Source organism: Calidris pugnax, unplaced genomic scaffold (genome assembly GCF_001431845.1).
Source record: "Calidris pugnax isolate Ruff unplaced genomic scaffold, ASM143184v1 scaffold70, whole genome shotgun sequence".
Classification (NCBI taxonomy): domain Eukaryota; kingdom Metazoa; phylum Chordata; class Aves; order Charadriiformes; family Scolopacidae; genus Calidris; species Calidris pugnax.
Window position 1 is genome coordinate 12,369,348 of NW_015090862.1, and position 63,271 is coordinate 12,432,618.

General features: G+C 47.4%; 2 protein-coding genes and 1 long non-coding RNA gene across 6 annotated transcripts; 1 reads left to right on the forward strand and 2 right to left on the reverse strand.

Moving 5' to 3' along the window:
- Window positions 1–4,179: 4,179 nt before the first annotated feature.
- RLBP1 (retinaldehyde binding protein 1) lies at window positions 4,180–9,442 on the forward strand. Its single transcript, XM_014944355.1, has 8 exons — window positions 4,180–4,431; window positions 5,261–5,304; window positions 5,580–5,708; window positions 5,993–6,194; window positions 7,593–7,771; window positions 7,964–8,122; window positions 8,747–8,857; window positions 8,967–9,442. Exons 2-8 carry the CDS (start codon window positions 5,293–5,295, stop codon window positions 9,123–9,125), a joined length of 951 nt encoding a protein of 316 aa, XP_014799841.1. The 5' UTR covers window positions 4,180–4,431; window positions 5,261–5,292; the 3' UTR covers window positions 9,126–9,442.
- An 8,780-nt stretch (window positions 9,443–18,222) lies between these two features.
- Window positions 18,223–53,206, reverse strand: ABHD2 (abhydrolase domain containing 2). 4 transcript variants are annotated; one of them, XM_014944441.1, is made up of 13 exons: window positions 53,138–53,196; window positions 52,383–52,516; window positions 42,850–42,927; window positions 42,386–42,566; window positions 41,775–41,975; window positions 31,632–31,807; window positions 29,928–30,095; window positions 27,467–27,650; window positions 23,715–23,807; window positions 21,862–21,972; window positions 20,549–20,618; window positions 19,571–19,655; window positions 18,223–18,592 (listed from the first exon to the last, which is right to left on the reverse strand). In XM_014944441.1, exons 5-13 carry the CDS (start codon window positions 41,966–41,968, stop codon window positions 18,396–18,398), a joined length of 1,278 nt encoding a protein of 425 aa, XP_014799927.1. In that variant the 5' UTR covers window positions 41,969–41,975; window positions 42,386–42,566; window positions 42,850–42,927; window positions 52,383–52,516; window positions 53,138–53,196; the 3' UTR covers window positions 18,223–18,395. The 4 variants fall into 4 exon arrangements, with proteins under 4 accessions (XP_014799927.1, XP_014799926.1, XP_014799925.1 ...); XM_014944440.1 differs by lacking the exon at window positions 52,383–52,516 and having other exon boundaries at window positions 53,138–53,204; XM_014944439.1 differs by lacking the exon at window positions 42,386–42,566 and having other exon boundaries at window positions 53,138–53,195.
- On the reverse strand, window positions 24,708–27,459 carry LOC106889444. The gene is made up of 2 exons (XR_001412329.1): window positions 24,813–27,459; window positions 24,708–24,743 (listed from the first exon to the last, which is right to left on the reverse strand). It is a non-coding gene; the product is annotated as an uncharacterized LOC106889444 (long non-coding RNA).
- Window positions 53,207–63,271: the final 10,065 nt, after the last annotated feature.

Consider the following 63,271-nt stretch of genomic DNA (forward strand, 5'->3'; position numbering starts at 1 on the left):
GGGGTGCAGGGTGGTGTGGGGGGCATACACATGGGATGCACACACCTGGGGTGCAGGGTGGTGTGGGGGGCATACACATGGGATGCACACACCTGGGGTGCAGGGTGGTGTGGGGGGCATACACATGGGATGCACACACCTGGGGTGCAGGGTGGTGTGGGGGGCATACACATGGGATGCACACACCTGGGGTGCAGGGTGGTGTGGGGGGCATACACATGGGATGCACACACCTGGGGTGCAGGGTGGTGTGGGGGGCATACACATGGGATGCACACACCTGGGGTGCAGGGTGGTGTGGGGGGCATACACATGGGATGCACACACCTGGGGTGCAGGGTGGTGTGGGGGGCATACACATGGGATGCACACACCTGGGGTGCAGGGTGGTGTGGGGGGCATACACATGGGATGCACACACCTGGGGTGCAGGGTGGTGTGGGGGGCATACACATGGGATGCACACACCTGGGGTGCAGGGTGGTGTGGGGGGCATACACATGGGATGCACACACCTGGGGTGCAGGGTGGTGTGGGGGGCATACACATGGGATGCACACACCTGGGGTGCAGGGTGGTGTGGGGGGCATACACATGGGATGCACACACCTGGGGTGCAGGGTGGTGTGGGGGGCATACACATGGGATGCACACACCTGGGGTGCAGGGTGGTGTGGGGGGCATACACATGGGATGCACACACCTGGGGTGCAGGGTGGTGTGGGGGGCATACACATGGGATGCACACACCTGGGGTGCAGGGTGGTGTGGGGGGCATACACATGGGATGCACACACCTGGGGTGCAGGGTGGTGTGGGGGGCATACACATGGGATGCACACACCTGGGGTGCAGGGTGGTGTGGGGGGCATACACATGGGATGCACACACCTGGGGTGCAGGGTGGTGTGGGGGGCATACACATGGGATGCACACACCTGGGGTGCAGGGTGGTGTGGGGGGCATACACATGGGATGCACACACCTGGGGTGCAGGGTGGTGTGGGGGGCATACACATGGGATGCACACACCTGGGGTGCAGGGTGGTGTGGGGGGCATACACATGGGATGCACACACCTGGGGTGCAGGGTGGTGTGGGGGGCATACACATGGGATGCACACACCTGGGGTGCAGGGTGGTGTGGGGGGCATACACATGGGATGCACACACCTGGGGTGCAGGGTGGTGTGGGGGGCATACACATGGGATGCACACACCTGGGGTGCAGGGTGGTGTGGGGGGCATACACATGGGATGCACACACCTGGGGTGCAGGGTGGTGTGGGGGGCATACACATGGGATGCACACACCTGGGGTGCAGGGTGGTGTGGGGGGCATACACATGGGATGCACACACCTGGGGTGCAGGGTGGTGTGGGGGGCATACACATGGGATGCACACACCTGGGGTGCAGGGTGGTGTGGGGGGCATACACATGGGATGCACACACCTGGGGTGCAGGGTGGTGTGGGGGGCATACACATGGGATGCACACACCTGGGGTGCAGGGTGGTGTGGGGGGCATACACATGGGATGCACACACCTGGGGTGCAGGGTGGTGTGGGGGGCATACACATGGGATGCACACACCTGGGGTGCAGGGTGGTGTGGGGTGCACACGTGGGATGCAGGGCAGTGTGGGGTGTACACAATTGGGGTGCAGGGTAGGGTGGTGTGCACGCATGTGGGATGCACACACATGGGGTGCAGGGCGGTGTGGGGTGCGCACACTTGGGGTGTAGGGCAGTGTGGGGTGCACACACATGGGATGCACACACCTGGGGTGCAGGGTGGTGTGGGGTGCATACACATGGGATGCACACACACGGGGTGCAGGGCAGCGTGGTGTGCACACACATAGGGTGCAGTGTGGTGTGCGGTGCGCACACCTGGGGTGTAGGGCAGTGTGGGGTGCACACACATGGGATGCACACACCTGGGGTGCAGGGTGGTGTGGGGTGCATACACATGGGATGCACACACACGGGGTGCAGGGCAGCGTGGTGTGCACACACATAGGGTGCAGTGTGGTGTGCGGTGCGCACACCTGGGGTGTAGGGCAGTGTGGGGTGCACACACGTGGTGTGCACACACATGGGGTGCAGGGTAGTGTGGGGTGCACACACATGGGGTGCACACACATGGGGTGCAGGGCAGTGTGGGGTGTACACAATTGGGGTGCAGGGTAGTGTGGTGTGCACGCATGTGGGATGCACACACATGGGGTGCAAGGTAGTGTGGGGTGCACACACGTGGGATGCAGGGCAGTGTGGGGTGCACACACGTGGGGTGCAGAGTACTGTGGTGTCCAAGCATTTGGCATGCAGCATGGGGTGCAGGACGGTGTTGGGTGCAGGGCAGTGTGGAGTACAGACAGCGTGGGGTGCAGGCACGTGGGGTGCAGGGCGATGTAGAGTACAGGCAGCATGGGGTGCAGGCACGTGGGGCTGGCAGCCGGGGGGGAATCTGGGGCACAAAGTGGCCCATTCAGGGCCACCCCACAGCAGCAGCGCCCAGCCCCTGTCAGTGCCCCCCACGTGGGGTGCGGATACCTTCGAGTAAACCCCTTAATTCGCACGGGCACGAGGGGCGGCCTTGGGCGCACGAGGAGGTTTAGCCCGCCTGTAAGCAGCGGGATTTAGCCGAGGGATCCGGTGCCAGCACAGCGTGGGAGCTTTCACAAGCCCCGTGCTCACGGGGAGTGGGGGCCAGCACTGCCAAGCGAGGGGGAGTTGGGTTCACATGGGGCCAGGGCCCCTGAAGAGGACAACAGGAACTGGACGAGATCCCTAAGGTCTCCAGCCACAACACCTCGGGGTGGGTCCCTCTTGGGGTGGGTCCCTCTTGGAGTGGGTCCCTTTTGGGGCTACCACCCTTCCCAAGACCCCTTTTCCTGGGACAACGCACCCACTCGGTGATGCCAAGGGTTGTGCATGAGTCTGCAAAACTATTCCCTCTGGGATGAACCAGGATGCCCAGCTGGCCAAGGCAGCGCAGGTCCCCTCTGCCACACCAGTGCGGGGCCATCGGGTCTGTTTGGGAGCCTCCAGGCTGATGGTGTCCCCCTGTCACACACCATCTTGCTCGCAGGGCTGCAGACAAAGGTCCAACGAGCTGTAGGAGGGAGCAGAGCCTTGTGCCAGGGCTGGCATGGGAAGGGAGGTCTCCATTGGGGAGCAGTGCCCAGTGCCCTTGGCCACGGCAGCATCGCTCAGGGTCTTGGCACAGGTCCGGGTTTTCCCTCCCCGCTCCCCCCTGCCCTTCATCTGGAGTCTCGTGCCTTCCTCCTCCTCCCTCCCTCCCAGCGGGGTCTCGGCTCCATTTGCAGGGCAGCCCCGTGGAAACGAAATCTGTAAATCCCGGTGGCATTACAAAACATGCCTTGTGTAAGCCCCTTCAGTCCAGCTCTCGTGCTTAGCCAGAACCTGCCACCTCCCCAAAATCCCCACGGTGGTAAGAGCCTGGCCGAGCTCCTCTCCTGGGCTTGGGGAAGGAGCCGTGCAGAGCCCCATCCTTGCTACATCCTCACCCAGCTCCTGCAACCCTGGTTCCAAAAAGTGTTAAGGCTGCAAGGGCTCCCCCATTCCATGTGCATGGTGAGATGTGCATGTCCCAAAATCCCTCATTTTGCCATCCTGCTGCACCCACACGTTGGCTCAGCACCATCCCTGCCACCTCCCAGGGCTTCCTTCCTTGTGGGTCCACAGCATCACCCTAGGGCTGGACTGGGTTCCAGTTCCCAAAGCTCCAAGCAGGCAACCATCACTTGTAAAAGAAAAATACCTGCCCATATTATTCTTTTATTTTAGATGCCGAAAAGTGCCCTGTATGAATGCTGGTTTGGGTGGCCTCGTTGGGGAGGAGTTGAAGAGTCCCAGGTGAGACCAGCCCCAGGAGCATCCTCTGCCATGGACCTGTCCCAGCAGCCGGACCCTGCCCATGTGGCCAAATTCACAACAGGACCTGGCCGGGCTTTTCGGGGCAGAAGCCAGGGAAGAGACCTGGCCCGCTCACCCTTGGGGAGCAGGCTGGGATGGCAGGCTGCCCACCGCCTGCCTCTGCCCCTGCTCCCTGCTAATGAGCGAGTTACACAACGAGAAGCTTTTATACTTTGTTAATCGGGTCCGGCATCCCAGCCCGCCCCTCCACGCACACTCTGCCTGGTCAGTGGAGCCCCGGCTCCCTCCTTCCCTCTCCTCAGCTGCCTTTTGTAATGTTTTAATGGGGTTTCTTGCCTGGGTTGTGCTGACTTAATTACAAAGCTGCAGTGAGTTGATGCCTTGTGACGGTCTAATCCCAACCCGGTGACTCTACAAAGCTTTCGTCCGGCTTTCTTGCCGCTCCACTCCGGCCTCGCCATCCGTGCATCCCTCTCGGTCCTGTTCACTGACCCTCCGCGGACGGTTCAGTTTTTGCCTCTCCCTGGTGAGTATCCAGGAATTTTTCCACTCAAAATAACTGCATCATAACCCGTCATCCAGCCCTACCTTAACCTGGCACCGCCGAGGCTGGGATTAATTTAGTATCTGGGAAAAGGAGATGTCTATCTCTTCCCAGGAGCTGGTGGGGAAGAGGATGGCCCTGGGAAGTGGTTGAGCTGGAGGCAAGCGTCCCTCACACAGCCTGGGCTCAGAGCTGGTGCTATGGCTGGGCAGGGGCAGGATCGGGCACTGGAAGGAGGATGAAGGCAGGCTTCCTCCTCCTCATGCATGGGAACAAGGTGTTTCACTCAGATGGTGACAGAAAGATGCCAAGAGGCTCACAGTCCAACCGTGCAGCCGGTGATGGGCTCTGGGCTGGAGGAGCAGGGCTGGAGGGTTTGGGAAACATCTTGAGGATAACAGGGTAGTAGAAATAAAAGGCAGTAAAAGCATGAGCTGCTGCCCACCTGGCCAAATCTGGGGTCTCACCTCTGCCCGCATGAAGGTGGTGTGAGATGAAATAGCACTGGGTGAGCTCATGGGGTTGGGGGTCCTCATGAGATGCCCCCAACCTCCAGTGGAAAGGCAGACCGGGAGAAAAAGGATAAAGGTGTCAGGCGACCAATACCCACAATTTCAAGCTGCTTTCGCAAACATCCCTGGTGTTTCTCAGAGGTTCTCAGCCCCTGCAGGCAGGCAGGGATGCAGGGAATATCTGATGGTGCAGAGCAGAGTTGGGGTGCCCCTGCCGGAGCAAGAGGGGCATTGGATGGGGCATGGGGGAGCTGCGGAGGTCATTGGGATCCGCACTGATTCCTCCTTCCTTCTCCCAGTGTATTGTGGCCAACGGAGGACAGAGGACAACATGTCTGCGGTTGTGAGTACTGCCCCCACGCCATCCTGTCCCCTGGGCTCTGAGTACCCCCTCCCTGCAGGGCCGGGATGGGGCACACTCCATGCCCCCCTCACCCCCCACAGCTGCTCTCAGCCCATGGCGGGGAGCCTGGGTGGCACTCAGCCCTTCCCCACCCCACTGCACCCCCTTGGGTGCCTGCATGGAGCCCCCCCCGCCCCAGCCTGGGGGACCTGCAGTGGGGCAGGGAGTTGGGGGGGTCTGGCTGGGGAGACCCTACATCCTCTCCTCACCCCCAGACGGGCACCTTCCGCATCGTCTCCGAGGAGGAGCAGGCTCTGCGCACCAAGCTGGAGCGCCTCACCACCAAGGACCACGGCCCCGTCTTCGGGAGGTGCGAGAAGATCCCCCCCCACACCATGCAGAAGGTGAGGGGGGCTGTGGGAAAGTGGGGGGCGGGCACAGACAGGGGGTCCTGCTCCTTCTGGGAGACCAGAGAAGACCCTTGCTGGGCTCTTGCCTTGAGGGGTGGGATGCACTTACTCCAAAGGGTCTCCAAGTAGAGGACCTAGGTGATCCTGCCCCCTCCAAGGGGCATCACTGCACCTCTCCAGGTTCTGGGTGCCTAAATGACCCCTGGAGTTCTTTGGGGTGTACGGGGGGAGGAAGGGGGGTCATCACTGAGCCGAGCCCCCTCCCTGCTCCCCACCAGGCAAAGGATGAGCTGAACGAGACGGAGGAGCAGCGGGAGGCGGCGGTGAAGGCGCTGCGGGAGCTGGTGCAGGAGCGGGCGGGCGGCGAGGAGGTGTGCAAGGCGGTGGCTGAGAAGGTGCAGGGCAAGGACGATGCCTTCTTCCTCCGCTTCATCCGCGCCCGCAAGTTCGACGTCCAAAGGGCCTACGACCTGCTGAAAGGTGGGGCTGGGGTTGTGATGCAGGGGTGGGCAGGGGTACACATCCACCAGCAGCTCCCAGTCCTGTGCTGGTTTCTCCCAGCACCTCTGGGTGGTGCCTGCAGAGCAGGACCCCGGCATGGAAAAGGGGATGAGGAGAGAGGATGAATAGAAAAAGGCAGGGCTGGGGGCCTGGGATCCAGGGGACAGAGTTGGGATGGGGAAGAAAATAAATGAGGATCATAGAATCATAGAATTATTTCGGTTGGAAAAGACCCTTGGGATCATCAAGTCCAACCATCTACCTTACTCTACAAAGTTCTCCCCTACACCATATCCCCCAACACCACATCTAAACGACTCTTAAACACATATAAGGACGGTGACTCCACCACCTCCCTGGGCAGCCTGTTCCAATGCCTGACTACTCTTTCTGTGAAAAACCCTTTCCTAATGTTCAGTTTAAACCTACCCTGTCGTAGCTTGAAACCGTTCCCTCTTGTTCTATCACTAATTACCTGGGAGAAGAGACCAGCACCAACCTCCCTTCAATGTCCTCTCAAGTAGTTGTAGAGAGCTCCAGTAGTTGTAGGATGGTGCCAGGCATCCTGCAATGCCAGGACAGTCCCATTCCTTGCCGCCAGTAGTTGTAGGATGGTGCCAGGCACCCTGCAATGCCAGGACAGTCCCATTCCTTGCCGATTTACCAGACAAAATGGAAAAAAAACCCAATGTGTTTGGTGGTGGCAGGTTGACCAGTAAACCCAGCTGATTTGGGCTGCATCCAGACCTCCGTGCCCTATATGTACCCTATACACACCCCTATGTACCCCGGTACTGACCAGTAAACCCAGCTGGTTTGGGCTGCATCCCCTCCAGACCTCCGTGCCCTATATGTACCCTATACACACCCCTATGTGCCCCGGTAAGGAGCCGGTCCTACACCCACCCTGAAGCTTCTGTGCATGGTGCCTGGTGGGCTCAGCACCCCTGTGACATCTCGAGGGCTAGGAGCAGGTTGGGGGGGTTGTGGCACCCCCCTCCCTGCATTGGGGGTGACCTGTAGGGATGGAGGGGGAGCGTGAGGACAGCCCGGGGGGGGTGGCTGCCGGCAGGGACCTGCCTGGCTCTGGCTCCACTCTTCTTTGTTTCAGCTTGGGGGATAATGAGTTGTAATTATCAGCGCTGGCTCCCAGACAGCTGGTTTGTTCGCCCGCATTTTCCCAGGACGAGATTTCTTATTTTGTGCCCGCAGGGTGCCAAGGGAGGGGAGTTGGGGGATGGCACCCAAACGGGGAGGAAGGGGAGAAGGGAAACGAGCAGGAAAATGGCTTTATCTGCTCACTGAGGTGTTAGGGAGAAGGCAGGCGTGGGAAGCCCCTGGCACGGGGAGAATAACACCGAGCGTGCCTCTCTCCAGGCTACGTCAACTTCCGCCAGCAGTACCCCGAGCTCTTCGACAACCTGACCCCCGAGGCTGTGCGCAGCACCATTGAAGCTGGCTACCCCGGCATCCTGGCCAGCAGGGACAAGTATGGCCGGGTGGTGATGCTCTTCAACATCGAGAACTGGGATTACGAGGAGATCACCTTCGATGAGGTCAGCCCAGCCCAGCCGTGTCCCCTGGAACAGGCTGGTCCCACTCCTGGGCTTGTCCCTCTCAGCACATCTGAGCACAGCATCCCTTACACGCATCCTGGCTAACTCTCCATGGGGCCCTTCCTGGGAACCTCCTGGGGTCTATGGGAGGCAACACCTAATACGAGACCTGTTGTCTCTCCTCTCCATCAGATCCTTCGTGCCTATTGTGTTATCTTGGAGAAGCTGCTGGAAAACGAAGAGACCCAGATCAACGGGTTCTGCATCATTGAGAACTTCAAGGGCTTCACCATGCAGCAGGCATCAGGGATCAAGCCCTCTGAGCTCAAGAAGATGGTGGACATGCTGCAGGTGAGGTGGAAAAGTCTGTGTCCAGCAGAGGCAGAGTGGGTCATGGGGCATCAGAGAGCTCAGGGAAGGGTGAAGGCAGGGATAACAGGGTTTGGGATTGCCACTACAGTGGCACCACGAGAAAGCATCATGGAGAGGCTGTTCCCCACCACATGCTTCTTCCCTTGCCAGCTAATTGGCTAAATCCTGCAAGATGGATCCTATTTTTCCAGCCCTAGATCCCTGCCCTCTCAAAAGGCCAACGAGAAACAGTAGCTACCACTCCTTGCAGCATCCTACAGCATGGCATGAAGGCCTTTCCTCACCACTCTCCCAGCCCAGCCTGGTCAAGGCCAGGATTTCTGCCCTTGGACCAGAGGCCAAAGACTCTTGGCTCTCTCCAGGGAAGGAGGACAGCAGAGATGTGGTCCTTCTCGTGGAGTGGGAGCAATGAACCACCTGGGAGGCTCTTCAGCTTCCCTTGTGCTCCCAGGGCTGGAATGGCTGATCCTCTGGGTTAGAATAAAAAATGGTCATCAAAGAGAGAAAGGGAGATTGGGTGGGGAGCCGTGCCAGTGCTGGGGTGTCCATTGCTGCCTGCCCAGCTCCATGTGTAACCATCTGTGTCTGGGTTTGGGATCCTAGGACTCCTTCCCAGCGCGATTCAAGGCTGTCCACTTCATCCATCAGCCTTGGTACTTCACCACCACCTACAATGTGGTCAAACCATTCCTGAAAAGCAAACTGCTGGAGAGGGTGAGTGTGGGAAAGGGACTGGAGGCAGAGGCACTGCCCTGGGTGAAACAGAGCAGCCAGGAAGAGTTGCCCAGGTCCTCTGCTGAGGATCTCTCCTGTCTCCCGCCAGGTCTTTGTGCACGGGGAGGAGCTGGAGTCCTTCTACCAGGAGATCGATGCTGACATCTTACCAGCAGACTTTGGTGGCAACCTGCCCAAGTACGACGGGAAAGCAACTGCAGAGAAGCTTTTTGGGCCCCGCATTGAGGCTGAAGACACAGCTCTCTAAACTGGGGTCCGCCTCCCCCTCTGCTGTAAAATAGGATCAGAGGTGGCCCTCTAACCCCAACCACCTCCTTACCGTAGCATTGGTTGAATGACTGCTCATCATGAGGCGCTCTGGGCACATTGCTCCACGCCTGTCCCTTCCCTCCCCAAACCTGGCAGCAGGCTGCCTGGCAGCCCTGTCCCTCCTGGGCAGAGCATCCTTCCCTTGGGAGCCAGCAGAGAGAGCAGGTCACCAGCCCTCTCCTGCAGCATGTCCTGGAGCTGCGGTGGGAGGACAAGGAGAGCGTCTGCTCCGGGAAGGGAGGGCTACAGCGAGGGAGAAATAAAGTGTTCAACAGCAGAGCTCTGGGGTCCCTTGTGGCGTGTGGCAAAGAACAGGGGTGCAGCTTTTTGGGGCACAGAGGGGTTGGGCGTGCTGCTGGTTCTAAGGAGACCAGGAGCATCAGCACTCTCCCCCCGCCCCCGTCACTGACTGTCCTTTAACACAGGGGCCAAGGAACTGGCCCCCTCCCATCCTTCCTGCATCCCAGAATGAGATTTCCTTGGCCAGGCAAGGAGCCCCAATTCTCAGTTGTCTGCTTTAACCAGGAAAGATAAAACAGCCCAAAAAAGAACCCAACCAGGGGCCCAGGTGGAGCTGGCTCTGCCTAATTCCTGCTCAGCCAGGCAGGCCGGGAAGAGGAACAGAGGCTGCAGCAGCAAATGAGACCGAGAGATGGATTTTAACCACAGCACAGTGAAAGACAAGCAGAACATACCCTCCTAAATCCTTCAAAAGCCCCAGCACAGCTGTTTCTCCTAGCACTGCACCGAGAGAGGGAGCTCAGTCAGGGAAGCCCCACCAAAAGCCACCACAGCAAACAGAGCTGTGCCTGATGCCAATACCCATTAGCCCTTGCTAACGTGGAGTCAGGAGGACTGGGGTGGGGAGGTGGGAGGCAGAAGTCGCTGTGTCCCAGGCAAGGCAGTCTCTTCTGGTTCAAGAATCAGCCATCTCCTGCAGGGAGCTGATCGTTTCTAGACAGTCTTCTCCTCCCTTGGCCAGCGGGAGGGCTTGGAGAGGAGCAAGTTGCTGGTCTCTGCCCAGGTTACTACCTTCTCCATCAACGTGGTCCCGCAGCATGTCCTGTCCCCCCCTCACTCCCTCTCAGCTCTGCAGCTACACAGGGGTGCCTTTCATCAGCCAGGAGACCAGACCCCCACCCGAAGCCGGCCGAGGCGCAGGGTACTGACAAGAGCCACATTCATCAGGGCACTGGCTCAGGCTCAAACCAAACAAGACGCCGGCTCCGAAGCCGCGGGGAGGACGGGGCCTGTCTGGGCAGGGGCGACTGGGGTTAAATCGGTTTTCTCCAGGCTCAGCAGCTCTGGCTGGTCCATGCGTGGTGAGCCTGGGTCTGAAGCCGTGCCAGCCTTGTGCCAGAGGGAGAGCGAAAGGCACCTACCTTTCTGCTGCGGTTGGCTCCTTGCTGTGCAGTGCCCTCCATGGGGCTGGGAAGCATCTGGAGCCGTCCCAAGGAAACCAGGTGTGACAACCCTACAACCATCAGGGCAGTGCAAACACAACAGCACTGGGAGACAGATCTATTGCAGCTCACCCATAAAAATAGAAAAAGACAGAAACCCTCCCATAAGCACAGACGAGGGCACCACATTGCTGCCCCTAGGATTGGGACAGTCACAGCTCCCGGGAGGTCCCTGTGGCTGCTCACCGCTGCTGGGACAAATTGTCAGCCAGTAGCTTGCTTGGATGGGGAGACAGAGAACAGCACAGCAAACAGAGCAGGCAGCGTGATCCACACCACCCTCAGCTTCCCCCAGAGCGACTCTGACCAACCCAGGAAGGAGTTTTGTAGTAGATCTAACAGCTAAATCACAACGGCCAATAAACTAGAGATGGAGCCCAAAACGCTACCTCCCACAGAGCAGTTCTCATTACAGAGGCAGAGCAGTGATGGTCCCAGCCCAGCTGCCCCAACGCATCACCAGTCCCAGTTACCCTCTACATCTGTCTCACTCGGCCTGTAGGTAAAAACAACACACCAGTGAGCTCCACATCTGTCTCACTCGGCCTGTAGGTAAAAACAACACACCAGTGAGCTCTTGGTGTCAGTTGAGTAGTACTTTTGGCAGGGGTTTTCTGTGCCCTGGGCTCAAAGATGTCAGTGTCCTGGCCAGAGATGCTGTTGTGCGTTTCTTCTGCCAGCAGCTGAAAGATTGGGAAATCCACTCGCTCTCAAGTAGGGAAAAAATAACAGAAGAGGATTTCTGCAGGAATGCACGAGCCAAAAGCTTTGCCATGTGCTCCAGGGAAGCTGTCACCCCAGAGGAGAGTACTTGTGGGTGTTGCAAGATGGGCCACAGCTAAGCCATGCACCCTGCTTCTGCTCTTGGTCCTGGCACGGTTAGGGGTCTGGCATGCATTTACCATGACAATACCCAATGAGTGGAGCAAAATGTAGAGGCAACCCCCAGAGCTCATGAAAGAGGAGTTACTGACAGAAGTTATCCTGCCTGGAAGTGAGGGAGCAGCAAGCCAACTCCTGCCTTGGTGTGAAAATACCAGAGGGGTGTGAGGGGGACTGTCTTCCCCAAGAGTCTTGTTTTAGACAGCACTAGTGCCATCTAAAAAAGACATTAAGGTGCTGGAGCGAGTCCAGAGAAGGACAACAAGCTGGTGATGGGTCTGGAGAGTAAGTCTTATGAGGAGAGGCTGAGGGAGCTGGGGCTGTTGTTTTGTTTTTTTTTTTTTTTTAATCTGAGTTAGGTTAATGGTTGGACTAGATGATCTTAAAGGTCCCTTCCAACTTAGACAATTCTATGATTCCAGTGAACAGAAGAAACATCTAATACCAATTCACATGTAAGGATTGGGGCTAAAAGGATTCATCCTGCTCTTCCGTTAGCTAATCCAAACCTCATACCTAAGGGAACATGCTCAGATACACAGCTGCATTTTAATCAATATTACCTTATTCCCGTATCAGATGATCCCCTCCACACCACAGAGGAAGAAAGACACAGTTGCTTTGTCTGTCAGAAGTGACAGCTGGACTTCACCACCCAATAACGTCGCACACAGTCACTACATGTAGCACTGACTTCAATAAGTCCTTTATTTTTAAATAAAGAAATCCCACTGAATCAAAGATAACAAAATTACATTTTGTTTTGCAATGACCTCCATTTTACACCACACAGAAGAACAAAAATTAAAGAAAAAATCAAAGACACTGTTTTATATATATTTATATATAATTTTAAAGGTAAACATCAGCAGATATAGAAAAATTGCATTGCTAGTTGCAAATCATCTCCCCTGCAGCTGTCAGCTCCAGAGAATCTGACTCAGAACACGGCAGCAAGGAGGATGTCTCAGTATACAAGCTTTTTCAGGGCAGCATTTAGAGATGGTTCCAGAGCATAATTTTGCCAATTTGAAAATATTTTCATAAGAAACTGCTCACCAAGAACATTACAAGTCACTCAGCTTGTTCTAACACAGCCGCATGGGTGAAACAAGAAGGGCACAGGTCTATTCTTCCTGAGATCTCCACAGACCTCTTCAGCTTGGGATTTTCAGAGAAAGAGGTTATGCTTCCTCAAGAAGAACGTCTAGTGATCTGTCACTGGGAATTACGGTTAAGCTATCAAGTAACACAATGTGAAAACATGCTCTTTTGGGAAGCAGCTGATTTGGGCTTGGTTCTATCAAATACAACTAGGTTTTGTTTGGCTTTCCCCACCCCCCGCCAAGACTTCCCCATTGGCAGAAGCCATGAGAAGGGTCAACATCCCAGCAGAGCTATAGTGGAAACCCTAGAAAAAAAGAGTTCTGTATCTAATCGAAGCTCTTGCATGACCAGAGATCGACAATGCAAGCTTGTCATTCAGACAGAAGCAAAAAGGCTTTGCGTAGAGCCACCTTGTGGAATCTGGCACCTTACTGGCATTAAAACTAACTTGGTTAGGCAAGGCCATTGGGTGAGAAGGAAAGAAAAGCCTTTAACCACAAGTGATGCAGGGTTGGAGCTTTTGGAGAGTGTTATCAGATAGACTTCAAAAAGGTTGTTCAATACCAGCTGAGCCAACCTGATAAATGCTGCCCCAGACTGCAGTGTTTGTGTCCATTGATTAACCAGCAAAACCAAGAATAGAGATGTTCAGAATAACCCTAGAAACCCTTCCACCACAGCATGGAAAGCTGGCAACTGCTTTGACTCCCCTAACAGCTGAGAAAGTCCACATCAGTGTAACAGACACACCACTGATAAAGGGGTGCAGTGACAAGGCACCCCTTCCCTGGGCTGCTGTTGCTCTGAGGCATTCTAACCTTGGAGACTCAAAGTTTTCACACCAGGAAGGGCTGTTTGCTTTTCACCTAGAAGCCATGAAGGAGACACTGCTTTGAGTCACTGTGGCTCCAGGACCTACCCAACCAACAGACCCACCTAAGGAGTAAGGACACATGGAGCATGACTCAAGCCAGAAACCAGGTGCTCTTCACAATGAGGGACTTACACATGCAGCACAAGGCAAGGGCCTTTTCTGGTCTCCTGGAAAAAGGCTGTGAAGAATTTCAGTAAGCTCCGGACAGGCATAGTATTTCTAGAAGAAACGTGGAAGCAATCCTGGTGACTAAACTGTTTGGCAATTAAATCCTGAAGTTGCTACTCTCTGCTCGCTCTTTTGAGATGTAGTCACTTAGGCAACCTACCTCCAGTTATGTTGCTGGAGAGTTAATAGACATAAGAACTTTGGGACTGTAAGGTAACAAGTCACATATTAAGCAAAGCAAAACCTCCTGTGACTCAAATCCCTACTGCTAGAGGAGCAGAGAGCTGAAAAAATCATCCACTGCTTATATATGTTGTTATTTTAAGCCTTGAAAAAGACTAGCTAGTTGTAGGCTGCCCACAGAGGTCCTTTAAGTCAGCACACGCTCGTACAGTGTACATCGCCAGAGCTGTCTCACTACCCAGTGTCTGAAAATTCACTCACTAAAACACAAAGCCCCCAAAGCTCCACAGAGCTGTTACTGAAGTCTCTAGATATGCTGATGTCAAAGGAAGAGGAGAAAAAGGGCAAGGCACCACGTGTCAAAGAGCTGTGGTCTAGGAACTTGTGACAGACCCAGGACAGATGACACAGCTTAGCTAAATTCAGTACTGGAGCTAATAGTTCCCAACATCTTTGCTGAATGCCCCATCTTTGAAACTTATATCTTTATGAACAGAAACTGCAGAAAAATGCTCAGGAGAAAGACTGCAGGGAAGGTAAAGTGTCTCTCTTTACATTGCAACTACAACACTGCCAGACCCACCTGAAAACACCTTCAATTTAGAAGCTAACCAAGGGACCATTAAAAATGCTGGCAGATCTGATGTAGTGGAAGCTGCAAGTTCCTTGTGTTCAGTAAAAGCAAGTCCTGGCTGCTCACCTACCATCTTCAGATCTCTCCAGACACTGACAAAAGTGATGGTTGGACCAGCCTAACCATCAAGGAGTTACAGTTCTGCAACTTGCTATCTGATTGAGAGAGTCCTTGGGCTTTACGTTCAAGTGCTACTTACATCCAATGAGGAGAAAGAAGTGTGTATACTGCGAGACTACCTGTGGAAGAGCTCTGTTCGTGCTTTTTCTAAACCCAGTTTGAAACTCAGAGCACACAACAGACTCATCATGCTGTGATCTTGAACTGCACTGTCAGACTACACCATAATGATTTAAAAGTGCACACTTCAGCAGCCTCATGTGTCTTGACAAGTGATGAAAAAGATGACTTCACCTCTAGGACTTAGAAACTCAGATTGCATTTAAGGTTGAGTTCACTGGGCAAATAAATACCAGCTGCCCACATCACAAGACTGGTATTGCCTTATTTTGAGAGAAGAGATTTTCAGATTAGGATCGGACAAAGTCCCACACATCTTGGGGTACTGGCACTAGGTATCAGCAGCTGAAACTTTCTCCTCTCCCACTTTCTGAAGATATCTTTAAGTTACTGCTGCAAGTCTGACACCATGAGCCTTTCTTTGAAAGCAGCATCAAATTGGGCAAGATGAAAAGAACAGTTCTTTTTCCCTCCACTGCTTCCACCTACAACAAGCTCAATAAGCTGAATCTCAGGCTCTGGAAACCTTGCAGAAACGGGCCACGACAAAAAATTCTTCCCCAAAGAGGCTACAATTAGTTGGTCAAGTCACAAGTGGTTTGAACAGCTGCAAGTGCAAAAACAGGTCAAAAGAACAAGACAGACCCATATGACTTCTGTAGTTGAGAGTTTCAGAAAGTCCACAGCATCAGTACTTCCGAAGTATGAAAGCTTGGGTTGTGAGGCAGGAAGGAGTATCCCTCAAAAATACCCTCCAACTTAAAAAAAAAATATCTCTGCTGCTTTGAGAATTGCCCACCTCATTTTAGGAGACTTGCTTAGAACTGGGTCTTTGACTGACTGGCCATCTGCTGTAGTGAAATCAGGTTGAAACAAAGGTACACTTGACAAGAAGGTATCTTCCTCATACCTCAGAAACAGAAAAAACTGTTTGAAGGCCTGGTCCATCAAGAATGATCTTCTTTACAACATGGAAGGAGAAAATTTTCTTTCAAGAAACAGCTTCCCAGGACAAAGCTCTGCTTTCAGAGGGACTGGCAAGACTTGGCCAAAAAGCAGGGGCAAAACACTTGCTTTGCCTCAACATTAACCTTCCCAGAGAGAACCAAGCCATTTCTCAGCCTCCTGCCAGTCTGGGATCCTGGGGAGAAAGGCAAAGCTTCAGTCACCTGTGGAGCTGGGCAGAGCATCCCTGCTTTTGATAAGGCTCTCAAGTTGAGGAAGGCAGATATTTTGCTCTCAAAGGATGACGGACACACACTGACCTTTCTTTCACAGGTATCCACATGTTGGGTCATATGATGGGCCCTTCATGTCAAGAGTGGTATCAGTACCAAGAGTAACTTCTGTTCCTCTAGAGCTGTCTGAAGCTGATCTTCATCTCAGCACAGCAAAGGTGGATTGAGGGAGGACACATGAAGCACAGGAAGGGCAGTTGTGTTTCCTCAGGGCAGCCAGCCATGACCTGTGTAAGCTACAGCTGCAGCATACTATGAAAGTCAAAACACTTCTCAAGTTGTAACCCACTGGAGATAAAAACCATACCCCCCCACCTAAATTTATACTGTATCTATTTGATGTGTACAAGTGTTGTTTACGCTCAACTTCTGTTGAGGTGAGAAGATAATTTAAGTCATATCCAATGAATATTACATGAACAGTTACTTAAGCAAAAATCTGAAATGTCTTATGACAGATTTTAGGGATATACAGATGCAGCATGAATAAGAAGATAACACAGAGACAAGATCTCCATCAGCTAAGAATATCCTTGCTAACTGATGCCTTAAAATAGTTCTTAAGGAACAGCCACAAGCACGGCCAAGTCTTGCTATAGCTTTACTCGGTCACATCTTTACCTTGAAGCAAAAAAGGAAACCTGGATTTACTGAAGAGGAGGATGTGCAGATATCCACAGTTCATTGTAACAGGCCAAGGTGTCTGGCCTAAGGCAAATGAAAGGAATTTCCTGATATGATAATGCACCTTTGCTACAATAGTTAATTATTGCTTTATTAAAACAAAAACTCACCTCTCCAACCTACTGAAGTTCAGGGACAGGGCAGTCCAGAAGGCTTGTTCCCCTCTATTACCAGACTGAAGTCTTGCAGCTTGTTTCACCCTTAAGCTATAAACTAAAGTGCCTGGAACACAGACCAAGGCTGAAGCAATAAAGTGCTAATTGATGTGGAAAGTATGACAGGAAAAGAACTTCACTGACACTGTAATAAAGAAGTCCTAAGGATGGATTAGTGAGACTACAATATTGACAGAACAAACAGTAAAAAAAGATTTTTGACCACTAACTTTCTGTCTCCGGATTGTCATGGGACAACTTTCCTTCCAGGGAAGAGACTGGAGTCTTTACTAACCATCTTGGCACAGACTGTAACAGCCACTTGAGGGAAAAGCACAAGTGAGTAGGCATCTTTCCTGCAAACAGCTTTCACACTTTGCACATTAAAACTGGAAGACACTGGGTGTGGAAAATGAATTCAAGCAAGGAAGAGCCCAGTGTCTTACTGGGGTCAGTAAGCCTACAGAGTTTACACAAGATATGGAAATAGTTAGCTATGCAAAGATACCAATTTAGTTGCACAGGGCTAGAGACATCCAGGTCCCCATCAACTATAAGGCAAGTCATGTGTCTGAAAACCATTGGATGCTTTGAAAGCTCAGGGGCAGAATTTTGGTATGATTTACCCAACATAAGGGGAGTAAATCTAAATAGATACCTTCCCCCCCTCCCAACAGATTAATCCCTAATAGAGTACATAATTCACTATTAAATATTCTTAAAAACAGATTGAGCTCACAGAAAGATCCTGCAGATTCTTAATCACTGGTTTCTGTTTGGAAACCAGAGCCAGATTTAAAGAGCCCTGGGTCAAACAAACAAAAAAAAATTCAGTACTAAAAAAAGATGACTACATTTAAAAAGAGGCAAAAATGACAAGGTGACTGATCTGGTCTTGGTGCAAGAACATGTTCACACAGAAACATTAACTGATATTGCCAGCCTGCAGCTTTACTCTACTTGGAGCCCCAGCACAAGGACACCCCAATCCACAGACAGCTGAAGCATGGAAAAGTTAAGTATTTTTAAACTGATTCACTTGTGTAAGTGCATTCCTAGGAACTAAAAGGCTTCCCTTGAGACGGTGCAAGGCTGGAACTCCACTCGCAGTCAACCATCTGTTTTTCCAAGCCACGTTTTAGTGACTTATAAGACTGAATCACTCACTGGCTTGTGGCTTGGTACAGGATTTTCCCAGCACCAGGACAGGAGAGAATCATATTTACCCTGTCATCTACACCTAAACAAAAGCTGCAGATCAAGTTTTTGACCAGCAGGTGAAGAGTTTTTGACATTTGAAACTTCGGCAAGCAGTCTTTAGCTCAACCTTATAACAAGTCACAGTCAGAAACCTAATTCTTCAAGCAGAGCAGTACGTTACAAACCCAAGAGACTATATATGCAAAGTTGCTCCAACCAGATATTAACCTCTGCTTTAATTCCAACTTTGGAAGAAGATATTGTGATCAAAACCCAGCCATAGAATATCAAGGAGAATGGAAACCTGAAGCAGCAGGTGAGAGAACAAGATGTTCCCAAAGGGGGAGATATATTGAAATGATCCAGAGTCTTTGGGTCAATTACTCCTGGCCAGATACAGCCTGCTCTGTGTCCGAGCACTGAGACTTTGTCTTCTCCCACTGGCAGATGGCGTTGGCGTACTGTACCACCAGCTTATCCATCCAGGTAAGAGGTTCTGGGAATAGTACAGACCCCTCAAAAAATCCCAGGTGGCCTCCATGAAGCGGCAGCACATGCATGACATTTTCCCTCTTCTCTGTAAAACAAAAGGAGGCAGAAAATTCCAGGAGGTTAACATCTTGGAGCTGAGAATGAAACCATTTTAAGTTGCAATAATCAACTCAACCCTCAACAAAGCATCTGAACTCCAAGGCTACTTTGAAGTCCAAAGCACATAACTCCAGAAGTACAAGCTTGTTGCCCAAGAAATGCTGCTGACTGAGCTCCTATAGTAATATCTGTATTGCCATAATAATGCTCATTCTTTAATGAATGGGCATCTTTAATTCAAATACACTGGAACTAGGACTATTAGCATCATATGGAGCTGCACTAAGCTCTGACAGTCCATCAGCCACCTTGTGACATGCATAGTGAGAAAATCCCTGTGCTTGCTTCTGTCTGGAAGCAGCTGTGGATAAATTCTCTGCTCACAGCTCCTAACCAGAAGAACGAGCCCTGCTTCCCTCCCTGTGCACCCAGTATGTGTGTGATGAAGCAGCAGCCAGCTCCCTCTTCTGAGCTTCTAAAGGTAATTTGCCTTACTTTTTTTCCTTGGCTGAAGACAGCCAGCTTGCAGAACTCCTTTTGTAGCCCAGTACCAAACAACACAGCCATGCATGTGCCCCCCACCCTTTCCATCAGCAAAGGGGGCTGTTCATCTGTACTTGATCAGACTATCACTAGAATAGCCCACCTTTCTACTAAATCCCAGTGAGGAACAAAAACAGGAAGAAGCATTTTTTCATTCAAGGATGTAACCTAAATGTACCCTGCTGGCTATCAACACAGGCCAAAACAGCAGAAGGTGCCTGAAAGGACTCAAGTTTTTCCTGCTCAAGGTTAACCCTTGTTAGTTGTAGCAACTGGTGATTTAAAGAGGCTTATTCCACCTCCCACAGGGCTACAGATGTGAGGAGACAAGTCAAGCTGCTTTGAAGTCATGGATCATGATGGGATAAGGAAGCTGCAGGTACACAAATATGCACAGCTGGAGGAGACCGCTTCAACATACCTGAAAGAGCTCTTGGAATTGACAGAAGACTCTCATGCACAAGAGGGTCATCAGCAGCATTAACCAGGAGAAGAGGAACATAGATCTGCATCAAGAAACATAGCAGAAAAGGTAAAAAAAAAACACAACGAAAAAACCAGTAGAGTCTGTATTTGAATTTCAGCCTACCAATTGTAAAAGCATTTTAGCTTAACTCAAGACATCTTATTTCAGATTTGCCATGTACCTAAAGCAGCATCAAAAAAGCAGAAAGAATCAAAAATTAAGACTGGTGGCTTTTCACCAATTAAGTACTCTGCAGTACTTGATTTATTTTTTTTATTTTCTTTTGACTCAATTGTTTTGAAAGGGGCAGGGGTGCATCAGAGCAAATACAGACTGAGTCACAGATCTTCCCCATTCTCAGAATTCAAACAGCTACACCCTTTCTTGCTCCGCATTGCTTTGCACATGAGGCAGCTAATGCCAGCTCTATTAGGGACACCTTGGTTTAAGTCCAGGAAACTCCCTTGGAACGTCTACACCCTCTTGATGAGTAGATCAAGTAGGAATTAATCTTCCAGTTCCACTTTTGCACAACTTTGGTCTGCTCAGCATCTGCTTGCCAGATAGCATCCTGAGTGTCTTCCACAGCACCTAGCAAGCCTTTCTTCCTTGAAACTGCAGGGTTTATGCAACCACTTGTTTTCCACCTTATCCTCATGCACTCAGAACAGCTCAGCTGAATGTGTGGATTTATCAAGATCACTTAGGTGCTACTGCCTGTCAGAGCTACAAGCTCTTAAGAGCCCAGAGCATTGAGCCCTAGTATTACAGGTAGAAAGAACTGAAATCCCACTCTAATGTACTTTGCCTGTTTATTTCTGAAAATCCCAGTTAAGGCAGTTGTGTCTAGGTATCGAAAACAGAAAACACGGAGCATTTTCTCTCCAGCAGGAAATTGAGGGTATAAGAGCAGTCTCTATTGCAAGAGCTTACCCTGTGCAAGTAATGCAGGCAGCTTTCTTCTTCATAGTATTCCTTCAGGGAATTATAGCCATGGAACTTCCTGAAAAAGAGAAGACTGTCATTGCCATCATCTGCTTCCAGTACCAATGAGACTCTTACTTTCAAGGACGTAGATGCAGAGATAGGAAAGATGCCTCAATTTTCATGGACAATGCTTTTTTTCCCCTGCCCAGTCTCTCCACAAAACTCACCTTTGGCAGCACAGCCCTTTATGCTTTCTGTGCTTACTCAAACATTGTGAGCAAGTTAAACACACATGTTGAAGTTTAGCAGCCTTCAGGGCACTTCTTTTAAAGTATCCCAGTTCACTTAACTAATTTTACTTATGGAAGAAGAAAAAGTTATGATTTTGTTCATATTTACCTGAAAGTCTTTTAAGATACAAACCTGCCACAGTTAACAAACCTCAAACACATTGCACAAAGGCTGTTTAAAAGCCATGCAGAATTCACTGTGGTTCCAGTTCTTTGCCAAAACCTTAGCACTCCATCCCATACCAAGAACTCAGTAAACCTGTACTCAAGTGACTTTTATTATTTTAAGAGACAACATAGCTGTTGGCCCAAACTAGGAAGGCTTCAAAGATGATGGACAAGCAGGGAGATTTCCCTAGCAATGGCTTTTAAGAAGCAGCCAGTGATACTCCCTGCCTGCCAAAAGTGTCATAGCTGTACAGCTGACAGTTTACAGCTTCATTTTGGAAAGGTGTCAGTGCCTGATACAGAACATGCCATGATATGAACATTGCCACTGAAGAAAGTGCTATGCTGTTTTCAAGAACACAGGCAGTAACAAGCTACCACTGAATAAAGCAGAGAGCTTAATTTAGGTGTTAGTATGACAAGTTAAAAAAGTTGTATTATCTCAGCCAACCCTAACATTTATTGAGAAGGCAGTAGTGTTTTTTGAGGAGAACTTTGATTCCCCAATTCAAGATGTTCCTGAATTGTTCATGCTAAGGATGTTCATGGGCAGTTCTGAGCTGCTTTCCACATTCTGCACTGTTTCTCACTAGAGCTTGCAGTTGGCCTCTTCCTACATTATTGAAGGCTGCAAGTTCAGATGTTGCTGATAAATAAATGCCTCCTGGATGATTTTACAGAAGCTGTGACTGTCAATAGTAGTTTTTTTTTTTTTTTTTGAGTTTTATTTAATAAGGTAAGGAAGAATTTGTGGTTGTGGGCACTATTTCAGTAGATTTCCAGAACCAGAGGAAGGAGCATGCAAGAGCAACACCTGAAAGAGAGGGTACTTTTGGTTCTATAGAGGATCAGAGATCATACCTCATAACATTATCATCAATCTGCATAAGGGACGTTGCTGTATAGAGTTTGCTCAGGTCAGCATCTGACAGGTTTTGTGGCTTCTTCATGTTATCTCCAAAAAGAACTTGCCTGAAAAAGTAACATCAAGAAAAACATCCAAATAACATAACAAGGACAGCAAAGCCATGACCTGTTCAAGGACAACTGAGTTTACCCAGTCTGACGAGATAAGACTAGAAGTGGGCTTTCCTGGGAATAGTTGAGCCATACTTGAGGCTTTCTTGGGAACAAGCACAGCCTATTTGTCCACCTCCCACTGCAGCAAGGCATAACAGAAACCCTAGCAGCCTCTTGATAGAAAAAAAAATAAATGTTTTCCTGTTATAGTGAAAAACTGCGTGAGGGGCCTCTAAAAAGAATCTTCCCAGAACAGACATCACTAACAATATTTGGACCAGAGGCTGCATCTTAGAGGGAGGGTCCTCTGGCTTCAGACCAAACCCGTGGGTGGTTTGGGCGAGACCACTAGCAGTCTGGGGCACAGCATCTCCTTCACCATCTGGTCCTAAAGTCTCCCCAGCACAGATATTAGGTTAGCTCACACAGCAGAAATTACTTGGGGCATTACCTCTGCAGAAAGCTATTTACTATGGACACTTGTCATAATTAGTTATTGCCCTCAGGAGAGGATGTGTTTCTTTACCAGAAGAAACCACTCCCCTAACAAATGGAACAAAACCCACAAGTTGGAAAGGGCTTTTTTATTTCCTTTCAGAGGCAGCTGCAGGGCAGAGAAAGGAGGTTAGGTTTGATTTGGGGGAGTTGCCTTAAAGCACAAGTGATGATAGAAAGAAAGTTTACTTAACAGACTTGCCTTCAAGCCAGCCCTGGCTTTCTCTGGGCTATGAATTTAAGTACCTTTTAATGGGGGTTTACCTAACTTCACATGTTAAATTTGGTCAAGGTGTCTAAATATTTGTCAATCTGGAATGAATTATGTGGATCATCCTACGCATCAGCTGCCCTAATTCCTTCTACTCCTTCTACAAGAGTTTCATACTACACAGGAGTATAAACAATGAACCAAAAGTCAGTCTGCAAGTGACACATGCTCTTAATGGAATGGGTTCTTAGATATTTTTCCCCCCCTCTTTTTCCCCCCTCGAGTCAGGCAACTTCAAATATACACAGATGAGATACTTACACACTTATTCCCTAGAAAGAAGTACCTAGAGAACCTTTTGATGGAGGAAACAACACTGAGCATGTCACCTGTTTAACACACACACTCCTTTGCTATGCGAGAGCCACTGATCAGAACTGAAGCACAGGGATCCTACAAGTACACTTGCACTCCAGGAAGAGTAGCACTAAGTATTTTTGCTGGCTACATGCTCTATTCTAGAGGAGCAGCTAGAAGCCAGAGCTACAGTTTGACTATTTGCTTATCTGATAAACAGCAGCCCCATACAGCAGATCTTGAAGATTAGTCCTACCTCAGGTAGGTGGCAGAACAAGAGGCTCCTTGAATAGGGAATTCTTTGGCTAGAAGTGAAACAGATGCAAAATACTCCACTTTGAAGTGTAATTGCAATGTTTTCATGTGCACATCTTGTTTATTCATTGTTTCCTCGGAAGGCAAAAAGACAAAGCCTGCTTTCTTCTAACAAGATGACCAGAACTTATTTGTATATTTTGCATGGTATGAATGAGATTGACAAGGGCTCCCCTTCTCTGTTCATCTAAAGACCACCGAGCAAGGAACTGGTGCATAATCTTTCAGGAATCCTATTTTAAGGGACTGAGAAGACACATCCAATATTGCAATTGACCCCATCAATACTGTCAGTCTAAGTGATGTATTGCAGTACCTGTGAGAAAGGATGATCTTCTTCATGTTGTCTGCCATGAGGAAGTTATAAAATCTTCTACAATGATCCCACTGCATGAAGGTTTCCTGTGCCCTAGAAAAAAAAAAACAAACAAAACAGCGCAGAACAATCAGAGCTGTTAATGGGGTTCTTGAAAGGCCAGATTAATACACTGTAACATCTTACAGCAGCCTAGAGGCTGTATTAACAAGTGTCCAGGCCTTCCCCACTGCAGCTTAATCTTTTCCAGGAAATGACTTCACTTTGATGAAGTTTGTTAGTATCAAAACCACATCTCTAGTCTCATTTTGCACAATGCAATTAGCAGTTTTGATCAGAGAATAAGAGCCATCAATCAGGATCTGCAACACTGACAAGAGGATTTTAGTTTCCCTTTGCTTAAGTTGAATGTAATTTACCTAATGGGACTACCAAGGAAAGGGCTAAAACCTGTTGCTGAACGAAGTGTTGTCTATTTGTGTATATAGCTCTGCAGAGGAAATAATTTGCGCAGATGTTTGCAATATGTACAGACACTATTATTGTTTTAGCTTCATTGGCAGGAACTACAGGAATAAATACTAGTTGCAGCTGCAAGTGGCATCTGACTTGAAGTCTTTACCTATTCTCAAAGCAGAATAGCACTTCACAGCTTATCTGTTGTTAAAACAGAATTAAAGTTACCCAGACTTCTGTGAGCTCAGCCAGATACCAGCACTCCTTTGCTATGCAGGGTCATGGGCAGGTTATAGCTTTACTCTTAGCAGGGTTTGCTGTTACTGAGGAAACACACTATCATTTACTGAGCAACACAAGAATGCTGGGAGCAGTTTCAGCTACCCGAAGTACTCCTACCATTTAAACATTAACATACCATGAGAACTACAGCATATTTAGCATGACCTCCCAAGCCACAACCCGCAAGCCCCCCACCAGAGCAAAAGCAAGCCATGTTTTCTTATAGTAAGCCAAGCTGGAGTATGAATTTTTTTTAAAAAAAAACACCTTTTTTTTGTCTAGCCAGATTACCTACCATGTTTATGCCAGGGAATGAAGACAAAGATAAAAAAAAAACACTTTTTTGTCTAGCCAGATTACCTACCATGTTTATGCCAGGGAATGAAGACAAAGATACACATATCTGTCTTGACAAAACATTTTCCAAGCAAACCTATTAAGTTACTACAAGCTGAAGTTAAAGCTACTACGTTTTCCTGCAGTTCCTGTGCTGTACAGTAACACTCCTAATAAGAAGAGCTGCAAACACTGAAAAAAAGGCAGCTTCCAGCATTCTGAGGACTGCACAAGTTTCAAAGCTGAGGTGTCTCCCCACAGCCTGTAGCTATGGTGAAGATGCATTCCACAAGATCAAGAAGCAGAATCAAGCCTGTGCAGGCAGAGATTAAGGAATAAGGAGCTGTGTCCCCCTTTAGCCTCAGGGAACACATTCCCCAGAGTCTTTGTTAATTCATTAAACTGAGTCTCGTATTCTTTCGGTAGATCCTGGTATTGCTGCTACTTTATTACACCCAGCTATGGGACTCACGCTTAATGCTCTAGAAAGGCTTTCATATTTCAGATCCCTGGTTCACCTTGCTCACCACCACTTTTCCTTTACTCCCTATTTAGAGATAAAGGCTGTACAAGCTAATACAAAAAGAAAGTGGATTTATAAACTAACCGCTCATGTCTCCCACAGTAATCCACTTTCATGTAGCCCAGAGGGATGAGGCCAGTTATTTCATCCTACCAGACCAAACCCAGGAAGGCTAAGGCTTAACCATTCCACATGGAGGTGCTTTATACCTCCTCTCTCATGCTTTTATACCCTGGCCACAAGGCCCTCCCCCTCCTGTCTTTTGCTTAGTAGATATTTACTGATGTTGCTTTCCCAAAGCTCTTCAGCTAATTAGTGTTTACAGCAGAAGTAGATATTAGGTAGGGAGACAAGATCTGAAAAGCCTTCCTGCTGATCGCCCAGTAACACACAGCAGATGTTTTGGGCTTGGAGATTTGCTAGTAGATGTTTACCCAGCAGGTGGAGTCCAGAGCTCAGGAATCCACACAACCCGCTGAAGACCTGCATTGAACTCGGACAAGCAGCTGCTATTTTTCCACACAAACATCCAAGTGGAGTATTGTTAAACACGGTTGTCCTTGCCCTGCTATTCTACCAGCACATCATGACATACTACTACAGAAATCGGCTTAGGGAACAGCATTACTCACAACATGGTTTTGGAGACCAGAAATACAATATTGCATAATTCCAGAAGATGAACCAAGTGGACGGCAGCCAGATGTGATCCTTGCAAACCCTTTCTGATGGCTGCAATTGAGGAGCTGGCTTCAAAAGCATGCTCTGTGCTCCATGCCAGAACCTTAAGACAACTAAGCACATTTTGCTTGAAACAAAAGAGAAAAACCCTTCCTGAAAGCATCTGTTCAGATTTTAAGGGTGTGAACTCATGGGGACCTTGCAGTAGATTAGTCACATTTGATCTCAAAAGAGATTAGGTATCCTGGAATATTACTGACATGCATATCAAGCTTTCAGTCACATCTTAATGCTTCCAGAAAAGCTCCTGTATTTCACCTTTAAGAGCTTAACTCATAAAAGGTGAATTCAGACTACTGAATATCAAATTGGTCTCTATATAGCAGAGCATCAGCAACATCAAGAGTTCCACTTACCTTGACCAGGCTGGGAGGGCAAATTCCATAGCAAACCCTTCACAGGGCTGCCACAGCTTCATTTTTTATCTGCCCAAAGGATCTTGACCCAAATACCCTAGCCTCAACAGCCCCTTTTGAGCCCTACACCTTAATAGTTGCCTATAGGTACAGACAATAAAAAGTAAAAGCAACAGCTTAGCCAGTTCACTGTTTTAATCTTCATTAACTGTGCATACATGGGAAATTACTGCACATTAGTCGAGCCACTGATTTTCCAGTGGCAGAGCTGTACCCAGATCCTCCAGCAGTAAATGGAAGTGTTAGCACTAGATGGAGCTGTTACAGTTCGTGTGAAGCACGACTGCCTTGACATCTAGGTGGGGAACCCCAGGTTAGCATTTTAGGTAGACATTAGGGCTAAGCCTTCTCCTCCTCACCTTCCAAACTGTACAGCGTGGTCACAAGTGCTTCTCCATCTCCTCATCAGCCCACAGCACTGTTTCAGTGACACACACTAAGCAGGGAGTGTATGAATACCACGGACTGTATGAATGTATGAGCTGTCCATCTCTTCCCAATCTCCCCAGTTAAGAGCCACCTGATGCAACTACGCACTGAAGCCAGAAAATCTACTACAAACCAAGGGATACTTCTCAGAGCGATGAGAAAGTGTAAACTATTGCTTGCAAAGCTGGCATCATCTCAGCAGTTTGTCATGCTGCCCAGCCTGCCTGGTTAATTATACCAGGACTTCACAGGGAATGCCTCCTCTTAGGACGCTGCAGTAACGAGACAGAGCTAGGCCAGCTCACACACACACAGACCAGAAGCTGCCAGCATGCACCTGGCCAGGTACCGAAAACTTCTTTGCATTGTTGACAGAAAGCTTATTTGTGCTGCCAAATCAACAAAGCTTTGGCTGCTCCTCCAGGAAGGTGGCACACGCTGCAGTCTGTCAGACCAGTTCAACGCCAAGAGAAGCAACATGCTCTTCACCTTGCCCTTCCACACGCACCCTGCCAAAGATCTGTCCCCTCTCACACCCCTCGGAGGAGACCAGAAGCCTCTAGACCTACCTCAGTGCACTGTACCCCTGGCACACGCTCACGCAGCACAGGACACGCTCCTGGTTGGCCTGGTTCTCTCCCAAGTATTTGCACACAATATTTCCACCCAGGCTGAAGCCCACGACAACCAGTTGGGTCTGAGGGTAGGTCTTCTTGATGTAATTAACCATGGCACCGAATTCCCAGGTGCAACCTGAAAGTAAGGACAGAGTCAAGCATCATCTTCAAACATACCTAGATTCCCACTTCGCCCTTCAGCTGTATACTTTAAGTTCAGTTTCTTACCCTTTCTGACTTTTCAATAACCCTGAGGTTTTAAGAGCACCGATTCACACATGTGCTCATGTATCTCTTTTATGAGTCCTGTGGACCTTAGCTCATGCCTAGTTCAGACTGAGTGCCAAAGTAAGACTAAAATTAACTTGCTTAAAAATCATACCAACAGCTAATCTGACAATCCAAACTCTTCTTTCTAAAGCAGCTTAAAAAGAAGAATCTAACAACTCTGGCCTTGACTTTAGTATGTAAGAAAGGTGCACATCATTACCTTACCCCTGCTTAGGTTCAAAAGTGGCAAACTGCCAGGGGATCTCCAAAGCAGCTTCGTCCTTTGCTTTTAGCAAGGCTGCCATGGATCCTTAAATCCATGCTGATGCAGGGACATGACAAATTCAGAGGTGGCTTTCCATGGACTCAGGTTTTGGCCTGCTCAGGAGCAGACCAAGCACCAGGGTTTGCGCTTACTTCAGTCAAACAGCAGGCTTCTGGCCGAGCATTTCAGCAGGGCATGGGCACTTCTTCGTGAACATTCTTAATGAGCAATTTTCCTCAAGGTAACAAGTGCTGTGTTGCTCTAGTTTCCTCTAGAAGCAGCCAGCAGTCAAAATACTGTGGTGTTTGACCTTCATGATTTGAGGGCAGCTGGCAACTATTTCAGAAATCCTAAACTAGAACAGCAACAGGTCAAGCTTGATGTAAAGATGGGAGGATTCAGCAAATCCCAAATTTAGGCTTTTTGCTCCTCAACAAATATGTCAGGATTCCAGCAAAAGCTAGAAGGCCACTGGGATATTTGGGTTGGAGGCAGAGTAAAGTCTGCTTATGGTCTTGCTGGCACTTCATTTAACAAGCAACTCTGCCAAGTGATTTACTGTCTTAAAGGAAGTGCTAGGCATTCCTTGCCCTTTCCAAGGCTATAAAAGACTCAGAAAGGTATGTCTCAAGAGCTGCATGACAGAATAACTCCCTAAGGTCTAAAGCAAAGCTCCATGGACAAAAGCTCTTGATTTTTATAAAAAAAAAGCAAATTCTTTTAAGAGGCTAAGCTCAGTTCCCAAGACATGGAAGGCTTAAAGCCATTAAAAATCTAGGACCTCAACACAAGTTGATGCACTTGGTATTCCTGAAGTGTTTTCCACTGATGAGTGGATTTAATAACTATAAAACAAGCAACAAAGCATTACAGCCTGTTCGCCTGCCAGACCCAGAATTTCAAAGCACACTATTTCTATTTTGGCAATTCAGCTGTTAGTGATAAACATTCAAACTGTTAATCCAAACTCTTAGCAGTAAGTATCTATCTTATCTTAAAAAGTTAAAAAAAGAAAAAGAAACCTAACACCAGTCTGCTAAACCCACAATTTACTCATGACATAAATGTACCTACAGGTGTTCACAGTAGAGAGGGACATGAGGGCTCAAGAGAACTTGGGAACAAGCAGATCAGGTCACTGGCAAGGCCGCCACATTCTACCAAGATCACATTACTCACTAGCAGGGCAGTTAAGAATAGCTAGAGTCACCCTTAACACAGTTCCAAATCTTTTATTCCTTTTAATTTCTAGGTTAAGAAACATTTCCTTATACTCAAGGAGAAAGCCCAAAATCATGGCAGTTAACCACTGCCACTTCTGTAGCTGCACTGTCACATTGTAGAGTTGTTTCTGTTCCTTGACATTTGCTTTACATCCAGGGATCAATCCTCATGTGTCCCTCCTAGGATAGAAATGTCTGTTCCTTGACATTTGGTTTACATGCAGGGATCGATCCTCATGTGTCCCTCCTAGGATAGAAATGTATTTTCTGGAAAGGCTCGTACAAGCTCCTCTTGTATGATATTTTACAAAGCCTCAGAAGTAGTATTTATCCTTCAGAGCCAATTTTGCCTCACATTCCACTAAACTGACATTTCGGTGCCTCTAAAATCATTTGAGCAGGCTTAGTAGCCACAAGAGCTTTTTTCAAAACTGCCTCCTTGATTAGGATACACGTGTAAGAGCTGGGAAAAGAGACAAGGAAAAGTGAACACTCCCTCTTCCTCACATGCAAGTTCTCTACCGTTTCTTAGGAACTAAACAAAGTTATTACCCTCATTCAGATATGGCAGTTGTGTTATTCTGAAGGAGGCTGATCAAGCCCTAGGAATTCCACAAGCTTGAAAATAAGTCCCCCGTTGCCATGAAGTACCTACCGTACGTGAACATTCGTGGAGAAGTGAGCTCAATATTTGGTAAGGCTCCCAAGTGATTCAGCACAGCACACCTGTACCCATTTTTCTGCGCATAGTCAACAAAAGTGCGGATATACTGCTTTTCACTGTGGTTAGCAATCCCAGGGCAGATTACCATCGTGACATCCTCTGTGCAGAGAAAAAGAGAGGGAAGTTAAGTAAATGTCACTTCATGCAAATGAAAGAGATTCAGGAGGTTTCCATTTCAGATCCGTGGGAAACCATCTACCAGAAGCAAGCTAAAAATCCTACTAGTGTGCCAAAAATCCAGTATGGGACAGCAGACTAGCAGCTCTAGTGCTACAGATGTGAGAGAGTAATTCACGTTACAGGAGATGGGCAGCTTTCCCTGAAGTTAGAAAACTGTTCAAACAGTTCTACAGACACTGCCTAGAGACCAAGAGTAAATTCTTCCCTTTGAATGATGTTTTTGACATTACACATGCTCTGCCTTCTGACAGCTTGTTGTGACCACAAATTGTGTGTAAGCTCTTGAGCCCACTGCTTCTTCACGCACCAACTAGGCTGGCTACGCTATTTCCACCCTCATTTCCCTTCCAGAATTGGGTGTAACAGATCTTCAAAATGAAGCTTTGCTAAGCACAGACATTCTGATCAACTGACATTAGCCACAAAGCAGATGATGGCTAATCTAATGATATTTGATCTGCTGACACTGATCACTAGTTTAACAAGATTATAGCTTCATCAACTAAGAAAGTAATTGTTGTAATTCAAGTAAGCACCATAAATTACATTCAGGATTAGCATATGCGCTTGGAATAAGCCATCAGACTCTCTGCACTTATGTGCAAAGCTCTGACACTTAGCAGCTCCAGCCATTGATTTTTTTTGCCTCATTAGGAACACACTGCTCAAATTCTCTTCAGTGATAAAGACAACAGTAACTGTTCTAGCGCAGTGTTATACTATGAGGATCTCAATATTGACATACTGAAGAACTCTTTCCAAAGGCCAAATGGGACTCATGGGCTTAGAATGAAGTCAACTACTGCAGGGGTAAACTGTATTTCTGAAGCCAAGCCATAGTAACTCAGTTTTAAATGTTGCTGTCACTAGTAGTAACCAGTGAGTTTGAAAGCTGACATTCACTCTGAATACACAACCATAATATTGTAAGGAATCACTGTGATTTTTGTACTTTTTCCATGGAGTTCTTGTCATATCTGGGCTCCTTCATATAGCATGCACATGGAATTTGTTTTCATACAGATCTTTAAACAGTTAGTAAAGACTACCAAGAATCTGTCTCCCTAAGGCAGAGATAAGGTCTAGGTTCTTTTCCATACACACCAGGCTACAAAGAACCCGATAGTGCTACCCTCTGTTTTATGATCCCACAGCCTTAACAGGTAAAGGACACTTCAAACAGAAGGCTTACCACCAGCTTCTCTTTGCCAGCCTCTCCTTGAAGCACAGGTTATGGTACATTTCTTCTGTTCCTTAGCCCCCCATCCCTTGCCACAAACAGTTCATTAGTCTAGTATGGTCTCTCCTACTGTCTGAGATAAAAGTATACGGCAAGATGGCCTTGCAACCTCCACACATTGCTTAGTATTGCTTAGAAGCTCCCTCCCTTTGCCAGAATTAACATCAAATAGCAGTGTCCTCATCCATCCCCCAGCACACAGCTGTCTGACTGACCTCCGATGCAGTGCTCGGACCGCGGCTCGAAGAGATCAAAGGTGGCTGTTGCTCCATCTGGCATCGTGAGGTACTTGCGAAGTCCGTACGGATGTGGCGATCTCACTCTCCCCATTTTTCCATAAAGGGCAGTCTGGATATGTCCACTCTTCCCCCAGATCAGGGGTGGAATGTACCTGAAAGCAGCAGTCATTTCATTGCTTATCCCTGCTGTGTTAACAAGCCTCAGAGAGCAGATAAGCACTCCCATAACAAATCTCCCTCTTGCTACCAAACATAGTAACAAACACAAAATTGTTTTTGCTATCACTGAACTGGCAGTGCTTGTGCAAGGCTGAAAAGATCAGAAGGGAGACTGATACACTCTCAAAGCTGAGAAATCAGCACCCACAGCAGCAGGAGAAGCCAAAATCCAGACATTCTTCTATATTGAAACACGCACAAATGCTTCTCACCAAACATACAGAGGCCTTGTGCCTCCGTGAGAGTGGGACAGCATGTTGCTAGCCAACCAAACTGACTGCCAAAACCTGTAAAATGTTGTAAATCTGTTTTAATTGAAACATTGAAGCCTGCTGGGTTGAGCCACATGAACTCGTGTAAGCGCTTGACCATACAAGCCAGTGGCAGAAACCATAGGAATCATAAAAAGTTCCAGAAGACCAAAAGCCCAAGACTTCCTAGTTGGGATGATCTGACACAGAACTGCTTTTCTCAGTTAAGTGAGGAGCAGGGTACAAGGAGATTTTGCCTCTCAAGCAGAGTTACATAAAGCTGGGGCAGTTTTAGAAGAACCCATCAGAGCTGGCCAAACTCCACTAAATAGTAAATCCCTTTCACATTAAGAGGGGGGACTCTACCAATTACATTTGTTGATTAAAAGCTAGGTGACAAAGCAGATTTTCTTCCATTTCCTGGCTTACTGGCCCTCAAAAGACATAGGGGAACAACAGCTATTAGCTGGAAGGTGTTAAAGGCGAAATTATCAGGTTGGGTTTTTTTTAGTACAAGCAGAGCTGGAAGTGGTTTAACAGGAGACATACTGTTGCCCACGTGGTGGTGCAGCAGTCACCGGGCCACTCTGCGGAGGACAGACTAAGCCTATGCCTTGAAAAAGATACTTACATCAGCTCTCAACAGGAAAGCATAAATGATTTAGCATTTAGGAGAATTGCAGTCCCAGGAGACATAATTCCAGTTAAGGAGCTATGGTCTCTGCCACACAGAGCAGGGTACCCAGAAGAAGCTCAAGAGTTGTTGACACCACCTTGGATCCTAAAATATTAGTGACTCTCTCCCTGTTGTGTTTTTTTAGGGCTTCCTGCAATTATTCCTTCCAGCTTCTTGAGACCACATGAAGCAGAGATTATGTTCTTTCATGCTTTTTTCCTGTTCACAGAAAACTAGGCAGCTCGGGGCTCAGATTTACTACTTAAGCCCATAATCCACTAGAATGTGACAACCCTTGCCTTTGTGCTGACACTACCTACTTACACAGCTGGACCTTCTTCCCCATGCCAGCTCTTAGATGTCACATCCACAACTCCCTATTCCCCCTACACACTCCTCAAAACAACAACTTTGTATAAAAATAAGAACTATCTAGGCTTGTTTATCAAGACAAGAGCAGCAGTATGCTCTTTCTCCTGTTCTCTTCCCTTATCCATGATGAAAGTTTCTTACAGCCACTGCAACACAGTAGTTCATTGTACAGTTTCACACCGTTTTTGCAAGTGCACTTCCCAGACCCGCAGTAGATTTCCACAGAAGTAGACAGCACTTCAATAAAGGCTACAGAAGCTGCCAACTCATGCTTGTAACCTTGAAAATTAGCCCTTGGTGCACTGCGAATTTGATCACTCCATTATAAAGCTTTTCAAAGAATCTATGTGAGGCTAGTAGCGCTATCTGTTATCAGCCCAGCATCTCTGCCCTGGGAGATATGTACAGCAGGTGGCTTGTGCCATGTGCATCATGCCAGCTGCACACAGATTCCCAGCAGTGATGGGGACTGTACAAGCTCAACCTCTGCAGTTGCTGGTAGAGGTGGAAAGTAGTCAGCAGACGCATTCTCACAAATCACAGTAGACACATGCGTCAGGATAGCGCAGTCGACGTAAATAAGGCTGCACAAGAAGAACTGCAGATGGTTCTGCTCAAGTCACAGCTCACTGCAGAGGGTTCTGAAGAGCAGCTATTATGCCAGATGGAAGAGAGACACTGCTCTACCAGCATAAGAAAAAGCAGCTAGCTTCATCCCTAGCCATTTACTTTACAACCAGTTCAGGTCAGTAGCCATACCCCACACTAGATGGTGCTTGACTGGCTTTTTGTCTTCTTTCACAATAGTCCTTTGCAGATGGGTTTTGCTAGCAACTTTTTTGAGGGGAGTTGTCAAATACAACCTATAATATCAATTGGCAGCTCTTTTAGATGAGACTCAGACATCAACATTATTGCATGGTTTCTAATCTTAGGTTAAGCACTACACATTGGAAAGTTTTGGTGATTCTGTTTCTATACGGTGCTTTTTAAATCAAAGATTATCCCAGGTAAAAAACAAAGTCTTCCCCTCAGGCAAATAGGAAAGCAATTTCTCCAGGTAGAGCAGCTAAGTTATACAGCTGTGACTGATTACTGTTACCACCTTGATAAAAAAATAATCAAGGTTCTCTGGAAGCACCAATCCTTTCCTCATGTTTACCAACAGTTCAGTTTCCAGCTCTAAGTTAGTCATCCAGTGAAACAGACGCAGCAGCACATAGCACGGGATGTTGTCAGAGAGGAAATTAGAAGAGTCTTCAAAGCCTCACCACTACCGCTGGAGTTTAAATGAAGACAGATGGCTTGAAGCACACTGCTTAGCAAGAGCGTACCACTTCCCACAGTGAGCCTCCTCTCAGGTCACAGCTAGTTTCATTGGGGGAAAACAAATATAATAAAACCCAAACCTGCCTTCAAATAGCCTGACTGGAAGCTACCTGAACTACTGATCTTCAGTAAGTCAAACCTTTACACTGCTTTTACATAGGCAAACTGCACATGCAGTTCATTGAGATGTTCTTCATTAAAGGAAAGAAAAAGCAAGGCAAGAATCCCCATGACTCAATCCATAATGCTGTAGTAATGCTACCTGTGGGTTCCACCTTTCCATCTGAAGGCTAGAACTGTGTGACATCCTATGGGCAAAGGTGCATTCACTGCTTGCTCCCTGCAGAGCGCACAGACTAGTGTTTCTGAGGATCCTGTGGATCAACAAGTAAAACACTCAGCTTGTCTTTTACGTTAACTCCAGTCAGTTCTTTAAGCATCACACTGCCTGCAGCAAAGATGTGTTAGTGTTAGTCACTCTGCATGTAACTACACTCTTCTAGATAAATATCCAAAGGTCAAGTTCCAGCATGAGTAATGTGCATAGGACAGTACTCTGATGCAGAGCTTTGTTACTTCCACTTAGTCAGACTTAAGCACATAAAGTATATTTCTGCAGTTTGGACTCATAAACAAAGCAATTAAAGCTCTGAAATACTTGCAAATGTTAGAGCAGCAGCTTGTTATCTCACTTATCTTTTCTTTTACTACTGCCCATCAGTCTTTAAGCAGTAAGCTTATGGCGAGATAGATATCCTAAAATCCCTTAAGTATCCAGGCTCCAGGAGACTGATCATAAGGCTTCAACAGGGAGGGGGAAAGAAGTTGCCCAGATTGTACGGATCTTGCATAATCAGTCAAAAACTAAAACAGACTAAAACTCACCGTACCCGACTGATGCAAAAGCAGGCAGTTTTTAATTTACTAAGACAAGTTGCCAACCTAACCTACTACAAAGCTGTGACAGTAACAAAGTGCTGCCTCTGTATCACTATGTTCCAGTAAAAGCTGTCCTCAGCTGATGAAGTTTGACTTTGCAGAGCATGCTTATAACCTACAGCAGAACTGGGCACATGATCTGACACATTATTTCTGTTGACTCCCCATTCTGGGAATAGACAAATCAGTTTTCGAAAGTCTTCATATAAGTGACTTCTATCTACATTTTTGAGACAAAGCCTACAAGAGCTTCTAAGACCAAGTACTGAGCATAACAGAGCTAAACTGTACAGGACTGAAGGACAAGATGTCTTTTTATCCAGGGTTTGTGTGAACCTTCAGCTTGCTTTTACTGAAACCATACAAAGACAAGGACACAAAAAAACCTCTTCAGTCATGAAGGTGCATGATACCACACTGGCGAGACAAAAAAAACTAGCCAGGAATTATGCAAGAGCCCTCACCATCTGAAAGCACAGAACAGATAATACGGCTTAAATAAAATTTAGCTTATGTGAAAAACAATTCCAGAGACGTTTTCATATTCAATCCAGCTGAAAAACTAACTATCCAGTGCTGACAGCAATCGCTAGCACAGATTATTTTGCAATGAAGCCAACATTCCTCATGGCAAACAACTGAAAAGAGATGCTCCTCTCAAACAATCATCCCGTAGGCAGAAGAACATGTACTCAGGCTATTTTTCTTATGGCTTACCTTAGCAAAACGAGCTCAGCAGGGTGTGACACATGGAAACATGAGCTAGATATCATGCAGATGGAGCAGCTAAGTAGTATCCAGTTTATGGAGCATTCAAGCATTGCTGGTTAGATTTTATGCTAAAACTATCGCTACTGCTAAATTTAACCATGTCTTCCAAACAAGGGCCCCTCACTCATAAAGCAGGTGGCTTCCCTCTGGCATTAAGTAGAAACAAGGAAAGTGTTTAAAGACATGGCAGACTTCAACTTCTCTATAATGCCTGCTATAAACCAAAGTGGTTTTGAAAAAGCAGTGTACTGTAGAGATTATTCCAGTGCAGCAAGTTTCACTGTATAGACATGATTCATTATGCATTCCTTGGTGTGCTCTGTTCCAGCGAAGCTGCTCACAGATGTAGGAGAGCTCAGGCACAGACACCATGGCTATAAGCAGCGTTCTGCAACAGCAGTTTAGAGATGACAGGAGCCGAGCAGCCAGCTGGGTGGTGAACAGCAGTCAGGAAGACCTTTTGCCAATGAGGTATATGGACACCCGACACAAGGATGAGGATGATATACCACAATAGTACAGATAAGCAAGTACTGATTAACACAGAAGATCCGAAGGCAAAGTTGTGTTGGGCTGGAAACAAAAAATCTCAATTTCTGTGAAGCAAGAATGTCTTTCCACTTTGCTCCAGACCCAGAGGCTTTCAACTGACTCATTTCCCTGTTTTGATTTGGTCAGCTGCAATAGATACCAGGCACTCTGTGTAAATACAAACATTTAAGGCACTTAGTTAAGGCTTCCAGTAGCCAGTCCTGTAACTTCCAGTAACAGGATTCTGCAACAGAAGGCAGACAGGGTAACAGGTCTGCGGATGCCAGTTACTTATTATGGAAGCTGACTTACACGGCACAAGTATAGAGTTCATCAGTCTTTAACTGGCTAAGTGAATTCACAGCCAGTTACATAAATCTGTTCACAAATGCTAATGTTTTAGCTCCAAACACTGTTTCAGCTGTGCAGTGCATCTCCACATCTTGATCGGTGGCTGTCCACAACAGTGCCTGAGAGAAAGAGAATTCCTAGGTGTTCCACAAACATTCTCCTAGCATTTTAATATTAAAAAAAATTCCAACATGTGATTGTAGATTAAGTTTTAGTGGCTCTCAGGCAGCAGATTATGATTTTAGAGCACGTACATCACCCAGTATGCAGGAATTTAGGAAAGCAGCAGCTGTATAAGCAGCTCACACAAAGCACATAAAAACCGTGCTATTTTTATTAGCAAGCATCAGCATTCAGGTCCTCAAAGATCTGAAGTGGAAGTTCAGCAACAGGCTTATTTCTGGAGCATTACTTCATTCCATTTGAGGAGATTAACACTTTAAACATTAACTCTTCCATCAGCTTTGATGTGCTGTAGTACATTGGGTACTGATGGCAAGAAGACAGTCTACAATTTGCCCACGTCAGGGGACACGCTAAGAACTGCCACCTGCATTATAACAGGTTATTTTTTTCCCCTTTACAGAGCAGCTTGTAAGTATTTAAAGGATACTTTACAAATCAAACCTTGTCTCTTATTTGATGCTGGGGGAGGTAATTTCAATTCCAATCAAGAAAGCTCATCTAAAAGTCTGCAAGTTTCAACCTTTTCCCCCACAAATATGTAGAAAGCAGCTGGTTTTGCATCAGCTCAGCTAGATTGTTTGGTGTGATGAAGTCACAGCAAACAGGTAAGAGCAGATAAGAGCAGAGCAGGTAAAAGCATCTTACAGAGCTTCTATGTCCCCTGAGCCTCTGAAAAAGAAACTAAGTGGAGTAGAAGCATTTGCTGCCCATAGAGGCTGTATGAAGAACAGAGTGGACTCCTTGGTGGAGGCACCTCCTTCCCAATTTAGATAGCTTTTATTTAGTAAAGTGCTCACCACACCCTCCTCAACCTTCAGTGACTACAAGTATTCTAGTCAAAAGAAGACATGCATATTACAGGACATCTTCCTGCTGATGGGAGCTGGAGAACACAAGAGTGCTGCAGAGCACTTATCAAGGACTCGGATACCCCTGAGGCTGCTTCTCTTCCCAAGGTCAATGCTTCAACCTACCAACAGGGACCTGCCATTCTTCTCTACCTCTTAACACGTTCACCTGCCAAAGCTCCATGAGTAACATTGTTCTTCTAGTTTGTTTTTCTCCTGGAAGTGTTTCTCCCAGGGTAAAACACTAAAGAGTTGACAGGAATCAAACACTGTTTGCTATTAGGTGGAAGAAAAGAACACTGAAAAGCTTGAAGCCAGCTTTTCTGACTACTTGTCTCCTTGCATCTGGGAGAAGAGCCATGACAGCACAAAAGAGTCTTCTGCTACCAGGCAGCTTTATCCAGCATTGGTTACTGCACAAACAAAGGATGAGAAGGATCTAGGTTGGATCTTTGACAGTGTTTACTAACAGGCTTGACAGTCATTTGCCTCAATCTTTGAGGAGCTTGACTTTATTAATGATAGAAGTGTGCAGACAGCAATGATAATTATTTTCAGTAAGGATGACACTTGTGCACGACTCTACAGGAAGAGATATACACACACACACACTTGATGGCAGAAGAAATTTGGAACAACCAAAAAAAATGTCTAGCCTAATACAGCAAACACTGGCCAAATTTCTCTTTGTGAATCAAAGAGCCAATGCTGCATCTCTCCAGGAATAAGAGAGCAGATGGCAGACTTTCTGTACCAATTTGAAAGACAGGAAAAGGAGACAGCTGTAACCAGGGGTCAGGCCCCAGTGCTTGAGGGCACCAATAGCTGTGCTGATTTGCAAGAGCCTCCATGCAAGAAATGGGTTGGGTTTTTTTTTTTTAACAAAAAAGGGTCCGATTATGCTACTCCACTTGGTAAACTAAAGTAGAGAGCTGGACAGGATAGAGGAAGGGAAATAAAGAGGTTACACAACATGAGCTCTACTGTAAGCAATAAGACTCTGTCTTCAGTGCTTGATCGATACGTAGAAAGCTTCTAGCAGTTTAGAGAATTGTAAAAAGCAGCACTAACATCTGCAAGTACAAGGTACCTGGCATAGAGCCATCTCAGGCAGTTTTACTGTCCAAAGCTCTGTAATTATTCATCCACCACCACTTGCCTTACTGAATGACACTATGGGTACCATGCATGGAATAAGTCTATAGGTGAGGATAGTGCCATAAGGGGGAAATAAATTCCAAAAAATATTTTTACCAAGTTTTTTTTTTTTTTTAATAGCTGCACAGATAAAGTAACTTCGCTTATTTCTGCTTTCTCCCTGCTACCCTGTTTTTCCCAGCAACAGCCTCATCCCTTCCTCCCCTAAAAATAAGGGAGCTGAGCAAACCAGGTCTGAAAGCCAATTCACAGCTGTACAGAAGAATTGGTCTCATAACAGACCTTCCAACACCCCCAGTACTGATATAACAGAAGGGATTGCTGGGCTACTTATTTTGCTTTCATGATAGAATTTGAAAAGAGCTGCTTAATCAGCTTTCCTAACACTCTGAATAATTAGCAAGTAATCAAAGCCTTACAAGATTTTTCAGTGGAGTATGGCACAAACTGCTTTCACATAGCTTTTTGCTAATTAGTCCTACAAACTATTTCATGCAAATCGCAGGAATTTAAGTGTATTTGTTCCCCTTTAGTCTCCAGGTGACTTTCATGCCTAAATACAGGATTTCTTTGATTTTTCTTTAATTTCTGTATTGAAAAGAGTCTGTGATAACATCAACGGAACAGCAAAAAACCATAATCACATATACATCATCTTAAAGAGTTGTCTTTCCTGTAAGCCCTTTCAATGTCCAACAGCAATTATATTCCTGTATACCCTAATATAAGTATAGAGGTTATAAGACTGAAAAACTATCTATTGATACATTTTGTTCTAGCTTGTTTCAGCTGAGTTTGTTTCCTGGGGTCATGCAAGCACTTCAGGCAGTGTTCTGCCCAAGAACTATGTGTTGGAAATCACTGCTATGGTTTTCAGAGAAGCTGGCAAGCCTGAGCTCTGAGCTGGTCCAGAGAAAGCAAAAATCCTGCGATTGCAAGCTCTTAACACAGCACTGGGCCTCTGCAAGAAGCTCTTTGCTCCTGCAATTAATACACAACAGATGTATTGCAGTTTTTTTGACATGTTCTGCATTTTCACTCCTTCGGGAATGCTTTGTTCTCCAACTGAGTGAAAGTCAAAAACATGGCTGTAATACAGCAGTGCTAGGAGCTTGTGCTGTGAAAACAGAGCTGAAACAGGATAAAACAAGTTCTGAATTGGGTTACAGTCTGTTTCCAAAGATTAGCTTCATACTAATATGCCTTCAAGGCTGGTAATCAGCACAGCTTCTTACTTGCACTTTCAGTGACTAGAGAAATGTCAATCTGGAGTGCCAACACCGAGGTGACAAGTGTCTAAGACACACTAAGGTTCTAGTTACTTGGTATTTTTTTTTAAGGGAAGCAACTGCTTTGCAGTTAAGTCACTGGCCATAATCAAGAATCCAATTTCAATGCTCAGCTTCGACACAAACTTATGTTACCACCAACCTCAGAGTGCCTCAGGGAACTCTCTTTGGGTTCCAATTTAAAACAGGTAATGCTTTGTTTCCTCTAAGCATTTACAGATCCTATGTCCTAAGGTCTTACACCTTATGTAATCAAGGCACCTAACACAGCACTGCTAAAAGCCTCTCATCTCCTCTAGAATCTCATCTCCCACTATCATTAAGTCAGCTTGACTTTTGAGATCCAAAAGGAAGGTTCATGCAGCTGCACCGAGTGCTTACTGGATAATTGATGTATTTAGGGCTTCTAAATAGGACTTGCAAGTTTTCAAAGTGATTGCAGAAGAGAAATACTGTAATCAAAGTCCTTGTCCCTCCAAAGCCTCCTGAAATTGTAGTAAATGCTCATATTATTGGTGAAAGTAAGGGCAGCTGCACTGATTCTGGAGGTCCTAGAACGGAAGGTCAAGGATCAGCCTGCTCAGTTGACATAAGGTGAATTCAAAAATGGATTCAACAGGCTCAGCGCTGGCCAGTACGTCATTACTTTATTAAACTAGTTATGATGATGTGGTCTACCCAGTAATAGATTTCATTAGTCTTCAATCAGCTTAAGGCACTTCAAATAAGAGTAGGCACTTTAAAACTAATAGCTGTCCCTGTGTTCATTATAAGTGCACGGACAGACCATAAGAACATTTCCTTTCCATAAGCCCTGATAGATTTCTTCCCTAATAGAACAGGGAGTACATGAACACGAAGTGCTGACTGCATCTCTCTCCCCCCCATTTCCCCAGACAGTGGGCTATATAATGCTGGTATAGCACAATATCAGCATTCAGTTACTACACAGAGGGGCTGGGATGACTTGTTCCATACATCCACGGAGAGTCCTGCACAACAAGACTTGGTCTTAACCCCAAGTACCTGGGACACTAACAATAATGAAATGCTTCACTTGGAACATGCTTATTTTCTCAAGACAACATCCTGACATTCATTTGCACTCAGGTTTAAGAAACACACTGGGCAGAAGAATGGTTAAGTGCAGCTCTTCTCTCTCTAACACAGGTCAACATGGAAAAAAATATACTACTTACTCTTTGGTCAGAAGCGGGCAGGATTTAAGTAGAAAGCGGGCCAAAGCAGAGTCCTGGTAAATGAGTTCAGGGGGGGCAGTTGGGCTTTTTAAATTCAAGCAGCGAACAATAACATAAAGAACAGCAGCAACTGCAGCTAGCTTCACCCCATCAAACACTGCCGGCAGCTCAGGGGTTTCCAACATTGTACTCATTTTGAACCTGGAGATAAAAAAAACAATATTAAAGCCTTTTCCAACATACTGTTGGTTATTAGTATCAATTGCCATGGTAAATACAAGACCGTGCTGAACAACTAAATTTGTCAGTTAACACTGCTACAAAAATCTTCGCATATCAACTCAGACTAGCAACTTTTAAGATGAAAGGAAGTTTATTTTGTACTGCTCCAAAAAACCTGAATGCCACAAGAAACTGGATGATCGGTTGGAAAGATTTATTCTTAATCAGTGCTGCACTAGAATTGCAACAGGATCTCAGGTGTCAGACCCTGCTGCCTGCAGCAGTCGATACTCTCAGCATCTCGGCCAAGACTATCCAGCTCAAATAGAAGCTGAGTGAAAAGCCAGGCTATAAAGGCACATCAGCAGCTTTGAATGTGTGCTTCTTACCAGATGTACGAGCCAGGCTTGAAAAGGAGAACTTGAAAGAATTACTGTATTAGTTCCTCAATCTGAATTTTGCAACTCCATGAGCACAGTGGTGCCAACTCCTGCACTAACTCCTCTATTTAAGGTGGTCACTTCACATATCACAGTTTGGCATTTCTTCTAATTTACTGTAGTTCTGCAACTGAAGGAGAACTAGATTAATATCTAGTCTTTCAAAGGCTTAAGAGTAAAGGCAGTAAGGGAGGGGAGAAAATTAAAATCCCCACAGTATAACAATATCCTTCCAGCTTGAAATCAAATTCTTAAACTGATTCAGCTTCTTTTGAAGAGATGGTTCAAATAGCTGGTTGCAGTTATTTCAGGGACATTTCATCCATGCTGAAGGGGCAGGTTTTTCCCCTGGGTCTTTCCTTAGCCAAGTGGGTAACCCAAGTAAGAGAGCAAGTGACAAATCAAAGTCTTACCAATTTCACTTTTTCTTCAAATTAGAAATAATTGCCAGACCTCAGTAGAATGGTTACTGTCTGGATCCACGTGCTACCCTGTGAGGAGAGAAAAAGCAAATTGATTATTACTTCTAAGGATGCATCTCTCAGCTGGAAGGAAAGAACATAAAGTTTATACAGAGATCCCATTGCAAACGATTTGTATATTCAGTCACAATCGCTTCAACTCTTTAGAGTTGAATGCAGATGATCCATCTGCATCACAGACCTCTTGCCTATGGACAGATTCCAAACTACATCAGTTGCCTAGAGCATATTAATTTATCTGCAGTATGCAAATACACCTTCATGACTAGAGATAGACAGAAAGCAATGATGAAAACCAGTGCAACTTCAGAGGAAAGCCAAACTGCTAGAAGACCACAAGTTACCACCTTTGCAAGACAGTGACATTGTCCTCAGTTGCAAGCACTACCCAAGTCCCTTCATATTTAAAAGACTAGAAGTGAAAGGCTACTGTTCTTCCCAACTTCATGCAGTATCTACACTGTTACTGAAGTGTAAAGCCAGCCTGAAAGAAGTTTCCCGCTACTTTTACTCAGGCTTAGCAAGGCAGCTCGCTCTCCTACAGATGGAAGCTTGTAAACAGTCTCTGCTTGTTCCCACACTTGCTTTTTTGAGAAGTTACAACATATCAGACTTCAAGATGGTGAGAGCCACCAGGAGGCTCAGCTACAAGCACCTAATTAACACTAGCACACAGGCACCAAGGCTTGTTACAAGAATTTGATGATGCCAATAACAGAGAGATAGCTTTCAGCCCATAACCATAAAAAAGTAAGCGATATTTACAATTAGAACTGGATTCCCTACAGGCACAACAAAGCAACGGGGAATTGGAGCTCAGAAAAAAAGCTCCAAAACAGTTTGCTCTCTACCACAGCTGCTACTTCCAACTCACACCACCACCACAAGCCATACCAAAGCCTTAATCGTCTTCCTAGCATGAAGGCAAAACCTCAGAAGTACTTTTTGTACTCAGTGCAGCTACACCAAAATCCCTTGGAAGAAAACAAGTCTGACATCAGCTATTGATTAACAGCATGCTGGAAAGCTACAAGTTTCTGCCACCATAACTGTCTGTGTTGCAAGAGAACAGAGGGTGAGGGAAGAAGAGACATTTGATGTCAGACAACTCTGAAGCTTTTATTTTCCAAGCCATTTATTCCTCTAATCAGAAAATTACACTGGCATCATGTGTCTCCATGAAGAGTTCAAGTACAACGTTCAGCTGCAGTATGTTAGCTCACTTCCACATTATGTAGACTTCCACCAACAGTACCACCAACTGCACAGGAGACAACAGGCAAACTACAGCAACAGCTTCTCCAGGGAAGGTACAATCAGCAGAAGAATGGATTGAGTTCCCAAACAATTCCTAACTCAAGGACAATCAGGTGCCTGAGTAAGACTTGCCCAGCTAAATCTCCCTGAAGTTCTTCTGTTGGCACCTTCCCTTCCTTGTTTTATTTAGAAAATGAATAGAAACACTGATACAAAAATTACTTAAGACCTTCCTGCCACCTGGATTTTAAGCTAGTTTGCTGTTTACAGCTCTCACAGCATTAGTGAATTTGTTAAAAATAAAACTGGGCATGATTAGTCATTAGCATTTTGTACCAGTGACTCAGTATAACTGATCCAACTAAGCTGTATCTCACTGAGAGTCTTCTCTCCCACACGATCTTCAGACTACAAACATACCATATCTTTCTGATACTCCTATATCCAGTTTTTGCCTGTCGCTACCTTAAAAAAAAGCATATACTAGCTTGGACTTTTCCAGAAAAAACAGCTGTTGGTAGGCAGGATTATGCTTTGACGCTTGTGAACTAGTATTTTTCCCTTTTAGACAGTCTAAATACACATTCACTGAACATACACACTTCAAACATGTGCTAGGGGTTCATGTATTTGTCAGGATTTTCACCTAAAAGCTCCGATCAGCCTATGCACAGCTAACCCAAAGCTGGCCCTGCTGTTACTGTCTCACAGCTGTCAGCAGTGATGAACTTAGCAATGGGTCTAGTCCAAAAAGGCCAGATTGGTAAACTCCATGCCCTGTGGATCCAGCTGTGACACTTCAGGGCCTTCCTCAAGAATCTGGTATTTCTGAAGACCTAAATAGACCTGTCTCAGCAAGGGCAGATTCACAGGGGCTAAACCAGAGCACTCTGCTCTAAACTTTTACGTGTTTAGCTTACCAAAATGGATTTGAGAGCTCTGCCTCTAATCACATAGGACAAATGCCTCCCTATTTACGAGCAGGGATGAGGTCACCTTGCTTCTGTTTTGTTAAACCTTTTTTGCCTTGACCCAATAAACTTGTCTGTTTACGAAAAAGGACAGATAAACACAGCGTTGAGCCAGTCAAATTTTAATCTAGAATCTCTTCTAAATGGGTCAGCATTAATATAAACAGACAAACATTTGTCCTTTTTTGTATACAGAACACTAGATTTACTTTCAGCAGGCTACACAAAATTAGCGGGAGCAATCAAGCCTGCCTTTTCATCCATCACAGGGTTTAAGATACACATTGAGGAACACAAAGAAGTTGAAGCTCTTGGGGCCAGGGATGTTATTTTGAAGCACCTTAAGCATACAATTCCTTTTTTTAAAAATCACTTAAAGGCATGACAAGCCCAAAGACTGACAGTTTTTTCAAGCAATATTTCTCAAGTCCCATTTGTGACTGAGGAGTAACTTGAAAATCGGTCACTGGAGGGCTGGATTTGTGGAGTCTTTTCATTTGCCCTTTCATCGCAGAATAAAAAGCTGAAAATCATGTTACAGGAAACACTTCAGCACTGCTGTTAACAGAGCACACCTCACCTGTGCACGTACAAGAAAAAAGCCCATGTCTCCCCTTTCCAGACAGGAATAGAAACAAGTACAACAAAAGCCAGTAGAGCTACAGCAAATTCCTTATGTACCCTTTCAAAGACACTGCGTTTTGGGAAAGCCATCACCAAGATCTTTACTTGTACAATAGGATTTACTGTCAGTCATGACTTCACTGAGACCTGTACACATTTCTGTTCCAGCTTGCCTGGGGAGAGGAGACTTTTCCAGGGAACTGAAGCCACTTCACCCTGTGAGTCAACATGGCACACAAAGGATTTTGTAGCCAAGCACTGCAGCTCCTCCACCCATGCCAAAGCTGAGCCTGACTCTGCATACTGGGAAGCCAGTATTAAAAAAAACCCAACAAAACATTCAAGGAAGCCACTCCCATAAGGTACTTCCCTCAGGCCTTCTAATGAGCAGCTGAAAGCCTGGGAGACTCATTTCACTGAAGCACTGGAAATCATCTGGGCTAAAGGGAAGATGCAGCTGTATGGAACTGCCCACAGACAAGACTAAAAGGCAGCCTCTTTAGGAGGGGCTCCACAAGCAAGATCTTTATGCTCCGCTACGATCACTGAAGAATCTTGAAGGAAACCTGTTTCCAGGAATGGCAAATACAGAAGCCTCCTAGATACCCTCCCACCAGTTGGTGTTCTGGATCTCTAGTGCTTTCTTCAGAGCTCAGCTGGATACCAAAACACTGGAGCATACCTGGCCAACACTGAAAGCATTTAAAATTCCCTTTCCTGTCCTTTTACAGCTTCCACCAAGTAGTGCAATACCCTCGCTCTTCCCCACTAAGATTCAGAAGAGCCAAAGAGGCCATTTCTAGACAGATTAAGCAGACAGACTTCGTTAACAAGTTTATCAGACATTTCTTGAATTGGTTTCACTTTTTTTGTAGTGCCTGCTTGGGTGAAAGTAAGTTTGTTAGACTGAAAGAAAAATAGAAACCTCTACTTTAAAGAGTTGTGCCAAGGCAGATTCCAATCAGAAATAAGGGTGTTTCCCCCCGCCTTTGAAGGCAGAAGGAAGAAGACTCTCTTACTGAAGTTAGTTCTTTAAGGAATGCTTCCAGGAAATTAATCAGCTTTAATTTCAGCCAAAGCTAATGCCTCTTCCAAAAGATATGCTGCAAAACCGAAAGTTACAGGCCCGTCACTATCAGGTAAGATATTTAGAACCACATTATGGAGAAGGAAAGGGTGGAATGTCAGAGTACTACAAAGGTTTTTAAACAAAGCTGAGTTTTATGCCATCATATTATTTGAATCTCACCCCATGAAGTGTACAAGAGGTGTCCACTGCTGAGCTCTCAATGGTCTAAATACAGAGGAAGATGTTAGAGACCATCCAGATGAAAATATATGTATTGAATGTATACACTTAGGAAAGACTCTGAAGCAATGTGATTGACAGGAAATGCTGCCAGGCTAAGGTTTTGTAAAGCACTGAAGGACAGTCCGAGGTCACACAAGCTACATGAGTACAAGAAGCTGTGCAAAAGGAATCATAAAAAAACTCAGGCTTTATTCCACCATCCTGTATCCTGCCTTTTACCCAGCACTTTTGGTGTAGAAGATGCTCTAATTTTTACAGAAAAAGAGTGTTAAGCCTAAATGTTACTTTAAGGTCTCCAAAGAATTACATAGATACAAGTATTTTAGGGCCACACCAGTACTATGCCTCATCAGCTTAGATACATAAAGCAAGGCATCACAGTGCTTATTTCAAGCCTGGCATCTAACCAAGCTTACCCCATGCAGAACCTCCTATTATCTTCAGTGGTAGCTCAGAAGCAAACACGTCAGAAGCAAACGCTGAGATCACCTTGATGTACCCGCTTGGTACTTCTGGCCATTTAAAACAGCCAATTAAGTCTCAGACCTCAAAGCATGGAGGGTATAATTAAGAATTAACTGAGCACTTCAAGCACTTAAGCTTAGTTTTTCAGGAGATGTGGTCATGAGAGATAAAGCACAGTCCTCACCAGAGTCATCAGGAGTCGTCTGACAAAGACCACCGCAGTTTTGTTGTCAAACATCTGACAGATTTTTATCTTCAAATAAAGAGGGCACCATGACATGTCCCATCACAAGGATGCTTAAAAGAACATTACTTGGACAGCACACAGAAGTCCTTGGTGCAAATCCCTCCACTTCGTGCCAGAGCCAGCACCCAGGACAGGATTTGGCTGGTCAGTAAGTATACAAAGCAGCAGGTTCTGTTTACACCATGTTCTGACAAGAATTTCTTGGCTAGTGCCTTCATTGGAGTCTGACCTTTCCATCAGATGCATTACTTGGCTCAGATACTGAATTTAGAGGTACTCTGAGGTCACAGGGACAAAGTTCATAGCATGAGGTACCATGAGCACAGCCAGAAAGACAGATGTCCTTAACTGGAGATTTTTCTCCTTTTTTTCCACTTTGAGAAGCCCTACACCCTCAGAGCAGAAGCCAAGCACCAAAAAGGGCTGGGTGTACCTGCCAAGGCAGGTTGCTTAAGAAAGCACCTGAGAATCATTCTACAGGGCCAAAGACTCTTTAGGTCTTCTTTCACTTCCCCAAGAAGGCTAATTTAGTCAACTAAGCCTTGAATCTCACTTCCTTCCAACTACAGGAACTGCTTTTGTTTCTTCACAATATTATTTTAACTACTCAAAATGGCTCTACTGCATGACAGGCAGCTTTTGTATATTATCCAAGAAGGTTGCTACGTAGACTCCCTGTATGTCACCTTATCTGGTTTCTGTTTGTCACAGTTGGATTGAAAAAACACTGCATTAGCTTTTATTGCACACACCTGATATACAATTTTAACTAAAAAAAAAGACAAGGCTTGAATAACTCCACAGAAATCAATTAATTGCATCTTATCTTAAAGGAAAGGCCCGTGTTATTATAGCAAACATAATTATTCGATTACTGCAGAGACTTAGGACTTTGTCACACGCTAACCACTGCCTTGTGGAAGTACAGGGCAAAGCTTCAGCTCCTTGGAGAAGAAGTCAAGCCTACTTTTAGGTACTGAGAGAAAAGAAATCCTGGCTGACATCTTTCCACTGTCTTATAGCATTAGCAGGTGCCACTTGCCTACCACATAACCCTGTGTGTCAGCAGGTAGTGTTAAGCTTAAAGGAAGAAGTTCAATAAACACACTGCAGACAACTCAACAATCCATGCTCAGTAGTTGAGGGAACATCACTAGCACCAAGCCACAGATGGCTAAGTGAGCTAAGACAAATTGCGTGACAGATGAAACCTCCCTGAAGGAGTCTGCTCTATTTCCTCACTGCATTTTGAAATGCAGTATCATACTGTTAAAGTCTCATTGACCCTCAGATTCCAACCCCTCCATCACCACACTGTCACAGAGCTCAGGTGTACATATCAGAGGAGCAGCCCAAAGTCCAAGCACATCACAGCTGTTTGCTCAGCTACAGGGTACACAGCTGAGTAAGTGGGGAGCACACACTGCACCAGCCTGGCTGCACAGCAGGGAAAAGCCTTATATCACCAAAGCACAAACTAAGACAGCTAAGAGAACTTTATTCAAGACCAGTTTGGTTCAAGCAGTCTGAAAACACCTAGATCTGGACATGATCAAAAGCTGAGGTGACACTTTAAGGTCTTCAAACACCTTATGTATTTTCTTCCCCCTGAGAAGCAGCTCCGCTCCACAGCGGTACAGAAGATTTGCAGAGTCATTCTCTCAGAGTCTGTCCATGACAGATAGAAGGCTGACACTAGAGAAGTTTAATTCACATGATTAAATTAAAAATGAAGCAACAACAAAAGAACCAAATCCAAAGAGACAGGACCTGATCAACAGACAGCTACCACTACTGCAGAATACTCAATTTTTAGCAAGCGCCGAATAAAACAGAGGTTTTCGAGCAGTTTTACCAGCAACTCAAAGTTTGAAGAACTACGTGGCCCACTCTCCTGCTGAATCTGAGTGGGAGGTTAGGGATATTACAGGCACATCTTAGGACGTTTTCTCCTTACCTCTTACAAGAACGTTCACTGTAAATGACTCTGCATCTGCTTATTTCACTTAGTACAATCTTTCATATTCACATACGCCCAACCAACACTTCACAGAACTGGGTGTTCCAGTTCAGGGATGGCCAGGCTTGAACACCCTCAGCAGAATTTTTCTGGAACCTGCACCTCTATGCAAAAAGTATCCTTGAAGATGTAAGTGAGCTTAGCAGGACAGATTGTTGAACAAACCCCTCACTAGCAGCCAGTCACTTGTCCAAGCTGACCCTTTCCTTGAGGAGCCCATATTACGCTGTTTGAGTACTCAATACCCTGAACAGGGCTGTAGCTCAATTATTAGCAACTACTACATTGGAAGTTTCAGAAAGGTTTGGTGTTTGCAGGAGCTCAGTCCTCAGGAAGTTATCATTGCCATTTATTTCAGTTAACTGAACCCAGGATGATGAAAAACTCAAGTGTTTCTCAACAGTAGCGTAACTGGAAGGCAACTGCACTTTCTGATTAATCTAGAGATAGAGATGAAAACCGTCCGTGGCCAAGTATGACACTTCTTTCCACTGCCATTACCTCTAATGGAGCACGGGCACAAAGATGTTTCAAGCACCAGGGTTTGTACAGAACTGCTTTGCAAAGCATTTTGAATCCCTGCTTTGACAGAGGAAGGCTGGCAGTGAGAGACAATCTTTATTATCAACTGATATAGGTGGAGAAAAGACAAGCCCTTGGGCACAGAAGGCTTCCTAGAGCTAAAAGAAGCTAAGATAACTGCCTGACTTGCCACCCACGTATGTTGGGCAAGTAGGACTTTGCTTCTCTATAAGGACAGATTGCCCTTGCACATTGAAATTAAATTGATTGTTTGGTACTCAACTCAAGCTGAGTTTGATCAGGTTTTTTTTAAGTGTATATAACCTTATCTTCACAAGCTATTTAGGCTGAAGGGTAAAAACACTTGCACAGAAGTTCAGTTGATCTATAGAGTGCGTATTAAGAACAGCAATTCAGAGCTATACCACATCATGAGATACAACCTTCCAGAGAAACTCAAAAGTGTAGATGAAGACTCCAATACACTAGCAGAACTATGATGATTCAGGCTGTTGCTGAAAAATACCAAGCCACCAGTTTTAGGCTGGTATCAGCACCTCTCAATTGGAATTATAAGCACCAAAGACCCCAGCGACTACACGTCTACTACAGAATTTGCTAAGTTCCGAGGTTTTTTTTTTTGTTAAATTAATCCAAGTTGTGGCACTTTCAGAGCTGGCAGCATGAAAATAAGGATGAAGAGGCAGGAGATACAGAGCAAGAAAGAGAAGTAACAGGGCAATGTGAATCCAGCAGCACCCAGGACATTTCCATTAACAAGTGAGGTTAAACTACAACTACAGAAGGTCGGAATCACTGCTCTAAAGCCACCATTTTCTGTAGTACATCAAATTATATCTAGAAGTACAGTTGGAATGACAGATTTGGGTATCCTCTCCATATGCCTGTGTCAAGGACAAATGATGTTATTCTGCCAGCTTTCCTTCCCAATGCCACATCCCAGAACAGTGACTATTTCAGCGTGTTAATCTCTGGGTTTTCACATGACAAGTTTAATAATGCAGCTTTATGAAACACTTAAAACCTAAGCTGCTATTCCTTCCTCGAATAGAAAAATACAGCTTTTACAAGAAGAGTAGAACAAATTAATTCTTAAGTTTAACTTCTTCAGAAACAGTTTTGCAAGATGGAAGGTTTTATCCCCAACCTCCACATCTTTTCTACCCCTAAAAAAGGCACAATCTTAGGTCAGCCTCCTCCTCTACACAGCTAATTCACTCAATAACAGAAAGGACCTCCCATGCAAAAACTGAAATATAACTATTTTTAAGAATAAGGCAAGAGAATAGAGGAACCCAAACACTAGCTTTTAGCTCTTTTTTAACAGCCTTCCTGTTCTCACTCTTGACTTTGAGAACAAAATAGAATAATAAGAAAGGCGTCCACTGATTTAAGAAGAAACAAGAGAATTTATTCAAACTTCACTTGTGATATGAGAGGTAAGAAGCTGAAACAGACAAACCAAGAAGAGATAACAAGAGAACAACTAAAGACTAGTTGTCAATAACACAACTCCCTGCACAGGAAATAAACATTATCACAGAAGGTCCTGAAAATGAGATATCACGAATACAAATGGCTGAACTGTGTGTTCTATGAACACCGTATCAGTGGGGACAAGAACACATCAACCTACGCAATATCACAAAACATGGCAGACCATGATAACCATTGATAAACAAGGTATGTAAGATGAACACACTGTATCAGTCAGCTGATTAATAAGCCACACATTTGTTAAAGAAGCAGTCCCCAGTACTGTGGAAGCCAAACAGCAATCTGTAAGAGGCAGACAGGAATTTTTAGTACTTACCACACCAGTGACAACTGCACACCAACAATAAGAGGAAGCTGTTAGGAATTCTCTGAGGACACTTGCATGAGAATGGCACTACAGAATGCTATCCCTCCAGCCATAACTGTGGGAGTAAAGCTGCTGCTAACATACCTCTTTAAAAGAGTTAGTGTCAGGTGAGGGATTTCACCAGCTGTCATGCATCCACTGTGATAGATACATCTACCCACCCTGTACTGGAGTAAATCACAAGTTATATGCGAAGTTGTCGAACGGAGTGGACAGCATCCTGTCACTCAGGCTAACAAGCATCAACAAAAGGAAGTCTAAAGCTGTTGCAAAACGCTAGTAGCAGCGTCAGGCCCTAGGAGTATGAGTAACAGAGGAGAAGAGCCTTATTTAGGGGAAGCAGCGCAACCTGACAGACATCAGCCAGAACTCACCTGGCTCTAACTCACCCAAGCATCACCCCCTCAGGACCGCGCTGGGCTCCCCATCCCTTCCTGCCTCAGCCTTCACCCCCTGCCAGCACAGGGCGACTCTCGCACCGCTGCTTTTCTCCCCCTGCACGACCTCACAACACCCCAACGAAGCCCCGGGGAAGGCCGTCGCCCCACCGCCGGCTGCGCGGCCCTTTAACCGCGGCAAGAACCCAACCCAGGGGCACCGGGAGGGGGACCGGACCGCAGCCCGCCACAGCCAGGCCAGGCCGAACCCCACCGCAGGGCTACCCTGCCTCCACCCCCAGGGAAATAAGCACATAAGGCGAGCCTGCTGCGGACAATAAGTAGGAAGAGGGCTGCTGGGCGGGCAGGGAGAGCCTGAGGGGCACCGCTGACTGCCCGGCGCCTGACAGACCCGGCCGCGGCCAGAACCCCCGCCCCGTGTCCCCTCAGGCCCCGTACCGCTGAGAAGCGGCCCCGGCTGGCGCTGCCCCCTCAGCCCGACAGGGAAGGGGTTCCCAGAGCGCCGCCCGCCTCCTCACCTGCAGGCCCGGCCCCACACCTCGGCCACCGGCAGCTCCCACCCGTCTGCACCGGCCCCGCTACCCGCGGGCCCTTAGTCACCGCCCTCGCCCTCCCATTGGCCGTCCCGCCCCGCCGCTCCCGCCCGAACCCCCGCGCGGATTGGCCAGAAGGCAGGATGAAGGAGGGAGCAGGCTGCGCGGTCACTATTGGCTTATAGAGCGGCAGAAGGGCGGGGCATCACTGTTCCGTTGGCTTGGTCACCTGTCAGTCAGGCGGAGGGCGGTGATTGGCGGCCGCGGGCGGGGCGGGGCGGGGCTGCCGGCGCCTGTGGGGAGCCGCGGCTACCGGCGCCATGACAGAGCGGGGTAGCCACGGGGCGGGTGGCGGCGGGCAGGGAGCGGCGGTAGGAGCTCTGTCATGAGGGTGAAACACCAGCCGCATCCTGCTGCTGGAGCCAACACCCCTGCCCCGGGGCGGGCAGGCAGCCTGGGGAGCCGCTCCAGCGGAGGTGCACGTCCACCCTTCAGTGATGTAGGGCTTGGTGGTCCTGAGGGCCCGGTGGGCCAAGCCTCTCCGGCCTGGTACAAACTGCTGATAATCCACCCGAGTGTGGCCAGGTGCTGAATACTGGTCACGTAATGCTACGTTGTAGTTAAAATTCATTTAGCAACAATATCTTGGAGCCTTAAAAATGGTTGCTGGGCCTTCAACAGGCAGGTTTTGTGTCCCTGTGGCAAAAGTGGCCCTGGGGTGCAGTGTGGGACCACCTCCTGGGCCTTGTCAAGCAGGAGCGAAGGGGTCTTCCAGCCCCTCAGAGGCACAGTCGTGCCTGCCTGGATGCGTCCCACCAAGTGCAATGTGTGATGGGGACAGTGAAATCTGCCCGGAGGTAGACAGGCTGTCATCTGGAAGGCACCAAAGGAAAGCAAGCAATAAAATAAAAAATGTCTGCAATGCGATGTTTATAAACTTGCTTTTCTTGTAGCCTCCCAAAAAGAGCCACGTGTTACGTCGCTAGTAACATCAACTGTTCCTAGCTATGGTAATGGCTGCTTTATATAACTGGATGGAAAAATCCTTTCCCTGATTTCAGACATTTTGTTTCCTCTGTTTACTGGGAGTTGGAGCTTCCTACGTAGCGAAAGCTCTCAAGGAGCAAGTCACATTTTCCAGAGAGTTATGTATCTGGAGAGATGACTAACTGCTACAGACTGAGTCACGGCGAAGCAGGGAGCTCTGAGGGAGGGCGGAGAAGGGACTGCTGAGATGATGGTGGCAGAGCAGAAACAGCCCCAAAGTGAGCACTTCTGGCTTGGTACGGATGTGATCCCACATCGCACAGATGAGAGCCGGATTGCTTATCTCCAGCTTTTAATTAACCTTGTGAAGATACCCAGGGTTTATGGTGGTTGCTAAACTTGTCAGCGGCTCAGCAGGGCTGAGGTTTCGTATGTCTGAAGGCAGCTGAGTTATGCTTGTGATCAAGCTTCGAGATAGGCTTAGTAGATAAACTTCCGGTATCAAGCCTCTTAACTAAGTATTTGAAGAATGTGTTTGAATTTGATTACAGAAAATTGCAGTCCAATTGATTCCAGGTGTACCTTGGCTCCTCACCATGGATCTGGCCAGGAAAACACACCACCGAAGTGGAGCTGAGCCTCCAGGCGAGGCTTTTACTTCAAATCCCCGAGGCTGTTGGAGATTTCTCTGAGCTGAGAGAAGCTCAGCTATTAGAAGAGAGCTTTCTTAAGCACACCGTCACAAAGCAAACCAATCTCTTAGCTGCCCGCTTCCTGCTGAGGACAAATAAAGCACAGGGTAGTCTTTTGTACCAGGGATGCTCCAATACATCATTGAGGAGTGAGAGCTGAGAACCAGAGGGGATGAATGCTGCAGAGGTGGTACCCCAAACCATCCCAATGAAGGAATGGGTGCTGGGAAGAGCTGAACTTTATTCCCAGCCTTCTAGGGAGGGATTTGGCAGCTCCAGCCCAGCAGGTGCTTCTGTCTGATGTTCCTGCAGAGAAGTGGGGTGGAGGTGTCCAGGAACACCCTCACGCTTCGGAGGCAGGAGGATTCCTTTTTGAGTAGTGTGGCTACTGCAAAAGAGGCCAAATGTACGTGCTGGGAGCTGTGGGCACAGGAAGAACATACAGCTTTGCCTTGTGCTTTGGGCAGGCACTTACCTTTGTACAATGAGGCCAAAAAAAGCCTGAAGGATAATTTCATCTATTTAAACCCAGCAACTGGAAAGGTACCAGGCAGAGAGAACTCAATGCGGTGCTGAGCCAGCCCGAGACACCCCCTTACAACACCGTGGTGACAGTCACCTTTTGTTCTTTGCATCCCTCCCTCTTTTGGCTGTTGCTGCCACAAGGAACTCGGACTATTTTCTGCTTCATTTCCCCTGGCCCAGCTTTTTTTCCTGCTCAGCAAACTCGCCGTGTGCTGAAGGACTCCCGGGGACTTTGCAACTCTGAGGGAACCTTTTTGCTGGAGGAAATATCGGGGTGCTGCTCTCTGCCAGTGGAGCGGGAGGGAAAAAAAGGAAAACAGCTCTTATGAGAGGGTTTGATTGCCAGCTGAAAATAAGCGAAGTGCCTGTCAGTGACATGTGAGCACAAAAAAGCTTTGCAGATGGAAATAAAGGCAGTGCTTTTTCCTCTTCCCCGGCTCTGCCTTCCCTGCGGTGCCAGCGAGGCATTGGCTCGCGGGCTGCAGCGCCGTGCTGCTTGAGAGCCTGTTGGATCTGGATGCACAGTGCTCTTTGGACTCTTACGTATATTCTGAAAATGGTGTCTAAAAGCGTAATGGGCACTTTGCAGATCTCTAAATAGACCGGCCTCTGTCCCCAGGAGCTGACAACGTAAGGAGACAAGTGCCAGGGATGGGAGAAGGGCTGCATCAGACAAACCGGGGCTGGGGAGGTGGCACGTGGCCCACCTGCTCAGTATTTTTCCATCGCATTCTCGTTCAGCTGCTCCTTGCCAACTTCCAGCTCTGTCACCCTCCTCAAAAGCTTCTGCTCGGGGTTTATTTAGCACGCTATTTATTTCCTAATTATAGCACTTACTGACTAACCTCAGCCCCACAGGGCCACTGCTGTCCACCTTTTTCTGCCCTGTAGACCAGAGGGTTCTTATGGCTGAAGGCATTTTTGCTGCCCTGTTGCTAAAGACTTTCTGCCTCATTTTTTTTTTTTTTCTGTTTTTCTACCAAACCAAGAAAGCTCTGACTGCTAATAGAGGAAACATCACTGTTCATTTTGGGGCGGGTGGGCTATTGCATTCCAAAATTCTTTAGGCCAGAAGAGAAATGCCACAGAGCTGAGCACTTTACCAGGCTGTGCTCCGCCGCTTCTGTCTGTGAATTCCTGACAGCCAGCTCACTCCTTTTACCCCACGTCCAGCCACAGCTGCTGGCTGGAGGAAGAGGTTTTGAAAACCACTCCCCAGCATCAGCACTGCCGTTGGTCCTGCTTCTGGGTGCTCCATGACACTCAAACCAGCCCCAGCGCTCTAGGGAATGAGATGAATCCGTGCCACAACACTCCTGAACTTCCCAGGGAGTCCAGTTAGGTTAAATTCTTACTCCCTGCACCAAAAAATGGCAGGCTAAGCAGACCTGTTCCCAACAGCAGCCACCTCTTCTTCACACAGAACCATTTCTGTCCCTTTGTCACACATTTTGGTAAATCAAGACACAGCTGTAGGGGCTAAGCGGGGCTGTGGTGTGGCACTTGTCCCTAAAGTCACCTGCACAAGCAGAGGGGTTACGTGCATGAGAGCAGCAGGTACCCAGCAGTGAGAGGAGGTATCTCTGGGGGGAAGTAGGATGGATTGGAACAAATGAATGTAGTAAAGCCAGGAGGATGTATGAGCTTCTCCTGGAGTCTTTCCAAGATGTCATACTGAATAAAGGAAACTGTTTGTCTTCTGTTGAATTCTGAGTGGTCTGCCTGACATTTGCCATTATACTGTGTTCCTGAGGTTGGAGTTCGGAAAGACTATGATTATCCAGCCTCAGAAAGCCAGCCAGGGAGACTGCTCAAGCCACATTTTTTTTCGGTGGCTGCTTGTGAAATACTTTCTCTGGAAAAGTTGCCGTATAATAGAATTGCCACAGAGGAGAATAAGTTCCAATCTTGCAAACTGAAATGCTCAGTGAACCGAACAGTGGGATTATAAACCCCCTGTAAAAATCCAAATTTTAGTATTACCTAAGGAATGGGGAAGAGGCTCTTCTGAGAGAGCAATATTTACGGAAATAAAGTGAGCGGAGGCGGAAGCCACTGCCTCGTTCCAAAATAGTGGGAATTGGGATGTGTCTGGGAGGTAGGGAGCACACAACTCTGTTTGGATGAGGGTGAGTACGAAGGAAATGGTTACGGTTGTGATTAGGGGAAAGGGTGATGGTCTTCAGGAGCAGAGAGCCAGAGCTCCGTTTCCTGGAGGTGTACAAGGAAAGTGAGAGAAGAAACAAGCTTGATTCTGGTGTGGGGAGGTGGGTTCTGGGTGAGGCTGGTGGGGACCACAGGAGTATGGTTTGGGGGGTCGGCAGGTGGAGAGGAGACAGCAAGGAGCGGTGGGATGGTTGGTATGGAGGGGTAATCTGGAGCATCCCCATCTGCTGGATGCTTTCCTGGAGCAGTCACAGCCAAGTGGAGGAGGTCTGCTGCCGTGTCCAGCTGGGGGTGACCAACCTCTTCCACACAGAGGGACCTGGCAGGTTGTAGAACAACCTCCCAAGAAAACACGGCAACCCCGTGTTGGGGGTTTGTGATGGCACTATAGCCATCACTCAGCCCACGCCGTTCCTCCAGCTGACCTCACCTGGCTTTGCAGGAGCAGCACTACCCTTTTGAAAATCCTGCCTGTACCACCATCGAGTTAAATCATTGTATGGGCTGGAGGAAATAAACAGTGCTACTGACGCCGTGTAATGATCACTTCCCCGGGCTGACACCACCTTGGCTGACTGCAGGCTCCACCTTGCAGAGCTGGTGTCTCAGCCTTTTGGAAATGATGTCTCATTAACCTCAGGTCTGCCCGGAACAGCCCAGCTTTAGGATCCTGATCCTCGAAGTTCCCATGGACTCCATCCTTGGATTTTGGCAGTAATGCCGCAGGAGGAGTTACATGGGGCTGGATGTGTAGGAAGAGGTGATGGACCAGGAGGACACGTGGCTGAATGGTGGTGATGGAGGTCCTCCTTCCAGATCAACAAAGAGCTGCTGCCCCTGTGGAGGCTAGAGGGTGCTGTGCTGCAGGGAATGGGTGTCCTCCTCCCTCCCCGCCCAGGGAATGGGTGTCCTCCTCCCTCCCTGCCCAGCATCCCTTCAAAGGCAGGTAAAAATCTTTGAGCTGAGATGAAGACCAAGGTGCTGGCTGTAGTTACTAACAACCTCCGAGGCTTTTTAAGACTAAAAGATCAGCCCCGTCTAGCTCATTAGTTAGCACCCAGGAGGTGACATACAGAAAGGGTGGCTTTCCTCAGAGGGGTGAAAAGCAAGAAGGAGGGGAGAGAGACAGGAGGAGGGGAAAGGAGTGAGAAAAAACAAGGAACAGATCAAAAGATAAGGAAGCTGAGCGGAACAAAACGGGAGGACAGAGGAATAAAGAAAGAAAATAGAAGATGAAACCAATGGAGAGGATCACATCGGCTGCTGTGTGCAATTAAGAGCTTCAGACCTGCTGAGTGATGAAAAAAAGGAGGTTTGCTTGGGAGAAAAAAATCAAGCAGCCCTTCTTGCTCTCGGCAGCTGAGGCTGAAAAGCTGTCCGTCGGCTGGTGGGGCAGGATCAGCCCCTGTTTACCCAGCTGAGGTGTGGCTAATCCTGAACAGAGCTCTTGGGTGAAGGGGTGGAAGAAAGGGGGGGCCGGGGGGGGACACACAAGAGACAGGGCTGTGTTTGTACAGGGGCTGACAGGCAGCTGCAAGACCGGGCAAAACCACGACACGCTCCCAAACAAGCAGCTCTCTGAGCAGCTCGCTGCTCCCTGCAAAGCCTGCCAGCGAGCTGTGGGCAGCCAGGGCGGACGTGCCTCCTGCTGTGGGGCTGCACGTGCTTGGCCAAACACAGCCCTGCCACCCCGAACCTGCTGTTGTGGGGTCACTGTCCCCACTGCCACATATCTGCTCTGCCCGGCCAAGCAAATGTGCAGGCGTAGCTAGAAGAGAAGGAAGCGCAGGTAGATGTTTCCTTGCCTTCCTAGGTCATGCAGAAGACAACCTGCCAAAAAAGGAGAGGATGCAAGATGTTACAAAGGAGGAAGACCACAAATGAGTCTCATTTCACAGCTGCCCTAAAAGGACTACACCTTCCTCCGGGTCATAGGAGGTTCTGGGGTTCTTTTAGGTGAGCAGCGTCCATACAGTGGTGTGTCTGTGAAGCCAGCCCTGCTCATGGAAACGAGCCACATCAGGTCTCCGTGTAGGTAACCTCCCTCCTGTTTTCCACCTCAAGCTAGAGGTGGGATAGCAAGGAATGGAAGGGAGCATCCTAAACTGGACACTGCCACCCAAGCCCCTAATAACTGCACCACTGAAAGTGGTGCTGGGGCTGTGTCCATAGGTCCCTAGGGAACATCTCCAGGCAGCAAAACCAAACTTGGCTTAGAACATGGACCAAAGGGAACACTCCATGGAGATTCAAAGCCCTGTTAGGAGCTAAGAGTGGCTGTGAAATCCTCACATTTTCTCTCACTGTATCCACTTTGGATGCCTCCAGCAAGAGCCACTGGTTTTGCTGCTAGGGCTGCCAGAGCAGCAGCCCATTGCCAGCTGGGGACAAGGGGGGACTTGGCACTGGAGCCAGGGCCATTTAACTCCTCCAAGAGCCACTGGGAGGATGCAGAATAGGTGGGATTTGCATCCAGTACCAACTGGGCTGTGGGGCAGGAGAAAGAAGCAAGAGGGAACAGTAACGTGAAAATGCCTGGTGGGGGGTTGATGGCAGGAGACAAATTGGTTCGTGCCATAATAATGGCTCTGGTGGAAGCTGGAGAAGGTAATTGGTGTCGTGGGAGATCCCACTGAGAAGGAGGGGTGGTTGCAGAGGACATATGGGGTATGACTAACAGAATGGATGTCTTAAAAACATGTTAGTATAAACTTCCCGGCAGGGAGGGAAAAACACTTGGGGGACTTTACAGGGGTCTGATAAAAAACTGAGCTCTAGGAGATCTCCTTTGGAGGAAATTCGTGGAGCAGCCAGAGGATGGATGGATACCCCTGCCCCTCAGGACGCTCTCGTTCCTGCTAAGGAGGTCTTCACTGCTCCGAGCAACGTGTATGGAAACTGTGTGGAGACGTCTGTGGATGTGCAGGGCTATGGGCTGGCTTCCTGCCCGGGAGTTGTTGTCGCTGCTGAGACAGGAGGTAGCACGGCCCCAGGCAGAGCGCTGGGGGAGGACACAGCTGCCCCAGCAGTCCCGTGGTGTCTCCTTCTCCAGCCTCGTGTCCCCCTTGGGTGCGTGCTGCCCCTGGGGCTGTCTACGTGCGCTCCTCCATGGCGGGTCTGGACACCCTGACCAGGCAGCAGCCCCGGTGCAGGCTGTTGCCGTGGCTCTCACAGATGGGTTTCATTGAGGACACATGTCTGGCTTGGAGCTTGTTTTCATTTCCTTTTGAGGAAAGGAGGAGCCATGGGAGAGGAGTAACTGAGCGGCTGAGCCGGCTCTCCTGGACATGGACCGCAGTGCCAAACGAGCTCCTGCTGCGGTTTCCGCTGTGGCTCTGGAGGCTGAAGCCCAAGGGGGAGGAAGCGGTGGAGAAGGAGCTTCAACTGGTGTGCTGGTGGTGCAGGATCCATCCAGCTTGTAATCACAGGGGGAGGCTCTGATGGGTCTTGGGGTAGGGGGGATGTATGGTTCCTCGCCAGCAAGGGAGCTCCTGCAGCAGCTCCAGCTGAAGGCACTGGGCACCAGGAGCTTGCCACCAGAGAAGAGGTCCTACAGGAGCAAACGTCTTGCATTTGGCAGTCCCCAGCCACCCCACACAGGGGCACAACTGGCTCTAGGTAGGCTCTGAGAGTCACTTTGTGCTGCGGGAACCAAGGGAATAGGGAGGTGTGTTGGAGGTGTGATCCCCCTGGATGCCCCCATGGGGTTGCACGTCTGTGTGAGAGAGGGAATTGTGCAGGGACCTGTGCTTTCCTGCTAAAGCCAGCCATAGATGTGGCTACTGAAGTGTGTCTTAAAAGGCCCCAAATATGCCTCTCTTCAGGAAGAAATAAATCCCAGAGCTGTGGCAGATCTGTGGCCTTGCCTGCCAGGCTCTGGGGGATCAGAGCCAGTGGGAGGCACGGAGGATGGGGGGGCGGGCAGAGTTCAAACCTTCTCATTATGCTTGGAGGTACAGAGATCAAAAGGCAACTTCACAAATTAATGAGGCCCCGGCTTGGGCAGAGCCTCTCCCCAGCACGGATGGGTGGGAGGAGAACGTGCCGTAATGAGCAAACTGCTGCTTCTTCCCCAGCCGGTAAGACAGGTTCTGGGCTTCTTGCAAAGCCCCGTGGCCAAGCTCGTTAGAGTTCATTAGTGTTGTTACATATTCATATAACATTAGTGCCATCAGGCCCCTGATGTTTAATCAGGTGGCAAGTTTGCCTTGAGCCCTACAAGTCTTGGAGGACCTTCCATCAAGCGTAAGCCAGAAGCACACACACCAAATCAATGGCTTGTAAGGAGGGGTCTTGTGAGCATGATAACAGGGTGAAGATCTTGTCCCTTGCTGCAGAAACCTGGGTTATCAGAGGAACTTCGATGATAAAGTTATCAAGTACACAATTTGGTGCTTTGTGTCAAGGCAGGAGCTTGCCAAGAGCTTCCTGAAAAAGAACAAAAGAGCCTCAGCTTATCTGCCTACAGGATCTGCTCGGTGCTTGGGCACAGTCAGGCTGCTTGTTGCTGTTAATCCATAAGCGGTTTCGATTGTGCATCATGGAATACCATGGAGTGTCAGTTCCTGTTACTGGATGGGTGCTTTCAACCGACAGGCTAGAGAGGGGCAAGGTGACTCTGGGATGTAGGCTCTGCTCCATGCTTCCTGGGCAGTCGTCCGAGACAGGCACCGGAGGGAACAGCCACCACCACGCAGGGGTTTAGTCCTGACCAGTGGTGGGTCCTGATCCATCATCCTCTGTCTCCAAGAACGATTCCTCCTATAGCAGATCTGAATGACCTTTTGGTTACCACCAACTGCTGAGGAGGTGTGTGTAGGAAGCCAAGCCTGCGTGCCTACCTTGTAGATGGACAAAACAGAGGGAGACACGTCCTCTCCTCGAGCCCCTCCAGCCCTTGGTTTCCCATCTGTCAAGTGAAGATGAAGGCAACACCTTTTCTGTTGGAGATACGCGTGGATAAATCCTTAAAGGCTGCAAAGCACTTCAATTCAGAGAAGGGGGTTATATAAAGGTGCTTATATTAAGCACCTTACATACACACACCCCAGCTCTAAGCTGGATATAATCTTGTTTACTGAGGTTGGAGCAACGGGCTTGAAGTTAAACTGGCTGGGATCTCAGCAGAGCTCTGACACGATCAGCAGTGGGAATGGAGCAAAACAGGAGGACAGTGCTGCCCTTTGCCTTCTTCCTTTTAAATCATGAAGTTGTACATACCCTGAAGGGCACTCAGTAGCTGTACACAGCTTTCTGTGCCCTGAGGATATTCAGTACCTGGGTTTCTTCAGATAGCCCTGAAATTCCCGGTACCTAAACGTTAGCATCCCTAAACGTAAAGCTCGAGCTTAAAGAAGCTGTTGCCCTTTTGATACAAAGGGCAGAGAGTGTGGAAAGCTTTTTTTTTTTTTGCTTTTTTTTTTTTCCCCCTCCCTCTAGAAAATAAACAGAGAAATTCAGCCACATGCAAGGATCATCCCGGACAGTGGGTGTTTTCTGCAGCCGTCGGAAACCACGCGCTGGCTCGCTGGCAGGCACTGACGCCGGCCGGGGCTGCAGGAGGTTAGAGATGCTGGCACCCAGCACTGGGTTATCCTGTTAGAGGGATTAGGAGCAGACTGGGGCTTAATCCTCTCTGAGGGTGCTGTGGATGGCTTTTCCTTCACACTCAGAGCAGCTCGCGTGTGTAGCAGGATGGGGTGTCGATCCCATGGGGCAGGAAACCTTCCCAGGACTGGTGCTGTGGCCT

Bases quoted from the DNA above. Each gene is read 5' to 3' on its own strand.
- RLBP1 (XM_014944355.1), top strand. The intron at 5,709-5,992 runs GTGAGGGGGGCT...GCTCCCCACCAG, and splicing joins CCCCCCACACCATGCAGAAG to GCAAAGGATGAGCTGAACGA. The intron at 8,123-8,746 runs GTGAGGTGGAAA...TTGGGATCCTAG, and splicing joins AGATGGTGGACATGCTGCAG to GACTCCTTCCCAGCGCGATT.
- ABHD2 (XM_014944438.1), bottom strand. From the start codon at position 41,968: ATGAGTACAATGTTGGAAACCCCTGAGCTGCCGGCAGTGTTTGATGGG. The intron at 31,808-41,774 runs GTAAGTAGTATA...TGCTGCTTTCAG, and splicing joins TGCCCGCTTCTGACCAAAGA to GTACATTCCACCCCTGATCT. The intron at 23,808-27,466 runs GTAGGTCTAGAG...TTTTTTTTCTAG, and splicing joins CAGGGGTACAGTGCACTGAG to GGCACAGGAAACCTTCATGC.